This window comes from Hesperophylax consimilis, chromosome 28, assembly GCF_061612785.1.
Source record: "Hesperophylax consimilis isolate HC1 chromosome 28, BYU_Hcon_1.0, whole genome shotgun sequence".
Classification (NCBI taxonomy): Eukaryota; Metazoa; Arthropoda; class Insecta; order Trichoptera; family Limnephilidae; genus Hesperophylax; species Hesperophylax consimilis.
Window position 1 is genome coordinate 19,265,006 of NC_142863.1, and position 72,089 is coordinate 19,337,094.

The following is a 72,089-nucleotide window of genomic DNA, read 5'->3' on the forward strand; positions in this document are numbered from 1 at the left end:
CTGCATAATGGGGTATTTTCATCTTTAAAAATGGAAACATCTTTAAGAGTGGAAGATTTAAAGTTTGTTTTTCATAATCATTGATCTAAAACTGCACATCCGAAATGGTTCCAACTGGCTACAACGTCAATATGACATAGAAACGCCTGTAAAACGGCTGTTATCAACCGACGTCGCTGAATTCATAAATTAAACCTATACATATACTTTTTCTTTATTTTTCAGTTTACTTTTAATTTTAATATACTTGTTTTTAGTTTTATTTATCATCAAATTTGTTTTTCTTTTTTTTCTTCTCTAATTCTTTCTTATGTTTCTATAAAATAGTATTTTTTAGTTCTTCTAAGTTATTTTTATTATTATTACTTCATTATGATTTATACTTACATACTTATGTTACTATAAGTATTTTTTAGTTCTTTTATGTCATTGTTATTATTATTTCATGTATAACTACCACAACACGGGCATTAGCCTAGTATGGTAGTTAAAAAAATGTCTAAACATGTAACTTGTAAACATTTATTAAATAATAAAAAAAAATAAAAAAAAATAAAAAAACCGAACATGTCGTTTTGGCGGCAAATCGAAAATAGCACATTTTAAATCGCTATGGAAAATGTATTCGTTAACATAAAAATACCTTTATTATGCATATTTTTCTTTTTCGAGAGTAAATAAAACAGTGAATATATATAGCCTATTATTAAATTTTACAAAGCTATAATAAAGGTGTTTTAAAAATTCGTTTTGAATTCTTTTGATTTGTTAATGTGCAATTTATAAAATGGATTGTAGCTGAAAAAAAATATCTACATAGTTCATATACGAGTACATACTTGGGGTTAGACCACTCTTACGCTAGTAGCCTCACACAATAGTACTTACTTTGGGTTAGACAACTCTTGCGCTAGTAGCCTCAAATAGTAGTACCTATTTGGATTATACCACTCTTGCGCTAGTAGCCTCAAATAGTAGTGCCTACTTGGGTTTATACCACTCTTGCGCTAGTAGCCTCAAATAGTAGTACCTACTTGGGTTTAGACCACTCTTGCGCTAGTAGCCTCAAATAGTAGTGCCTACTTGGGTTTATACCACTCTTGCGCTAGTAGCCTCAAATAGTAGTGCCTACTTGGGTTTATACCACTCTTGCGCTAGTAGCCTCAAATAGTAGTGCCTACTTGGGGTTCGACCACTCTTGCGCTAGTAGCCTCAAATAGTAGTGCCTACTTGGGGTTCGACCACTCTTGCGCTAGTAGCCTCAAATAGTAGTGCCTACTTGGGTTTATACCACTCTTGCGCTAGTAGCCTCAAATAGTAGTGCCTACTTGGGGTTCGACTACTCTTGCGCTAGTAGCCTCAAATAGTAGTGCCTACTTGGGTTTATACCACTCTTGCGCTAGTAGCCTCAAATAGTAGTGCCTACTTGGGGTTCGACTACTCTTGCGCTAGTAGCCTCAAATAGTAGTGCCTACTTGGGGTTCAACCACTCTTGCGCTAGTAGCCTCAAATAGTAGTGCCTACTTGGGTTTATACCACTCTTGCGCTAGTAGCCTCAAATAGTAGTGCCTACTTGGGGTTCGACTACTCTTGCGCTAGTAGCCTCAAATAGTAGTGCCTACTTGGGGTTCAACCACTCTTGCGCTAGTAGCCTCAAATAGTAGTGCCTACTTGGTTTTATACCACTCTTGCGCTAGTAGCCTCAAATAGTAGTGCCTACTTGGGTTTATACCACTCTTGCGCTAGTAGCCTCAAATAGTAGTGCCTACTTGGGGTTCGACTACTCTTGCGCTAGTAGCCTCAAATAGTAGTGCCTACTTGGGTTTATACCACTCTTGCGCTAGTAGCCTCAAATAGTAGTGCCTACTTGGGTTTATACCACTCTTGCGCTAGTAGCCTCAAATAGTAGTGCCTACTTGGGTTTATACCACTCTTGCGCTAGTAGCCTCAAATAGTAGTGCCTACTTGGGGTTCGACCACTCTTGCGCTAGTAGCCTCAAATAGTAGTGCCTACTTGGGTTTATACCACTCTTGCGCTAGTAGCCTCAAATAGTAGTGCCTACTTGGGGTTCGACTACTCTTGCGCTAGTAGCCTCAAATAGTAGTGCCTACTTGGGTTTATACCACTCTTGCGCTAGTAGCCTCAAATAGTAGTGCCTACTTGGGTTTATACCACTCTTGCGCTAGTAGCCTCAAATAGTAGTGCCTACTTGGGTTTATACCACTCTTGCGCTAGTAGCCTCAAATAGTAGTGCCTACTTGGGGTTCGACCACTCTTGCGCTAGTAGCCTCAAATAGTAGTGCCTACTTGGGGTTCGACTACTCTTGCGCTAGTAGCCTCAAATAGTAGTGCCTACTTGGGGTTCAACCCTTCTTGCGCTAGTAGCCTCAAATAGTAGTGCCTACTTGGGTTTATACCACTCTTGCGCTAGTAGCCTCAAATAGTAGTGCCTACTTGGGGTTCGACTACTCTTGCGCTAGTAGCCTCAAATAGTAGTGCCTACTTGGGGTTCGACTACTCTTGCGCTAGTAGCCTCAAATAGTAGTGCCTACTTGGGTTTATACCACTCTTGCGCTAGTAGCCTCAAATAGTAGTGCCTACTTGGGTTTATACCACTCTTGCGCTAGTAGCCTCAAATAGTAGTGCCTACTTGGGTTTATACCACTCTTGCGCTAGTAGCCTCAAATAGTAGTGCCTACTTAGGTTTATACCACTCTTGCGCTAGTAGCCTCAAATAGTAGTGCCTACTTGGGTTTATACCACTCTTGCGCTAGTAGCCTCAAATAGTAGTACCTATTTGGATTATACCACTCTTGCGCTAGTAGCCTCAAATAGTAGTGCCTACTTGGGTTTATACCACTCTTGCGCTAGTAGCCTCAAATAGTAGTACCTACTTGGGTTTAGACCACTCTTGCGCTAGTAGCCTCAAATAGTAGTGCCTACTTGGGTTTATACCACTCTTGCGCTAGTAGCCTCAAATAGTAGTGCCTACTTGGGTTTATACCACTCTTGCGCTAGTAGCCTCAAATAGTAGTGCCTACTTGGGGTTCGACCACTCTTGCGCTAGTAGCCTCAAATAGTAGTGCCTACTTGGGTTTATACCACTCTTGCGCTAGTAGCCTCAAATAGTAGTGCCTACTTGGGGTTCGACTACTCTTGCGCTAGTAGCCTCAAATAGTAGTGCCTACTTGGGTTTATACCACTCTTGCGCTAGTAGCCTCAAATAGTAGTGCCTACTTGGGGTTCGACTACTCTTGCGCTAGTAGCCTCAAATAGTAGTGCCTACTTGGGGTTCAACCACTCTTGCGCTAGTAGCCTCAAATAGTAGTGCCTACTTGGGTTTATACCACTCTTGCGCTAGTAGCCTCAAATAGTAGTGCCTACTTGGGGTTCGACTACTCTTGCGCTAGTAGCCTCAAATAGTAGTGCCTACTTGGGTTTATACCACTCTTGCGCTAGTAGCCTCAAATAGTAGTGCCTACTTGGGTTTATACCACTCTTGCGCTAGTAGCCTCAAATAGTAGTGCCTACTTGGGTTTATACCACTCTTGCGCTAGTAGCCTCAAATAGTAGTACCTATTTGGATTATACCACTCTTGCGCTAGTAGCCTCAAATAGCAGTGCCTACTTGGGTTTATACCACTCTTGCGCTAGTAGCCTCAAATAGTAGTACCTACTTGGGTTTAGACCACTCTTGCGCTAGTAGCCTCAAATAGTAGTGCCTACTTGGGTTTATACCACTCTTGCGCTAGTAGCCTCAAATAGTAGTGCCTACTTGGGTTTATACCACTCTTGCGCTAGTAGCCTCAAATAGTAGTGCCTACTTGGGGTTCGACCACTCTTGCGCTAGTAGCCTCAAATAGTAGTGCCTACTTGGGTTTATACCACTCTTGCGCTAGTAGCCTCAAATAGTAGTGCCTACTTGGGGTTCGACTACTCTTGCGCTAGTAGCCTCAAATAGTAGTGCCTACTTGGGTTTATACCACTCTTGCGCTAGTAGCCTCAAATAGTAGTGCCTACTTGGGGTTCGACTACTCTTGCGCTAGTAGCCTCAAATAGTAGTGCCTACTTGGGGTTCAACCACTCTTGCGCTAGTAGCCTCAAATAGTAGTGCCTACTTGGGTTTATACCACTCTTGCGCTAGTAGCCTCAAATAGTAGTGCCTACTTGGGTTTATACCACTCTTGCGCTAGTAGCCTCAAATAGTAGTGCCTACTTGGGTTTATACCACTCTTGCGCTAGTAGCCTCAAATAGTAGTGCCTACTTGGGGTTCGACTACTCTTGCGCTAGTAGCCTCAAATAGTAGTGCCTACTTGGGTTTATACCACTCTTGCGCTAGTAGCCTCAAATAGTAGTGCCTACTTGGGGTTCGACTACTCTTGCGCTAGTAGCCTCAAATAGTAGTGCCTACTTGGGTTTATACCACTCTTGCGCTAGTAGCCTCAAATAGTAGTGCCTACTTGGGTTTATACCACTCTTGCGCTAGTAGCCTCAAATAGTAGTGCCTACTTGGGTTTATACCACTCTTGCGCTAGTAGCCTCAAATAGTAGTGCCTACTTGGGTTTATACCACTCTTGCGCTAGTAGCCTCAAATAGTAGTGCCTACTTGGGGTTCGACTACTCTTGCGCTAGTAGCCTCAAATAGTAGTGCCTACTTGGGTTTATACCACTCTTGCGCTAGTAGCCTCAAATAGTAGTGCCTACTTGGGGTTCGACTACTCTTGCGCTAGTAGCCTCAAATAGTAGTGCCTACTTGGGTTTATACCACTCTTGCGCTAGTAGCCTCAAATAGTAGTGCCTACTTGGGGTTCGACTACTCTTGCGCTAGTAGCCTCAAATAGTAGTGCCTACTTGGGTTTATACCACTCTTGCGCTAGTAGCCTCAAATAGTAGTGCCTACTTGGGGTTCGACTACTCTTGCGCTAGTAGCCTCAAATAGTAGTGCCTACTTGGGTTTATACCACTCTTGCGCTAGTAGCCTCAAATAGTAGTGCCTACTTGGGGTTCGACTACTCTTGCGCTAGTAGCCTCAAATAGTAGTGCCTACTTGGGTTTATACCACTCTTGCGCTAGTAGCCTCAAATAGTAGTGCCTACTTGGGTTTATACCACTCTTGCGCTAGTAGCCTCAAATAGTAGTGCCTACTTGGGGTTCGACCACTCTTGCGCTAGTAGCCTCAAATAGTAGTGCCTACTTGGGGTTCGACCACTCTTGCGCTAGTAGCCTCAAATAGTAGTGCCTACTTGGGTTTATACCACTCTTGCGCTAGTAGCCTCAAATAGTAGTGCCTACTTGGGTTTATACCACTCTTGCGCTAGTAGCCTCAAATAGTAGTGCCTACTTGGGTTTATACCACTCTTGCGCTAGTAGCCTCAAATAGTAGTGCCTACTTGGGGTTCGACTACTCTTGCGCTAGTAGCCTCAAATAGTAGTGCCTACTTGGGTTTATACCACTCTTGCGCTAGTAGCCTCAAATAGTAGTGCCTACTTGGGGTTCGACTACTCTTGCGCTAGTAGCCTCAAATAGTAGTGCCTACTTGGGTTTATACCACTCTTGCGCTAGTAGCCTCAAATAGTAGTGCCTACTTGGGTTTATACCACTCTTGCGCTAGTAGCCTCAAATAGTAGTGCCTACTTGGGTTTATACCACTCTTGCGCTAGTAGCCTCAAATAGTAGTGCCTACTTGGGTTTATACCACTCTTGCGCTAGTAGCCTCAAATAGTAGTGCCTACTTGGGGTTCGACTACTCTTGCGCTAGTAGCCTCAAATAGTAGTGCCTACTTGGGTTTATACCACTCTTGCGCTAGTAGCCTCAAATAGTAGTGCCTACTTGGGTTTATACCACTCTTGCGCTAGTAGCCTCAAATAGTAGTGCCTACTTGGGTTTATACCACTCTTGCGCTAGTAGCCTCAAATAGTAGTGCCTACTTGGGTTTATACCACTCTTGCGCTAGTAGCCTCAAATAGTAGTGCCTACTTGGGTTTATACCACTCTTGCGCTAGTAGCCTCAAATAGTAGTGCCTACTTGGGTTTATACCACTCTTGCGCTAGTAGCCTCAAATAGTAGTGCCTACTTGGGTTTATACCACTCTTGCGCTAGTAGCCTCAAATAGTAGTGCCTACTTGGGTTTATACCACTCTTGCGCTAGTAGCCTCAAATAGTAGTGCCTACTTGGGTTTATACCACTCTTGCGCTAGTAGCCTCAAATAGTAGTGCCTACTTGGGGTTCGACTACTCTTGCGCTAGTAGCCTCAAATAGTAGTGCCTACTTGGGTTTATACCACTCTTGCGCTAGTAGCCTCAAATAGTAGTGCCTACTTGGGTTTATACCACTCTTGCGCTAGTAGCCTCAAATAGTAGTGCCTACTTGGGTTTATACCACTCTTGCGCTAGTAGCCTCAAATAGTAGTGCCTACTTGGGGTTCGACTACTCTTGCGCTAGTAGCCTCAAATAGTAGTGCCTACTTGGGTTTATACCACTCTTGCGCTAGTAGCCTCAAATAGTAGTGCCTACTTGGGTTTATACCACTCTTGCGCTAGTAGCCTCAAATAGTAGTGCCTACTTGGGTTTATACCACTCTTGCGCTAGTAGCCTCAAATAGTAGTGCCTACTTGGGTTTATACCACTCTTGCGCTAGTAGCCTCAAATAGTAGTGCCTACTTGGGGTTCGACTACTCTTGCGCTAGTAGCCTCAAATAGTAGTGCCTACTTGGGTTTATACCACTCTTGCGCTAGTAGCCTCAAATAGTAGTGCCTACTTGGGTTTATACCACTCTTGCGCTAGTAGCCTCAAATAGTAGTGCCTACTTGGGTTTATACCACTCTTGCGCTAGTAGCCTCATATAGTAGTGCCTACTTGGGGTTCGACCACTTTTGCGCTAGTAGCCTCAAATAGTAGTGCCTACTTGGGTTTATACCACTCTTGCGCTAGTAGCCTCAAATAGTAGTGCCTACTTGGGTTTATACCACTCTTGCGCTAGTAGCCTCAAATAGTAGTACCTAATTGAGGTAAGACTACTTGTACCGATATATACTATAACCTATTAGAGTGAAAAGTCTCTCAAACATTGTTTTAAAATAAGATTAATATGTTTCTTAATTTATGCGATCATGTAAAAAAAAAAGATTTTTAGTAATGGGTCACAAATAATATTATTGAGGGATTTTCGACATATTATTAAAATTACTTAGAGCACACGAAAACACCCACTACACACTTATATATTTTTTATCTCTTCAGTGTTAAATACATAGAATGATTACAGTACCGTAATATGGTGTAACTTTTAAATCGGGGGGGGGTGATTTTGATCATTGCGGCCATCTGCATAATTCACGCTACCACTCGCTTTTTTAAGACGATGCACTACGTCGTGTAATATTTTGAATCGAGCCGCTATCAATTACACACCTTACGTAGATGGCGATAAGGCTTAAATTCCCACTTAACACCATCCACCTGTTTTGATTTATGCAAGAAAAAGCATGGCCAAAAAGTGCCTTTTATTTTATTTTGTGGATGTTCACTGTTCAGGCACAAATATTAAAAAAAATTTCGATCATTTTATAAATAACTTAATTTGCCACATTATAAAATAAAACCATAATTGAAAATGGGTTCGTAAGTAGGAGATTTTGAACTTTAAAGCAGTTTTCATAGGCCTATAAATTTTTTTTTTCTGGGCTTATAAAAAGACTTATCTAAAAAATATTCGATTATTTCAAAGGCCAGAATGTATTCTACTCGCAGTATTTAATTAAAACATCTGAAACATATTTAGGTGACCAAATTTTCAAACTAAAAACACATGATTTTAAATTACTACGTAGTGCATCGCCTCAAGCTCACGTGTGCCGCCGTATCCCAATATGCATAATCAAAAAAGTTACGTCTCTGAACTATTCTGGGGAAACTAATTATTGTAGATTATTAACTATTTTTCTAAATATATAAACACGTTTATGGTAAGGTATAGATAGCATTTTGCAAAAAAAAACAAATAACAAGTTATTATGTAAATAGAAACAGCTGTCGGACGGCGAAAATTTAGCGTCGGCACTCCGTGTGATTATTTTTGGGGCAATTTGATACAATGATTCTTCGAAAATAAGTGTCAAATTCGTTCGTTTTTAGTTTCATTAAAAAAATATTGATTGTTGAATTGTGAAGCTGTTTTCAAGATATCTTTTGGAGAGAAAAAATACAGTAAAAATTTTTTATAAATTCCTCGACCATTTGTCATTTTTATTGTATATCAGTGTCTATCGTACCGATATGTTAATAAAATTAATAATAGTTGATGTTTTATTATTTTCTTTTTTGTAACAAAAAGATAATTATAGTGATGTATAAAATAATTGGATTTCATTAACTACTTAATTTACAGCCCTACCATCGTCGCCAAAATTCCATGACCTACGAGAAACGCACGGCAAAATTTAACATTTTGCGGTACATACACAACCAACTATCAGACACACTCACTAAACAATAGTAAGTATGATCCAAACAACAAGTTTGAGGGTAGGAGGTACTTTTAATTTATTTACTGATTCCATTTACAGAATTAAGCCTAATCTACACCAGCCCATTGGGAAAAATATGGTATCAACGTGCAAGGTGCAAAACTGAACCATTTAAGATTTGCAGACGATATAGTCCTATTCGAGGAAAACCCAACGCACCTAAATAAAATGATAGAATCACTAAACGAGGAAAGTGTGAAAGTCGGCCTATGCATGAACAAAGACAAAACAAAATTGCTTACAAACTCTGATCCAGTAATTATAAAAATTGACAACCAACCACTCGAATATGTGTCAGATTACATCTATCTTAGACAAACAATATCACACAAAGATCAAACCACTAAAGAAATCGAGCGAAGAGTAGCAAATGGATGGAAGAAATACTGGTCTTTGAAAGAAGTCTTGAAATCCAAGGAACTAAGTATGCAAATAAAAACGAAAGTCTTCAACACGTGTATAATTCCAGTCATCACCTATGGATGCGAAACTTGGGCACTCAACAAACGCCACAGAGAAAAGTTGAGAGAAGAGAGAGAGAGCCATGGAGAGAAGTTTGACAGGAATAAGAAAACAGGACAGAGTGAGATGTAGCAAAATAAGGGAGATAACTAGTGTTGCCGATATAGTTACCCGAATAGACCAACAAAAATGGAGATGAACAGGTCATATGATCCGAGACCCACAAGAGAAATGATGTAAAAATGTCACCTACTGGTATCCCAGAGATGGCAAGAGAAGTAGAGGACGTCAACACATGAGATGGGAAGACGACCTAAAACTCACGGCTGGACATCAATGGAGAAGAGTAGCGCGTGACAGGTCCCAATGGAAATTGTTAGAGGAGGCCTATGCCAAGAGGCAAACTGAGCTTCGGGATATATTATAACAAACAAAACATTTCTAATATTAATATACCTAACAGAAGTTCAGAATAAAAGGCTTATTATTATTATTATTATATACACCAGCTCTTTACTGAAATCCTACAAATTATAGTAGCGAAGATATTGTTGTTTCAGTGATTTGTCTTATAGTATTGTTTGTGTTTCCATTTAATTGTGTGTTAGCATATATTTTACTTTTTATTAATATTATTTTATATTTAGTTTATCATTTATTGTTTTTGTGTTTAATTCGTAGAACTCCATTTAATTTTTTTATAAATTTAATTTAGATTAAATTTGATAATATTATTATTAAGTTCTGCAAGTGTTTTAGTTTTGAACAGTTTGAAAATGGCCTTGTAAGCCGAAACAGCTGTCACAATAATAAAAAACTAAAACACTTGCAGAACTTAATAATAATATTATCAAATTTAATCTAAATTAAATTTATTAAAAAATTTAGTTTATCAGTTTTACACATTAATTTTCTCTATTTAGATGAGGTCTGAAGAAAAAAATGGGTTCCTATACTCCCATTCGATCTTCAATGCTCTCAATGCTCCCAACGCTTGCTGTAACTAAAACTACGTCTACGAGCACCGCTTCTCGCGTTCTTAAGTCGAAGCTTAATGCTAAATCACCATTTTGATTGATCTTTATAACGAATTAGTGTACATTACGAATACAAAAAAATGTGATTTAGATAAATTGAAGGTTTTCCTATCGTTTCGCTTGAGTAGAATACAAATAAAAAAATAACTTACTTATTTTTTCAATAGAAATGTATAAACGCGTAAAGGAAATAACTTTAAAAAATACAGTATTATAGCTAAGATTATCTGTGACTATTTCACTTGATTAACTTTTTTGCTTTCTAATAAAATTATTTACAAAATAAATAAAAATCAGTTTTATGCTTTAAATCGAACGTTTCTAGACTCCGTTTGTCAAGCGATTTTAATGCCTATTACTTACAATATAAGGTATACCAAGAATATAAACATTTTCGGCATGTAGCTTCCTCTTAACAGTAGAACACGCTTCGACAAGATATTATTATTTATATACACAATAGCGCCTCTAACTGTAGAGCTCTATGGTTTTACATGATTTCATGCTATAAAAACTTTTTGTATAATTTTCGATGGCTCCTTTAGAATAATCCGTTTTTATAATCTATAAAAAAGCCCAGGTATGTATTCAAAACAGTGGTGGTTACATTATCTATGGTTTAAATGAAATAAGAAATATGAATAAAGAAAAAAATATGTATAGTACATATAGTTAGTTTGATATTATTTTACTGGAGTTTTTGCGTATTTAATAAAAAAAGAAGTTAACTTTTTTTTAATATAGATGGTAACATATTATCATATATAGGTATCATATTCGTAGTATAAATTACAGAAAAAAATCTCTCGCTTCCAGATACTTTTTTACCCAGCTTTTGACATTTATTTTATACGAGTTTAGGTTTTGGCACATCTTGATGGAACTCGACAAGGAATTAAACAATTTTGGGCCAATATAGTTAATGTGTCTTAGGGCTAGCCTAGTTTTGCAGTGAGGCACTGTATACACGCATATGTTGTGTCTCTGTATAGAACGATTTGGATTTTTACAGTTTACATTTTTACTTAATGATAGATAATAATTTCTAGAGATTTCACATGGTTATTGTATAATCCTCCCCAGGCGATTATTCCGTAGGAAATGGATGAAAGTACCAATGCATCATAAACAAGCCCCATGGTTCTTATGTTAACGATATTGCTCATACATTTGAATATGTAAATTAGGTGCCTCAGTTTATTAACAGTTTTTTCTATGTGATAAATCCATTTGAGTCCGGCATAGTCCAGTGGTAACGCATTGGACTGCCATTCCGAAGGTCGCGGGTTCGAACCCGGCGTGCGCAAATAAATTTTATTTGATTAATTTGTGTTATTTCACAATTAATTAATTAAAATAATATATAGTATATTTGCGGCACGTTCCAGAGTGGAAGATACTACCAGTATCGCCCTGGTGTAAGACCACCATTCAGAATTGAAACGTTGCTCCAAATGGCTTTAGCCGTGTTTAGTGACTAGATCTGAATAGCCAGGTACTTCCCCACCTTCCTCTTTCCCTTCCCCACTTACCTTCAGCCTCACAACATCCCCCAATTGGGGATTCCATAGTCTCACTGGCTCCAGACGGGAGCAGTTGGGACTCTTGTGAGGTATTCACTATAAAAAATAAAAAAAAAAGTTGACAGTCAATAGTTACACCTAGGTATTTGATACAATTTCCAAAAGTTTTTATTGGCTGCTATCTTTTTATATGTGATTGCAAGATTCTCACATACATAACAATCTAGATAGTCTGTTGCATAAAATCCATTATTATTTTAATATGCGACATCTATTGACTTTACTACTAGTCTAGGATGAAAAATGTATATTTTTTATTTGGAATAAATTAATTAGTAAAACTTCAAATCGCAATATTAAATCATTGAAAAGAATATTAGCGAGTCTCAAACGAAAATTTTGAAACAGAAAAAGATTAGGTCCCCTTTAGGAATTGAACCAGGAACGTCAGCCTTGCTCGAGTTTTGCTCTATTATAAAACTTGTAAACATTGTAAAATTTCACTTGAAACTTTAAACTTAGCTTTGAGAATTATCACTTTATAACTTCACTTTAAAATTTTTCATTTTATAACTTTACACAATAATGTACATGTCTAACTTTATATATATACAATTTTTCAAATTAAAACTTAACACAGTAAATTACACAAGTATTTGTAATATATAATATGTAAGTTCTCCTCTCCTAAGCACAAACATTAGCTTAATCAGGAGAGTGTATGTAATATGATATTAATCAAAATTAACATTAACAATTTAGGAAGAAATAATATTGTAAAACTAAAAAAAACTTATTTAGTTTCAAAGTAGAAAAAATATCAATGTCACTTCATTTAACGGTACCTAGGTTATGAAGATCAACAAACTCGATAGCCTAGACTTATAGATAAGTAAAAACCTATCTCATTCTCTCAACTACCCTATTTATTATAATAAACGTTGTGAAATGTGTCCGCAAAGTTTAGAATTACTGTGCAAAGTGAGACAATGATCAATTTTACATCCTGTAACCACACATCTCTAACCAACCAACGGTTTCCGTACAAAAGGTAACCATCCTATTCGATCAGTTCGCACAAAAGAGATTGCAATCTTCTTGTTACGTGAACACGAAACGCAGTACGCTTCGCTGAAATTCCATTAAAAGTACTGAATCTACAACAAAGTTATGTACTTTCTAATATGTATCTTTATACCCGAGAAAACGGATATCAAAGTTCGAACCCAAGTTGCTCATGTATGTCCGTAAAAATTGTGATTTTTCCAGAAAATGCCACTTAATCGAGATTTTTCTTGTTATTTTCTATTCATACAATAATGCTTATCGCAAATCCTAAATTTCATTTCATAGTTCCCGAGAAAAAGGCTTTCAAAGTTCGAACCCAAGTTGAACATTTATGCAAGTAAAAAATATGAGTTTTCATTTTTAGATTTTGTTATTGATTTCATTTCAGAACATACTGCTGTAATCCTTAATTTCATTTCGTTCGGCCACATAGTCCCCGAGAAAACGGCTTTCAAAGCTCGAACCCAAGTCTTCCATAGGCCCGTAAAAACCATAAGTTTTCCACATATTCATATTTATCGAGATTTTTTTATTGATTCCTTTTCAGACCATAATGCTGAGCACGAATCCTAAATTTAATTCCGTTCCTTCACATAGTTCCCGAGAAAATGGCTTTCAAAGTTCGAACCCAAGTCTTACATTTATGCCCGTAAAACTATGATTTTCTCCACAAATAACACTTTATTTAGATTTTTGTATTGATTTCACTTCAGAACATAATGTTGAGCACGAATCCTAGAGATTATTCCATTCGGCTTCCTATTTCCCTAGAAATTGGCTATCAAAGTTCGAACCCAAGTCTTACATTTATGCCCGTAAAAACTATGAAATTTCCACAAATGCCACTTATTAGAGATTTTCGGGTCGATTCCTCTTCAAACCATTATGGTTTGAAGAGAAATCGACCCGAAAATCACGGGCATAAATGTATGACTTTATGAGTTTCACGGGCATAAATGTATGACTTGGTTTCGAACTTTGAAAGCCATTTTGTCGGGAACTATGTGACGGAATGGAATTAAATTTAGGATTCGTGCTCAAAATTATGGCATGAAAAGGAATCAATAAGAAAATCTCGATAAAGTTCCATTTGTGGAAAAATCATAGTTTTTACGGGCGTAGGTAAATGTAAGATTTGGGTTCAAACTTTGAAAGCCGTTTTCTCGGGGACTATGTCGCTGAATGAAACGAAATTTAGGATTCGTGCTAAGCATTAAGATCTGAAGAGGAATCAAAAAGAAAATCTTTAAAAAGTTGCATTTGTGGAAAAATCGTAGTTTTTACGGGCGTAAATGTAAGACTTGGGTTCGAACTTTGAAAGCCGTTTTCTCGGGGACTATGTGGCCGAACGAAGCGAAATGTAGTATTCATGCTCAGTATTAAGGTCCGAAGAGGAATCGAAAAGAAAATCTAAATAAAGTTGCATTTGTGGTAAAATTATTATGTATTAACGTTTCTGCATTATTATGTCTGTATTATTTGACTTTTAACATGTCTGTAAAATCCCGTTCAATAAATAAATAACAACATAACAAATCTCAGTATTCGAACTTTGAAAGCAGTTCTCGGGTTCTACTGCGCTGAACCTACTTATATTTTGGAATCATAAATATCTTTGTCCAAAGTCGATTCTATGACAACATCTGCAAAGAGTGCATTTTTGAAATATCACCATTCTTACATGCAAGACTTGGGTTTGAACTTTGAAAGCAGTTTTATCAGGCTCTAGTGCGCCGAACGGACTGACTTTGGAATTTTACTAAGAACTGTGGTCTTAACCTGAATCAATAACAAAATCAACAAAAAGTAGCATTTTTGGCAAATTATAGTTTTACGGGCATAAATGCAAACTTGGGTTCAAATTTTGAAAGCCGTATACCGAAAGCGTAGTACCTCAGGATATACGGCGCCGAACGTTCCGAAATGTTGGATACTTATAGATAATTGTGGTCTCAAATCAAATAGAACATTTGAAACCACAATTAATTTTAAAGACAAATAAATAAATGTATATCTTGCTGGGAACAGATGTCCTGATGCAAACTTACATTTTGCATTCGAAATTATAGTTAAAAGATGTTATTTGATACCTACGTTATAGGCATGATCGCAGTTTATCTTTAAATGCAACTAAAGCATTTGTCGAGAGATTTTTGCTCTATTTCAAATGAGTCGTGTTTTATTGAATATTTTCACCATTTTCACATTATTATCGATTTTTAATATAAAACATTCGTATTTACATATCTCCCTTTTAAACCATTTTTGAACCCTTACTACGGGGGCCTTAAAATTATTGAGAAAAAAAACACAAAAATTAACAGTTCTGAACAAGATATATTTTTCAGAATGAACAAGAAATTGCAATGAATCAAATTAAGGGTTAAATAACGATAGTAATTATAATTTTTTTTATTTAATAAATGTTTACATGTTACATTTTTTGATATTTTTAACTACCATACTAGGCTAATGCCCGTGTTGTGGTAGTTATACATGAAATAATAATAAAAATAACATAAAAGAACTAAAAAATACTGTTTTATAAAAAAATAAGTATGCAAGTATGATACATACATTAAATAATAATAAAAATAACTTAAAAGAACTAAAAAATACTATTTTATAGAAACATAAGTATGCAAGTATGAATCACACATGAAATAATAATAAAAATAACTTAAAATAACTAAAAAATACTATTTTATAGAAACATAAGTATGCAAGTATAAATCATACATGAAATGAAAATATAATAATTAATTAATTTTGTAACAGCTTTAAATCAAACAAAATCTTAAAGACAACTGACATACATAAGACACTATAAACATTGTAAATTAATAAGTTCGTTTATAATATGAATTAAAAAATGAATTATTTTTCGCTATTTTTATAAAGTCGGTCATTGACATTGTTTGTAAACTCCGTGTTTCCTGCATTCCACTGAATACTATAGGAGACAATATGGGAAGCTCGTCGAAATTCCTATACAATTGGGAAAGCGACACTTCAAACGACTGCCATCTAGCGGAGCGAACTTGAATCAACGCGCTCTTTGACTTGCGAGTCATGATGGTACAAATCCAAACAAACCTAACCGTCACACCGTTTCTTCGTGTGGGCAGGCAGAGAAGATGGACTTCCACAAAACACTTCTTACTTTATTCACATTCACGCATCGCGTCATAAACACTCTTAATTTATTTTGTCTTTTGACCCAATACACGCGACCCGATTCAAGTTTTTTTCGTTTGATCGTGCCATGTCTTTCTCGGGTGTCCTCGCATCGTTTTTGCGTGAAATATGTATTCAGCTTACATTCCTTTCTTGTTCGTTTAGTTGATAATTTAAAATAATAGTTTTTTTTCTGTATTTGACTTTATTATTATTGCATTCCAGTATTACTTACCTACTTTTATGCATTTTGTTTGTTTGTAAGTAAATAACTAACCACCACACCGTTACCCGCAGGGGTGGGCAGGGAGGATGGACCGCTAAATAACTTGGTCTTGACACACACTTCTTGCCTTATTCACGTTCATACATCACCTCATTCATACTCTATTATTCTGACTCTTGACTCAAGTATCTGATTCACTTGTTTGTGCCATGTCTTCCTCGGGGGTCCCCGACTTCTGCTGCCATTCGCAGTTTCGTAATATATTCTACTTACACTTCTTTCTTTGCTTATTCGCTCTACATGCCCACACCATCTAAGCGTCCCTTTCTTCACGCTTACATCAGCCTTGCACTCTTTGCGGATCTCTACACTTCTCACACGATCACACATGGTTTTAACACACATATGCCTCAGGAATCTCATTTGTACAGCATTCAGTCTACTTTCATATTTTCTCTGCCAGTTCCATGCCTCTCTTCCATACATCAGGGTAGGTACCATCACTCCATTGTGGACTGCTAACTTCGCTTCATAGACATTTTTTGGCCAGCATATAGCGCCATTTTAATATAGCGCCATTTTCGTAAAATGTCACCTCAAGGGCGCACAACACTATATTCATTGTTATTATTATTATTCACCTCCCCACATTCTGGAACACGAAGAATTTTAAACAAAGCGAAAAATTAAATATATGAGAAGCTCTTTTACTATGGAAAATGATCATAGTAATATTTTCTGACGCAAGGGTCGTTCTTTCAAAGGAAACCGTATTTCGAGAGAGATTTGTATTGTCAAATTTAACGTTTCATCCATAGTATTAGCTTCTACAACGCGCAACAGTTGTTTTGTCAGCTTTCATAGATCAGTAATATTATTTAAATAAATAAAAAACAAACTTAAGTGATCTAATCTAATAATAATAATAATTTGTGTTGTTTATATTAAATGTGTTGTGTTTATAAAATAAGTTTAAAATAAAGTTTCAAGAGAAGTTTTATAATATGTGTAGGTTAGGAATGCGACAGAATGTTTAGGTGTGTATCCAAATTGTTTTTTATTATACTTTATATCATTTTAAATGTTATAATTCGTATGTCATCCCTTGGGGATGCTTTATTTGGGTGACGTAATTACATTTGTGGTTTTTCGATATCTAGAATAGTTGTAGAAAGTTGCGCTAAACTTTAATATTGACGTTTCAAGTATTGTAAGTAACCCACAGTTGTGAAAAGTAGAACATTTTGTATTTTTAATATTAAATAGTGTTAAGTTTGTAAGAAACTGTGTAGGTATATGGATTATGGATGGAATACTACAAGGGTTTGAGGTTAATTTATTCAATCCGAAATAAAAACGTTGATGGTCTGTAAATAACTGATTTTTAAGTTTTTCAGAAGCTCACTTTAATTTTATGTGACACCTTACAAGAGCGCCCCTGTCTGTACAATTTAAAGACAGAAGAACTATATTGTCACCCATGAGGCGGGTTAAGGTACGGGCTGTAGAAAGGAATATATTAGTAAGTCTTGAAGAGGACCAAATTATACGATTGGGGAAAAACAGATGTACCCTGTTCTACATAATTTTAATGAAGGCATGAATTTTGTCATTATTTTGTGCTTGTAGTGCATAGTACCAAAATGCACAAAATAAATACATAATTCATGCTTTTGTGAATTTTTTTTTACATACCTTCTTTTCGGCAGTAGAAATGAAGATCTGCGCCAAATAAAGTGATGGAATACTCCTCAAGAGGGATAACCCTTGTTAGTTTCATGTTTCTTTACTAAAAACGTGTCTTATCTCACCAAATATTGATAATATCAACTTGGGACTGGTCTCATTCGATTCAGCACATAGTAAACGAGACCTCACTTGACCTAGTAGTATGTAAACATGTATTTTTAAAAATTGAGGTGTATTCCACCTTTTTTGGATTCTGCATTTGTTCATTTATACTGCCAAGAATGTATGACCAAGATTTCACAAATCCTATTTTACCTGTACTAATTTAAGAGATTCAGTTATCGCAATGCAATCGGCTGAAAATGTCTACGTCTTGAAGGTCTAGCTGGCCATCGCTTGAGAGATAGTCTCCGAGGTTCTTCAAGGCGCTATTTCCCAGGGGGCGATTTGGCCTCCTCCACAAATGTTCTCCGCTGCTATCCCTCGCCATTCTCTTATAGTCCGTCTTGCTCCAATCCTTTTCCACTGGGGCACTCACACAGTTCTAACTTCGGGCATCCTATCATCTGGCATTCTTTCAACATGACCTGCCCTTTTGCTGTGTTTTGGACCTAAAAAACCTTACAACGGTCTCATGACCTACATATTATTAGATTTTAAAGTTCATCTAACAAACTAACCAAACAAACATCACGCCGTTTCCCATAGGGGTAGGCAGAGAGGATGAACCGCCAACCAACTCGGTCTTGGCACACACTCCTTGCCTCATTCACATTCATACATCGTCTCATACATACTCTTCTATTATTCTGACTCTTGACATGGCCCTACTCGAGTATCTGATTCGCTTGATCGTGCCATGTCTTCCTCAGATGTCCCGGACTTCTGCTACCATTCACATATGCATCATATTTCCTCCTTACACTCCTATCTTCACTCATTTGCTCTATATGCCCAAACCATCTAAGCGCCCCTTTCTTAATCCTACTCATTACGCTTACTTCAGCCTTACACTCTTTGCGGATCTCCACATTTCTCACACGATCATACATGGTTTTACCACACATACGCCTCAGGGATCTCATTTCACCAGCATTCAATCTACTTTCATCCTTTTTTTGCCAGTTCCATGCCTCACCTCCATACATCAGGGTAGGTACCAGCACTCCATTGTGGACTGCTAACTTCGCATATTCAGACAATTCTTTGTTAGCGCCTCAGTCCTCCATTAATGGAATTACCTGCATTTACCCTTCTTTCAATATCTCTGTCATACTTCCCATCTCTCATAAACATACTTCCTAAATACACAAACTCATCCACCTGCTCCAAGTATTCCTCATTCACAGCTATATTGCACACTGTTTTCGTGCTCTCTCTTTCAAACACCATTACTTTAGACTTACTTACATTCATCATTAACTCATTCTTCATGCATACTTCATTCATCCTAGACACGAGAGGCTGACTTTAAAGTTCATGATTTATCTATATCCTGTAAAATCCGTTTTATAGCTTTGATCAAAAGGTCAACTGACTTAAATAACTAGTAACTAGTTTTGTGAACTGTCCACCTCGCACCCAGAGAAGTATGTTTCTAATTTTCTCTTATTTAATAAATCAAAACCATGAATAAAACCTAATGCAGTTGCTCCCTTCCTTTCCCATAATTCGTAGCATGATACTTTATCTCAAATAAGGAATTATACAAATTGTCCCAAGAAACTTGACTATCTCAATGGTTTTTCTTTTTTCAAACTTACTTCAGGCAAGTGGATAACATAATATTAAAAAAATGCAAATAAACTTGGCGATTTCACATTTGAAAAAATTATCTTTGCTGGACTGTGAAAACGGCCCCATCTTGAAACATACAAGCAGATTCACAGTCAGATGAAATGCAAAACGGATGTGTTGAGCTTAGTCAGTAATGTAATTTTTTTAAAAATATTTTTCAGATGGTAGTGATGCCAGATGATCTGTTGCCATGGCGGCGGAGTTTCTGCCGCTGTGCGACGTGTTGTTCAACGTGATCTCGCTGGCAGGTTACTTCTGCGATGTGGTGTTCGACGTGGTCATGTGCTACGCGCTGCTGGAGCGCGGACGCACCGCTACTGCCGCCACCGCGCTCGCCATCATAGCGTGCTCACTGCTCATATCGCAGGTAACAATAACTGATATCACCACAGATCGAAGAAAAATCCAGATGTGTCATCAACCCCTAATGGGCCAAGAAATCCACCATGGAATTGCAAGTAGCTCACCACACTTGCCTCGATTTTATGGTATTTTGAACCTTAAAAAATGCTCCTAGCATTCTAAAATATATTTAATTCCCTTGACAAGGAAATAATGTATCTTAATATTATTCTAGCTTGTCGTTTCGTCATTTTCGAAGATGTTTATTTTATCTGTGAAAAAGCGTCAAAATTCCTTGATAAGTGTCATTTTTTCCAATTTTCAAAAGTCGTTGTACTGTATTTATTTACAGGAAATCTTTTTTGCGGAAAATGCTTATTTAGCTAGAAAATATAATAATATTTTCATATGTCTTTAATAATTTTTATTCTTTTCCAGGTGGTCTCACTGCGCTGGTATTTGCATGTGGCTGACGGGGGCGGGCCAAAGCGCAAGGGTTGTGCGCGGTACGCCCCCCACGTGCTGCACTGCCTGCAGCTGGGCGTGCTCTGGCGTTACGCAAAACTGTTTGTGCCCGTGGACCTGCGCTACGTGAAGCATGAAGTCCGGAATCTATGTGAGTTGGTTATTCTTTGTGTTGGTTATTTTAATGATTTATTTATCCCATAGCGATGTCGTTCGTACCGTCATTGTTCTAGTGCCTTTTCATTTTTATACGAGACGTGTGAAAAGGAAGAGGATGATTGTCGATGACATATGTACGCCCCCTCTCTTGGATTTTATACTCCCTCAACTTACCAGAGGGACTACAATATATCTACAATTGGGGTATGTTGTGGGGCTGAAGCGAGATGGACCAGAAAGAGAGGAATGTTCACTACATTATTAAACAGTAAATCTCTCCAGATATTCTCAGTATTCCCCTGTTGAAAAACCACCATTCAGGATCGAAACGTTTATAAAATGACTTTAACCATGTTTATTGGCCAGAGCTGAATAGAAGGTGACTATGTTAATCACGGAACTGGTAGGACTATTAACAGGACACTGCCATCTCAGGAGACACATGCAACTGTTGGGAGTGGAAAACACCAACATCTATAGAAAATGTGAAGAGGAGGAAGAGACTCCAATACACCTATGGTGCCATTGCCCCTCTCTGCTGGGAATAAGGCTCAGATACCTGGGAAGACACAGTGTGGAACCAGAAGACATCGCCACATATCCAATGACAGCCCTGGTGAACTTCATAAAAGGGACCGGGTTACTGGCAAGGGAATGAGGTAAAAAGGGAGATAGTACAATGGGCCTATGGCCTAAGTGCTCGCGGGGAACGTAAGTAAACCGCCTACGTCTTTAAAAAAAAAAAAAAATAATAATAATCACGGAAAAAAAAAATTATATCTTTCAAGAAATTGATAAAATTCAATTCGATTGTGTCTCTCCTATTGCCCTTTCCAGTAACCCTCAGGTAAAAGAGATAGTACAAAATCGAGTGTAAATCAAATACATATTTATGTAGCCCTTTCCAGTTAAATGCACTTTTTACGTCCGTACTCGCGGCTGATTTGCAGCGAGGATTTATTGTTAAAGTAGTAGCATCTTAAAAAGAAGCAACTGAATAATTTGTTTTTAGATGCAGATTGATTACTGAGTACTTTTTCTAAGATTTCTTAAATTATAGAGTATGTGTAAAAAACAACTTCGATAAAACTCTTGTTTGGTTATGTGGGTTTCATTGTATTAACTTATTTTTAACGCTGAGGCGAAAGCGCTGAACATATTTGCAAAGCTTGCAGTTTGATTGTTTGATGATAATACTTACATTATTGTTGCAGGCATGCTGCGTCTCGTGCACGCATTCTGCGAGGCTGCGCCCATGCTACTGCTGCAGCTGCACGTCCTGGCCGAGGGGTTCTCGGCCACGGCTCCGCAATCCGCCCTCCAGACCACCACACCCTCCTCACGCCCTGTCCTAACCGTCGACCGAGGAGGTGAACTAACATCAAACAAATACGTCATTCGTCATTTTTTTTATTTTAACTCCACACAGGATGTCATCTTTGGGGATGCTGTGTGGAGGGTCCTTTTTAGGAAAGGAAAGAGTGAGTCATGAAAACACAGTGGTCAGCAAATTATTCCACAGCTCAGCTGTTTAAATATAATGAAAGTATACTGAATGCTATGAAAATGTGATCCCTAGAATTCAAGGCTGATGTCTAAGATTAAGAAAAGGACACTTAGATGGTTTGGACATTTAGATTGAATGAATCAGTAATGGAGTGGAAGGAGAATAAACCTTAAGAAATAGGATGTACCTACAAGCTACACCCTTTGTACTTTGTTATTTTGAACAATAAAATTTTTGTTGAAATTTGAATTTGAAGAATATATCACACAAATGTGAATAGTAGAAAAATTCAGGAACACACAAGAAAGACATGGCACGATCAAGTGAACCAAATACTTGAGTCGGGCCATGTCAGGACTCAGAATAACAGAACAGTTTTTACGAGACGATGTATGAATGTGAATGAAGCAAGGAATGTGTGCCAAGACTGACTTGTTTAATTGTTAGTTAGTTAGTTTATATATTTGATGTGTGGAGATGTTCGTTTTTCTTTAACCTTATCTTCGCGGCTGTTGCATATATGTGATCCATCGACGGTTATACCCATAAACGGATGTCACATATATGATCCATGAAGATGGGATAGATTGCGAAATTGAAAAGGTTAAAAAAGAAGTTCCTTTTTTTTTACGCATGTATGAATGGCAGATGTCTTTGTGTAGTTACAGGATAGAAACTTAACAATAACCACTCAAGCAACGTTGAGCCAATCAATTTAATTAATATTGTACCTTCAAATATTAATACAGAAATATACGAACAGTTTATTGCGGTTTAACCTCTCAGACAAAGACATTTATATACTATGTGTTCCTTTGAAAACTGTCAAAACGTGATAATTTTTGTGTTATTTACGAGTTTTGCTAAAAGCATCATAACTCACGTCTTGGGAAACGTAGCCTCATTCTAAAAAATGTTTTGGAAAGATTATGAAATCCACTATTGCATTGTGTTGTTATAAGTAAATATTTGCGTTTCTAAATATATATTTTATGAAAACGTCAAAAATATGTAAGAATCGATAACCATTATTTCAAAGCCGTGAAAAATGTACTTTTTTCTGAGTATCATAAAGAAATAACACTTTATATATTGAAGAAATATAATTAAAAACTATTAGTCACCTCAAAATATTAACCGTCCAAACTAAAATATTTTTAATAAATTATTTAGAAACGCAATAAATTATGAACGAACAAGATGACAGATCCAATCGACTTAGATAATGCACCTCTACATTCCATAGATATTCTTGAATACAGACACGTAGCGTTATTCATTATCGACACTCTGTTTTTTAAATCATGGCAATCCGTATACTAGTGATGGAAATAAATCGATTTTTGTAAAATCTCGCGCGTTTACGTGAAAAGACGTTCTAATGTCTTGACCGCTATTATCATATTTACTTCTTTTGACGTTCTAATGTTCTGAGTGGTTAAAGCCAATAAATCCAAGTAGATTTCACCGGCTCTCCTGTATTTTTAGGATAAAAAATAAAGAAATCAGAAATTTATTATTAATAAAAAATATATAAATCATCTTCGAGTTGGTAATAAATATTAATATACAATGATGAATTGCAGCCAGTGCAGCGTTCACGGAGCTGAATGTGATCTCGGCATCGCTTAGCCTGTTCTCCGTGTGCTGGGCGCTGGCCAGCTTCAGCAAGAACGTTCGGCTGCAGAATGTGCACAGACTGGTGCTCACCTGGCTGGGGGTCATCTTCCAGGTAACAATACCGTCATCATGTCCTCCCTCGCCATTCGCCTCCAGTCCTCAGTCCTTCCCGTCCTGCTTCAATCCTCTTCCACACAGTCTATCATCCTCTTCCTCAATCTGTATCTGGGTCGCCTCTACTGGGGAACCAATTTGGTTATTATTTTCGGTTCCCTGTCATCTGGCATTCTTTCGACATGTCCAACCAATTGTCTTTGGGACCTACAAAATCTTACAAGAGTCTCATACTCAATTAGATTTTCAAGTTCACGTTTCATTTTAACTCTGTATGATCCATTTACTGTCGTAGGTCGATGGATGATGTTGTTTAACCTCATATGACCTCAATTTGGAGTCAATTCAATGAGGTATTTTCCTAAACTATGGTATACCGATAAAAATGAATGGAACATTTAAAGTTTTTTTTTTCTGATTTTGATTATCGTACTAAAAATGTGTAATTTTAATATTTTCATTCATAATTATTATTGATTTAAAAAATAATCTCAAACTGCACATTCAGAAGCTGTTCTAACTGGCTACAACGTCATTATGACACAGAAAATGCCACTGGCTAGTAAGACGGCTGTCAACGCCACCTAATTGACTAATAAAAAAGAACTTGTCATTGTGGTGGCAAATCAAAAATGGCGCATCGAAAATTTAGTTGTCATAAAAATAAAATAAAATACAGGGTTTTCAAATAAGAGGTGTTATTTTGATATTCAATCGTAAAAGATCAATGGTTTCGTTGCTTGTGTGGCACGTAGCGCCGTCTTGTTTAAAGTAAGTCTTGTTGTCCAGATCAATACCATCCAATTCTGGCCATAAAAAATCATTAATCATCTCTCGATAGCGCAATCCATTCACCGTAACTGTTGCTCCAGCCTCATTTTCGAAAAAGTAAGGTCCAATGACTCCGCCAGACCATAAACCTCACCAAACAGTCATACTTTGAGGATAGAGAGGCTTTTCAACAATAACTCTTGGGTGTTCCGAGCCCCAGATGCGACAATTTTGCTTGTGACGAAGCCACCGAGGTGGAAATGCGACTCATCACTCAAGATGATTTGCATTTGATTCACTCAAGTGAATTTGCATTTGATTCACTCAAGTGAATTTTAATAATTTCAATGCGTTGTTGAAGCGTGTATCGTTCCATTTTTATTAATGGCGTAGTTTCTACTTGTCAAATGTCAAAAAATGACAGCTTCAAAAGTAACATCTACCGAAATAGCGGGCTATTCAAAATAACACCTCTTGTTGGAAAACCATGTAGATACCTTTATTATCGTAATTTTTTTCAGATTACACTGAAAATATCTTATCTTTAGAGTTATTTTATTTGTTTTCATAGTTTGCCTGGAGACTGGGGACTATATCAGCTCGGGTGACCGCCCTGACGGTGTATGCCTCCCTCTACGAGCATTGGGTGTTTCTTGTTATCGGTAAGTTAATACAACATACGTCAAGGTACAAGGTACGTCAACATAGATCAATTTGCATTGAAATTCTTTCTAGAACAGAAAATCAATTTCATTAGCCTGTCTGGGACCAATGAGGCGACATTGTTTTCTTGCAAATCAGTATAATTTACACTTCTCTGTCGTTAATATTGTCATAAATATTTTTAATTGTTTTGTGATTTTTGATTTGCAGGTCTCCACTGGGTGTCCATGTTTCTGTGGCTGATATCGCCCAAGAACGTGTTCCATGGAGAGAGGATCAGCCGGCCGAGGAAGGCTTACCTGTCTGCGCTCATTGCCTTTGTCTATGTCTTTGCATATGTCAACCTGCAAGAGGTGAATCACAGACAGAAAATGGTAAATTAGCACTTTTATTCTAAGATCTCGCAAATACATACTACCCACTGACATCAGATTAAATAAACCTACCCTAAAGCCAAATTTGTTTACCACTCCGAAGGCAACCACGTGACAAACTATTTTGGCACCAGCGGGGTTCGCTGAATGAAATACGTCATCATTATTATTTTTACTCAAAAATGTAGAGAAAACTTGAAATTATCCCCATTATGAATGAAATAGCTATTAAGATTAGCATTATTTTCCATTTAGGATTTCTGAAATTGGTTCCTTCTCATTGTTATCTTATTAACCCCTAAGGCATGGTCTATTAGAAATCATTGTGTCGCCCTTATCTTCATGGTGAGAAATATGATTTAAATGGTGTTAGAAAGAAAAAACACCACGCTTTATATTCAAATCTAGAAGTTAACCACCAAATCATTGAAATGTATGAAACTACCGACCGCAATTTGAGAAAATTTTATTGATTTTGTATTGAGGCGATGCACTACGTCGTGTAATATTTCAAATTGAGCCGCTATCAATAACAGCCCTTATGTAGATGGCGATAAGGTTTAAATTCCCGCTTAACACCATTCGCCTGTTTTGATTTATGCAAGAAAAAAACATGGCCAAAAAGTGCCTTTTATTTTATTTTGTGGATGTTCAGGCATAAATATTTAATATTTTTTACGATCATTTTATAAATAACTAAATTTGCCACATTATACAATAAAATCATAACCGAAAATGGGTTCGTAAGTAGGAGATTTTGAACTTTAAAGTAGTTTTCATAGGCCTTATACATTATTTTTTTCTGGGCTTATAAAAAGACTTATCTAAAAAATACTCGATTATTTCAAAGGCCAAGATGTATTCTACTCGCAGTATTTAATTAAAGCATCTGTAACATTTCTAGGCGACCAAATTTTCAAACTAAAAACACATGATTTTGCATTACTACGTATGGCATCGCCTTAATAATTTTTATATGAAACTACAAAAATGTGAGGTGACAGTAATGTTTATCCACAGTACATTTGTCAAATAATTTTTTTTTAATTTTTATCAGTAATTTTAGTGCAATGTTAGACAAAAATACGTAAGGTGAGCCATTTTTAAAACTTTTGTATGTTTGCATTCAAAATGTATCGAAAATAATGTGTTTATTTTTCTAATAATAAAGTTTTGAAGCGTTATTGAAATTTCATCACGTTTCAAAAACAGTTTTTAGTTTTCGGATTTTATTGCAAAGCGAAAATACAATCAAATTCTCTGACCTTCGATACGCCAGAGGCCTGATGGGTAATCTGTGAATTAAATAAAAATGTGCCTATTAACCGAGTCCCGTGTATCTATACATTTACCGAAGGGCCTTGTGATAAGATTTATTTGTCTATTTCTCAGGTAACTTTCTATCTGGTAATGCTGGTGGAGAACTGCCTGTTGGTGTGCGTGTGGCTGGCGGGGGTGTGGGGCAGGGGGGGTGGTGGGGGGATCCAGGGCATGCGATTGGCCGCCTTGCCGCTGCTAGTGCTGGCCTCCTTTTCTGCGGGGATCGCCTTCATGCTGTTGTATTACAGGTACGTAACTAATTAGACCACTGATAACGGAAATGTTTTTTTTTTTGGAATAACTTAATGAGTACAATGTCAAATTGTAATATTTCATTATTGTAGATAATATTAGCGATTCCTAAACGAAAATTTTAAAACAGAAAAATCAGAAAAAAATACGGTCACATCTAGAACTTGAACCCAAAACTCTTACCTTGTCAGGGCACCGCTCTACCACTACTAATCGGAATATATTTTATATCTAGGATTTTAGCGCCATCTGTTGGATGTAAAAGCAACACTCGCTATGGTTTCTCTATTTACACAGACAGACTGAGCCACAGCAACACGTGGCGGGGTACAGTTAGTAATAAATAAATTTTATTATTTTACAGTCCATTAATAATAATTTTGTTTGTCAGATATTTCCACGTCCGCCGGCTGGGCTACGAGCTGGGCGGCCGTCTGCCGCCACTGACGTCGGGCGGTGGCGACGCCAAGCCGGGCGGGCCGTACGGCGAGGGTTGCTACGACGCCGGGAGCGGCGTGGACCCTGCTGCGCCCGGGGCCGGAGACCACCGCCAGCTCGGGCCCGGCAAGGGACTCTACTGTGGTGGCGGCACAGGCTACCACCCGCAGAGGAACGCCATTCCGGGCGTGTTCAATTGCAGGTTTACGAACCCTGTCATTGGGAAGTGAGTATCCTTTTTATTTTTTATTTTAGAGTACATATATACATACATATATATTTTGCGAATGATTTAGTTCTAATAGAGAGTGTACAGAGACGATTTACAAAAGTACTAAGCTTTGAAAGACCGGCAATACGTAAATAGACTCAAGTAACTAAAATTTTCAATATTAAAAGACAGAAGAGAAAGGGTGACTTGATTGAGACTTTCAAAATTTTATCTGGACATTACTTGCCTGGTACTTGAAATCTTCACCACTAACACAAATGTAAATCTATGTGCATACTCAAAAAATTAACAAAACACCCTTTCATCCAATCCTAGGAAACACTTCCTTGCAAATAGAGTAGTGAAAGCATGAACAAACTTTTACAATGTGAAATCGATACTGCAAATATAAATCAATATTAACCTGTCCGGTGGTGAGTTTCTGGAAAGAAAACGGTCCCGCTGGAGGGAGTTTTTTCAACAATCAAAATATAGAAAAAAATAAATGCCACCTCGTAGAGTATAAAAAAATAAAAATAAAATCCTTAGAAACTAGCACGAAAAAACAAATACTAAGCTATTTAGAAGGAAAAAATAAAAACAATTTTGCAGAAATCGCCAACCATCGAAATCGGAGCAGATTTTTGTTTTTACTTAATAAAAATCAGATTCACTTACCACAATTTTAATGAAGCCAAGGGGGGAAGAACGACTTTTTATACACACTAACATATACGTATTATTATTTACACTTATACTATTGTATTTTCATTATAAAAATTAAACATAGGTATACAATGTATATGCAGTCAATAATTACGATAAAAATAACACTATTCTAATTATTATGTACACTATCTTAGGAATAAAATTGTCTTCACTAACTAATACTGCTTTTTCGTATGGTAGTCTTCGAAACATGGATATACGCAAAATGCAAGATTGCAGTCGGTGCACATATATTTCGTGTCACTTCTTTTTTGAGCTCGAACTGCTGTATGTCTACACACATGGCATTGTCGTTGAGTTCGCTTTCCTTGGGCTGCAGTTTCTGGTACAGGACGGAGAAAATGTTTTCCTAAAAGGCGAGTTGGTTGATCCACTACTCTCCTTCCTCCAGATGATGCCGGCCTTGGCGTGTGATATTTTTCGATCATTTGAGACACTAAGTTTTCCCGGAATTCGCTAAATGATAAAACCTTTTGCGTTTTCAAACGATGCAAAAAGAAAGCATTTAGTGTTCCAATGTCTATCAATCTGAAGAAAATTTTCTTATACCATTTTAGAGACTTCCTGGAACTACTTGCGAAGCCCAATATGCGGTCCACTTTGTCAACAGCTCTCATATTCTTGGTATAATCTAAAACTACCTCTGGTTTTATTTTATTTTCTCCCGTGGAGAAGTCAATTTTATCAGTAACAATCATTGCATCTGTATGTATGTTACTAAGCATAAGGACATCCCTTTTATCGTGCCATTTCAGCGCCATGAGATTGTTCGAATTCAAAGACTTCATTTCCCCTTTTTTCATTTTCTCCTTACCAAATTTGGGCATATCTTTTCGGTTTGCTCTAGCCGTTCCACATGCATTAGTTTTATGTTTATGCAAGAAATCGAACAGGGCTGGACTTGTATACCAATTATCTACAAACATTCTGTGACCTTTTTCCAAATAATCTGCAAGCATAGTGGTAACGACTGATCCTGATATACCAATGTCGGGATTCATTTGTATGTCTGATTCAGAGCCAGTGTACACAATTACATCCAAAACATATCCGGTGAGTGCATCACAGTGTACAAACAATTTAATCCCAAATCTATGTCGTTTTGAGGGAATATAAATTTTGAATGAAAGTCTTCCCTTCCACAACAAGAGACTCTCATCTATGCACAGATTTTGATATGGGTAAAAAGTTGATTTGAAAATGGTCTTCAATGGTTCCAGAAGATTTCTTATTTTATATAATTTATCGGTTGTCGCAGTATCGTTATCAGAAAAATGAAGAGCTCGGAGCAAAAGAAAAAATCTATCTTGCGGAAATAATACTTTGAAAAAAGGTGTTTCAATTATTGGATTATTTGTCCAGTATTTCTTCAGCGAGTTTTTTCCCACAAGTCCCATAAGCATAATCGTGACTAAAAATGTATATATTTCAGCCTCCGTGGTGTCTTTCCACTTCATCATTTTAGACTTCAGAGAAATGTCTAAAGAAATTTTTGCAGCGTATTTATTTGTTTCGCTGACAATTATTTTTACTATATCAAGTGTGAAGAATAACTCAAAAAAGTCTATTTCCAATGAATTTTCACTAACGGGAATATTTGCTCTTATACCTGAGTTAGTTGAATCGAATTCATGAATAATGGGCGTAAACTTACCCTGATCCCATTTACGATGATCAACTTTTCTCTTTTTGGATGTTGAACAACTAGGGAAAGTTTCATCCCCATCAGATTCGTCGGATGAGCTATCTGAATGTATTGGCAAATCATAAAGATCCTCGTAAACATCTTCATCTTCACTTTCGATTAAAATGTCAGCAATGTCTTGTTCATTCAAAGGGTTAACCATTTTTTTATAAAAGTAAAATATATAAATTGAACTAGTTATCAATACGAATCACAAAGTCAAATCACAGTAAAACACTGTCCAAATTATGAATAACCTAAAATAATAAAATGTCAATGATAATAACACTTTGTAGTCGGGCGTTTCAAACAATAGACTCTAGCCTATAGCGGATGTTTTTCGCGATTAGCACAAAAATATATCCTCATCCCTTTCGTTAGTATCTGAAGAAATTTTTGAAGGGTAAAAGAAAATATCAATTAAATAAATTCCACTAAAAACACGTCTGTTTTGTAACTCTGTATATCATAACTAAAGCACGTGTATATTAGCGCCACTCTATCTTCACAAGTAACGAGTACCGGGAATAAATCCAATTGCTAAACAATTTTTGTGTTATCTCTCATTCAGGAAATGATTATTGTCATAACATCCTCGGGATTATCTCATAAAAGTAAAGGTCCAATGAATTTATAAGACGCCATAAAAATATAATAGGTACTCATATTCCCAGTTCAACTAACAAACAATCTTTGAAATTTAACACGATAAAATTGCCTAATTATTACGCGCAATCTCTCATTGAGCTGCGCAAAAGTATGTGTGTACATAAAAGAAACAACGGCTTATCTTTTTTTGTTACATGTGTGTGTAGAAACTCAGTGTCAAAAACTGTATTCAAACTGAAAACAAACACTGTCGGTACAATATATGTAATAAATATTCACATCCAAACACGTGAGGTAATTTTTAATGCAAGATGATTAGGTTATTCAGTGTAAAAACAAACAAAAACCACAAATTTCACTTCACAAAAGACGTCGCTCGCAATAAAAATGTTGTTTACCACCAACTGCCAGACGGTGACGTCACGGAATATTTTAATTGTGAATAACTCCGTTGGTAATGTACCTAAATCGATAAAAACTTTTGCAAGTTATGACAAATTGTCCCTAGATAGCAGTAACTATCGGTTTTCCGGAAGAAATTCAATAGTTAATTAATTTTAGGCGCAACCGTACGGGTACGGTCATACTCCTTACGAGGATTTTTTTTCTCACCGTACCTGTACGGTCATACCACCGGACAGGTTAAAAGAAAGAAGAGAAAGGGTGACTTGATTAAGACTTTCAAAATTTTATCTGGACATTACTTGCCTGGTACTTGAAATCTTCACCACTAACACAAATGTAAATCTACGTGCACACTCAAAAAATTAACAAAACACCATTTCATCCAATCCTAGGAAACACTTCCTTGCAAATAGAGTAGTGGAAGCATGAAACAAACTTCTACAACATGAAATCGATATTGCAAATATAAATCAATTGAAAGCTCGTTTGGATTTTTATTTGCAGAGAAGAAAACATTAACTTATTATTTTTTTGGTAAACTAATGTTTAAGACAAGATTTTTTATGCATAGCACAAAGGGTAACAATTATTTTACAAGCAATAATTATTCGCTTGTAAAATAATTGTTACCCTTTGTGCTATGCATAAAAAATCTTGTCTTAAACATTAGTTTACCAAAAAAATAATAATTACTATTTGACACGTTCTAGTATTTCACCTAAAAATGTAGACAATTTGTCTCGACGCCATCTAGTGAGAGAGTTAGCACTTACAATGCCTTTCTCATATAAAATAAAGTTGGTTGTTTTCAGGTGAAAAAATGTAACAAGCAGTAATTGTTGAATGAAACACTAGTATATTTTGAATTATTTCTCGGATAAGAGATAAGCCGCCATAGCTCAGTGGTCAGAGCTGTCGACCAGAAAATCGAAAGGACACGGGTTCAAGTCCCGTTGGCGTCATGTATCTTTTATCAGGAGATTTTTCAATGTGGATGAGTGTTTCAGGCGAATAATTATTGCTTGTAAAATAATTATTTTTTAAAATTTAAAATACTCAATTACTGTAAAACTTATTTTTAAATTATATGTGAGCACATCAGCAGATTGCTGTCTGCTCATTAAATAATAATACAGTAGAACCTCGTTAATTCGAAATCCACGGGACATCAAAAATCAAATTTCGAATTAACGAATTCCCACGTAATTCGAAATTTTTAGAAAAAAAAAAAAAAAAAAAATACGCCGAAAATCGATTTTCTCGGCCGCCTCTTCAAATCCGGGTGGTATTTTAGCAGTAAATTCGTATTAATACCAATTATTTCTTTATTTTTGCGGCCGATTACCATAGCTGCCGGCCCATTAAATTCAGATATTCGCAATAAATTCGTAAAAATGCTATATACACGGTGTCCGGAAACTCGTAGTACAAGCGGGAAACTGGAGAATCTACACCACATGGGGAACCCAAAAAACATAAAGTTTTTTGATTTGAGCATTTTCAAAAAAAAAAAAAAACCAAAAAAAAATATTTTTCGGCTATTTTAGGGTTAAAGTTTTTTCTGGTGTTTAGGGTTGAATAACAGATGTTTTAACCCTGCAGAGCAGAAATATTTTATGATTACACCGGGTTAAATGAAGGGTGATTTCAAAATAATGCTTCAAATCCGAGTTTCTTCATTTGTTTTACTTTCAAATAGTTTTAATTAGTTGGGTACTTTGATCTTCAGTAATAATTTATAAGAATTTGATTAAAAAAAAAAAAAAAAAAAATCAACTTCAAACTCGATTCACTCGATAACGAAAGCTCAAATAAAAAAAATATATACTACAAAATCGACTCCAAATGTGATGTAGATTCACCAGTTTCCCGCTTGTACTACGAGTTTCCGGACACCCTGTATTTACGCGTAAATCGAGATTTCGCGGCCGATTTCGTCGCGGCCGGCCCTTTATTTCGAATATCTGAATTTAAATTCGTAAAAATACGATATATTTCCGCGTAAATCGAGAATTCGCAGCCGTATTCCGTCACAGCCGGCTCTTTAAATTCAGATATTCGAAATAAATTCGCAAAAAATACGATATATTTCCGTGTAAATCGAGAATGCGCAGCCGATTTCCGTCGCGGCCGACCCTTTAAATTCAGATATTTGATATAAAATCGTAAAAATATGATATATTTCCGCGTAAATCGAACTTTATCGGCAGTTTTTCGCCGCGGCCGGCCTTTTAAGTTCAGATATTTGAAATAAATTCGTAAACATATGTCATATTTTGGCGCGAATCGAAATTTTTCGGTCGATTTCCGTCGCGCCGTATTTTTTAACTCTGATATTCGAAGTAAAGTTAGTAAAAATACGATATATTTCCGTGTAAATCGAGAATGCGCAGCCGATTTCGGTCGCGGCCGACCCTTTAAATTCAGATATTTGATGTAAAATCGTAAAAATAAAATATATTTCCGCGTAAATCGAATTTTATCGGCAGTTTTTCTTCGCGGCAGGCCTTTTAAGTTCAGATATTTGAAGTAAATTCGTAAAAATATGTCATATTTCGGCGTGAATCGAAATTTTTCAGCCGATTTCCGTAGCGCCGTATTTTTTTAACTCGGATATTTGAAGTAAAGTTAATAAAAATATGATATATTTCCGCGTAAATTGAAATTTCGCGTCCGATTTCCGTCGCGGCGGGCCCTTTAAAATTCAGATATTCGGAATAAATTCTTAAAAATATGATATATTTACGCGTAAATCGAGATTTCGCGGCCGATTTCTGTCGCGGCGGGCCATTTGAAATTTAAATATTCGAATAAATTCGTAAATATAAGATACATTTACGCGTAAATCGAAATTTCGCGTCCGCGTTTCGTCGCGGCCGACCCTTTAAATTCAGATATTTGGTGTTAACTCGTAAAACTACGACACATATCCGCGTAAAACGTATTTTCTCGGCCCGTCAAACTCGGATATTCCAAATTAATTTGAAAAAATACGATATTCCAGTGTGAATCGATTCAGATTTAAAAAAATATAATACTAATTAGGACGATGTATAAATACGTAAAAATACATTTTTCGGCGTTTTACCGCCACGGCTGACTTTTAGATTCAGATTTACGAAATATTATGATTTATTTTCGCAAAAATCAAATTTTTTCGAATTACACGAACAAATTTTCGTGCGCGGACAAAAATAAATTTCGAATTACGAATTAACGAATTTCGAATTAAAAAACCATTTTGTATGAAAAAAAATTTTCTGCGGAAATTTTTTTGGCGAAAATTTCGAATTACGCATTTTTTCGAATTATCGGGGTTCGAATTAACGGGGTTCTACTGTATGTATAATATAATTCAATGCCGGTTTCATCCATATACCCCTACTAGCTAGCACAGGTTGACATTCATATAAAACTGTTTGCACAATAAAACATTAAAGCTTTAAGTCGCTAAAATATCTGAAATATAATTCTGCCAATCTTAACATTCTTGAATTTCTTGAAATCAACTTATATATTTTCAATTCTAATTCTAATTTAGACGGCTAAAATCCTCAATATAAGGTATTTAGCAGATATATGTTAGAAACCGAAAATATGTGTTTTTGGGTGGCTGAATTGTATTTCAGATTATCACACACACTTTTCATTCAACATTGTGTTTTTAGATTTGAGGCTTAAAATACCTGACTAAACCGAGTGATCTTTTTGGAGAGAGTTACAAATTTTTAATTTTTAATTAATGTTTTTCTAGTGGGGCCACAAAAAGAAAGAAGAAGAAGCCAACCTCTTTCGTGCCTCCCCCCGCTGCCCCCCCGGCGCCCCTGCGCGCTCCTCGCCCTGCCCCCCTGCCCTTCTGGAGGAGGCCACTGCCCGCACCCCACAATCACTCCCACTGCGTAAGTTATGCACGAGAAAATGACAACATAGAACAGTGACAACAATGACCATTGAAAAGAACATACAAACCTACCCAACTTAACCGAAACTAACGTAACCTAACCTATTCTTTTATCATGTTCTGTTTAAGCCGGTTACCATTACTGGTTATTGTTACTGGTTCTATTCCTTTGCAACTCGTGAATTAATGAATCGTGATGTGTAATACACTAGTAAAGCTCTTAGTCACGATTCCATAGGGCTGGGCAGCTTATTGGTAGAAGCACGTGTGCGCGAAGTTATTACACTTTCCATCGACACCAGTTCCGTTCCCAAAAACAGATTTAATTTCCATCAATATTTTTAAAAAAATAAACTCAGCCTCATGTGAAGTCGGTTGTAAAGGGATAAGTGTTGGATATTTCAATTCATTATACATGCTGCTGACAAACTGCTTGAGCAGTTTAGCGGGTATAAATAATTAAAAAAAAAAAAAAAATTGTATACCAATGACTAAATATTTTAATTTTATTTTAGGGTTCGTCAGAAAACGAGGGATCATCGATCGGCTCGCGAGTCAACATCCACCAAAAGCTGCAAGAAAAGAAACAGAAACAGCTCGCAGAGTTGAAGATCATCGAGGAAGAAATCAAGCAAGGAAAGCTCGCTAATAACGCCATGATATCCGGCGATGAAATATACTCCAGTCTTCAAAGGCAACCCATCCCGCGAACCAAGAAGCATATTGACCTAGAACCACTTACTTGGGCTCCTCCTAGTCCTGAATTAGGCTCTCTGGGACAAAGCTTTGAGAATTTAAACACTCTCGGACAAACAAACCAAAATCAGAAGTTGTACGATGGATTAACAAGTGCCGGACTTATGAATGCAAACAACCAAAGCGGTCACCAAAACAACGGATATGAAAACTTCAGCGGCTTTACGCAGAATGCGTTAGCGGCCACTAATTTAGTCGGGCAGTTCTTAGGCAGCTTCCCTAGTTACACAGAAATACCCCCAGACATCGGTAATAAGAATTCTTCAACTATTTCACCCATCAACATACCAGGAAACTATGAGAGTGTTCCTCAGAGCAATAGCAATAATAGAAACATGTCACCGAGTTCGCAGATTTCAAACGGGGAGCAGAATAATTCACTGACGAGGCAGATCTTACCACGGAGCAAAAATCCACGTCAGTTTATTTCTAGCTCGGGTCAGCACAGGCAGAATGTTTACCCGAGTCAGATAAGCGATATGCAACGGGCCAGCGAACAAGCCAGACTATTGTACGGCGATTCTAGCAGCCCGCGAACCGTGTTACAACATCAAAATACTAGTTTGCCGAGTGAAAATAATGCTCGCACTCAAAGAAGCTATCCTTGCGAAGGCGATCGCAATCCCACGCCGAGAGTTTCGACCGTTGAATCTGTCGCAAGAAACGCATCGTACGAAAACAGTAAATCTGCAAGTCCACGAAATATCACGAATATGAGTCCGCGAACCGTTTACACCGACGCAGGTTCGGCGGCTAATTCGTACGAACGATCGAACAACGCTCAGGTTAACAGACTGATCGACAACATCAGTCCGAGACAGAATACAAACTCAAATGCGTCAAACAGCGGCATGTATCCCGAAAGCAATTCGCACGGCCGTCAATATTCCGGTGTGTACAGCGTGACGAATCACGATGCGTCGAGTCCTTCATTTTTAAACCAGAACGGCTGCATTTACACAGATTCGCGTCAAGAGAATGCCGTTACAAAGCAAGGCGGAGAATATCTTCGTCACAATTTTGTCAGCTTTCCCGAGCGTAATCTGAGCAATGATAAACCGATGGAATCGAATAACGGTTCGCATAATCGCGAAGGTTCGAGGAGTATATATGCGGACGGGAATGAGAAGTCGAGTTTGAGTTTCCCGTATCAGTATCAGATGGTGCCGCCTCCGAAGGCCAAGCTGGACAGGACTATGAACATGGTGGAGCAGGCTCGGAAGATGCAACGCTGCAAGACTCCTGAGATCCTGTTGGCTCCGCACTTCTTGGAGCAGAGACAGACCTGCTGCCACTGGGGGATGCCCTACAGCACAAGGTGAACTTATATTATTTTAGATTGAAGGGCAAATCTATGTATTATGTTTAGTGGTATTGAGAGACACATCACATAGTCTGGAGCAGTGATCGCCAAAGAGACGCTGGACATCACCGTACAAATGCATTATAAACATTATTGTCATCTCATTTTATTCATTTCATACAAAAATAATTACTAAAAAATTCAGTCAAGTTTAATAAAAAATTTTCAAATTGCGGTCGGAACCTTTGGTTTCATAGAGGTGTACATTGTAACTCTTCTATGGTTAACTGCTAGATTTGAATATAAAGCATGGTGTTTTCTCTTTCTAACACCATTTAGATCATACTAGCTGATGTGTTCATTGCTTGACTTTTCTCTGATTTTTTAAACCTTCTGGAAGAAATTCTCTGAACCCTCTCAAAATCCGTTGCGTAGTTTAGTGGAACTATGCGTACAAATAGACGCAGATAGTGACATTATTTTAATGCGATAGAGATTTCAAACCGTGGGAGGCACTCTATGGGTAACAGCTATTTGTTCACAAAATTGAAGAAATTAGCCTTAGGGGTTGAATCATATAATAAATATAAACACATCACATAACACCATCTGCTGTTAATGAATTGTAATGTATAACAATGGAAATTGAGTTCCTTATCACTAGAGATGGCAAAATTTCGTTTTAACTAAGAACGCGAAAAAATATTTATGTTTTGAAAATAGGGCATTTATAAGTTTTCTTTGCGTTTCAAGGCATTTGAAAGTGTTTCCAGTGATTTATATTTCGCGAATTAACGCGAAAAACGTGATTTTGGCCGTATTTCAGCTAAATTATTCTATTTAGCGAAATAGGCGCGAATTTCCCGAAAATACCGTGTATTAAAATAATATGTGAGAATTTCAAAAAATCGATATTTACATTACGATTTTTTATAATTTTGTTACTATTTTATGTGTAAATATTTAATATTTTTGTACTGTAGGCTAAAATTGCTTTTTGACATTACACAAATTGTGAGAAATAAATTACGCCTATTGATGTTAATCGCAATCTGCATTTGTTGTATTTTTATTCGACCCGTACTTAGAGTTTCCTTCTGTATTAATTTAATATTAAAATTAATTATTTATAATCTTTCACATGGAAATACTTGCAAATGAAGGTTAAACATATATTTTACCAAAAATACTTAAAATATGCGCTAAAAACATTCAGGAAATACATTTTTTTCTATTTTGCTACAAAACGCTAAATTATGCCTCAAAATGCTATAAAACGCGAAATTTCCAATTATTAATGCTAAAAAATCTGAAAATTAATGCTAAATTTTGCCATCTCTACTTATCACCAATATCGAAGCACTTCACTTTTTCTGGCTTTGTATTTTAATATCAAATGCGGCTGAATCAATAGTTTATTTGTCCGTCTTATTCCAGAGGTCAACACGACACGGATTGCTGTGAACAATCGGTACACGGAGAGGCCCTCAGCAGTGGAGAGGGGGACCCCCCAGACCTCCCCTGTCGACCCCCCAGCGATATTGACAGCCAGGTAACTTGATGCTCCGCTCTCCTTATTACCACCCCCAGATAAAATAACACTATGCATAAAACGATGCATGAATTTGAATGAATCAAGGAGCGTTGTGTGGCAGTGCATCCTCTCTGCCTAACCCTCTGGAGAAAATAACATGTTCCAAAGCCATCATTAACATCCAAGACTTTAGCATGGTCAATCTATAAAACCCTGTATCTATAGAATATTGACCAAATTCCTCATCTATGGTTTTTGAATAATGTTATTTGTTATGCAATAGTACTGGCTTATTAATGAACGGAGGCAGACTAGCAAAGCTCGTAGAATAATAATAGACAAAAACCTAAACTGGAAAGATCAAATCAACCAAACCGTCAACAAAATACGAAAATTAATTGTAATGTTCTTTGTGTTTTAAATAAAAAGGTTCTTTTATACGAAGTTAAGTTTATTAATTATTCAGTTGTTTATAAAGTACAGTGCAGTCTAGCTGCAAGGAAGGAATCTACAAGAATGCGCTCCCGCGCCGCCCGACTGCCCGCCGCCCAGCAGAGTCGGAAACGTTCGACAACCCTCGGCTATCTTCGGTCGTGCACGAACGCCTATATGATATACTACACCCTTCCCTCTCTAACTGCAGCGCTACGACTACTATATAACAGAGATATAGGGTCCCTAGTTACCGCTTTATGTGGTAACCCTACGGCTAAAACCTTATCATTGTCAACAATATACTTGAAAAAACATATAAAATATACCACACACATAAACTAAATATTTCACACAATTAATAATAAGTACATAATATAATTTATAACTCTTCAATAATGTTGACTTGAGAAGTAGCCTGCTCTTCTGGGGTATTTTGTCTGGGCCGAAGTCGATTCGCCCACGGACTCCTTTGTGTTGGTATTGGTGATGCTCCTGATGGTCCTGGCCCGGCACCCTCCACATCTGCCAACCTGAAATCAGGAGAATACCCCTTTAAACCACGTAGTAAAACCGAGGTCTCCAACTCCTGAGGGTCGTTCCAACTGATCTCAGACGCGGACTGCGACCCGTTGAACTCCTCACCCCAGCTTACTGACAGCTCCCTGATTTGATCCAAGTGTCTCTTCCACGTCACATTCGAATCTCCCACTCTTACAATGAAAACCTTTTTTCCCTGAGACTTACAAATCACAGCTTTTGTCCATAATATTTTATTATTTTGGCGATAATCTCGCACAAGGCATTTTTGACCTATCCTAAATTTGCGAGTCTTGGCTCCACCAAAACCTTTAATCTGTCTATCCTGACTTTTGGCAATATTATCGTTGGCACGCTTAACCAACTCTGAGTCTAGCTCTAGCTCTCCCACCTTGGGTAGAACTAACCCGTCAAACGAGGAACGAAGCCTCCTGCCTACTAACAAAACAGCGGGTTCAACACCCGTCGAACAGTGAGGCGAGTTTCTATAATCTAACAGAAAATTCAGTAGTTTTATTCTATAATCTTTGTGTAAGCTAGAACCAACCATCACCTTTTTAAGAAAACCTTTTACAGTTTTCACTGCGTTTTCTGCTAGTCCGTTACTTTGCGGGTGCCTTACCGGTGACGTCATAAATTTAATGTTATTTTCATCCAAGAATTTCTTAAAATCTTCACTCGTGAAAGCGGTACCATTGTCTGACACAATCAATTCAGGGTTACCAAAAATCGCAAAAATTTTTCTTAATTCTAAAATGGTGTGAGTACTATCTGCCTTTGTAACCTCGATGCAGTCTATCCATTTAGAAAATGAATCGCAAATTACTAAGAACATCTTGCCTGATAAAGGCCCACAGTAATCTCTATGCAAACGACTCCACACTCTCCCTGAATTTGGCCAAACAATTAATTGACTCTTTGGTGGTGATTGCCTATTAACAGCACAATCCTGGCATGATTGAACCGTCTTTTCTAGATCCTTGTTCAACGATGACCACCAGAAATACGCTCTCGCAACGCCTTTCATCTTGACTATACCTAAGTGCGACCTATGTAACAAGGTTAACACATGATTTTGTAAAGAAGCTGGAATAATTATCCTATGGTTCCAGAACAAACAATCATTTACAATAGAAAGTTCGTTTCTCTTAACCCAAAAATTCCATAAAATATTGTCACGTTTCATAGACTTAGGCCAGCCCTGCCTCAGATGAGTTACTACTTGCTGTAGAACTGTGTCTGAAACGGTCGCTGCTTTAACCGAACGCAAATCTAATTGTGTTCCTTCTTCTATAAAACTCACAAAATCTGCACTAAAATCATCATTCCCGATTTTATCTTTTAACGCGAACGGTACCGGTCTCGCGTTATGAAACACTGGATTTGAATCCCGATTGACTTTAAAACATACTTTATGTTTGTTAAATTTCCCTAATTTGTCTGAAAAAACTTCTGGAAATTCCTTAAAAAGTTCCTCTGCTGCCAGATGCCTGGACCGACACCCGAACCAGCAATGACACAGCAAAAACACCAACACAACTCGACAACAATAACCTCCAAAAGAGAAGACTACTTAACTCAACCAGGGTCCACGGCGATGGGCTGCTTGGCTAGTTAATTTACTGACTGCTTGGCTAGTTTTAAGTCTTCCTTCTGGTCGGATTGACCGTCTTCCTTCCTTCTAATCTTAATAAAACAGACCGGAAACTTCCTCCACCGGATGGCAAGTCTTCCTTCCTTCTAAATATTAAGATTCAGCCGCCTTGGCCTGAATTTACTACTTACTTCTTCACAACTGAAGCTCCTTTCTCCGGATAGTCCTTGCACAGAAGCGACCTTCAAATGTACGCGACAATAATCCGTCTGAGAAAATCTGTCGAGTAACCCGCACACCCAAGTAACTTGTGTGTGCTAAACGACTTTAATTAAACACTTCGCAACGTATAAATCACTTCAGCTGCGCCAATTTGTAATGTTCTTTGTGTTTTATTTATTTATTTTTTTTTGAAGTGAAACTTCTTTAGGCGCGTAATTCGGGGACGGAGTAAAACCGAGTCAGGATCGACACGAAAATGCGGGTACCCCCACCACCGCTCACCGTTCACTGTCCCTCTCTCACCATATGCGCTTGTTGAGGTGGGGGAGCCGCTCACGAACGTTCTCTCCCGACACGGGACAACAATCGATGCAGTTTTTGCACGATTCATTAAGGATTTAAGTGCTCATGTATATATCTCGCACTTTAGTTACCATAACCCAATTATCACGACATTAGGAAATGATATTCATGAAATTGACAATGAAAATGGCACATGATTGGTAAATTGTCATTGTAATTTCTTTGTAATTTTTAATTGTAATATTGTTATTTATGTAATATTGTATACTTGTGAATAAATTGAAAATTTTTGGAACTATACATTAATCGAACGTCATTCATCTATAAGAAAATATTAGAAAAAGCAAATCCATGCTTCGTCGTTGAATTATTTAACCTCTAATTTTCAAACTAACCTAAGAGAGAAAATAGAGATGATGAAATGAAAATAGAGAGAGAGGAATACTAGAAGTTTCACTTCTGTCTTGCGTAGGCTTGACACACCCACTTTTTTTTTTTATAGTCGGAGGCGGTTTACTTACGTTCCCCGCAAGCACTTAGGCCATAGGCCCATTGTACTATCTCCCATTTTACCTCATTCCCTTGCCAGTAACCCGGTCCCTTTTATGAAGTTCACCAGGGCTGTCATTGGATATGTGGCGATGTCTTCTGGTTCCACACTTTCCACCTTCTGGCTTCTGGTTTGTGTTTTAAATTAAAAGCTTCTTTTATACGAAGTTAAGTTTATTAATTATTCAGTTGTTTATAAAGTACAGTGCAGTCTAGCTGCAAGGAAGGAATCTACAAGAATGCGCTCCCGCGCCGCCCGACTGCCCGCCGCCCAGCAGAGTCGGAAACGTTCAACAACCCTCGGCTATCTTCGGTCGTGCACGAACGCCTATATGATACTACATTAATTTATATATTTTTGAAAATTCGAAATTTTCTCTCATTGAAAATTCTAACATCAGTCTACCACGCTTTGGTACAATCAAATCTCCAATACGCTGTTATCAGCTGGGGAGCTGCATACAAAACAAATTACTCCCTGTTGAAATTGTACAACGTCTAATTATAAAAATAATATTGAAAAAACCAAGAAATTATCCAACACACCTAATTTTTGAAGAATTTAAAGTATTAAAATTTAATGATCCTGTCCAAAAAAACATACTAAATCAAATAATAAAAGAAAAACAAAATCACAGCTTTTTAACTGAAAGTCGTGCTCGTCAAAAATATATATTTCCAACACAAAAATGTAACACCACTTTTGCTCAGCATCATTACATATATCTAGGAAAAAAATACTTCAACAGCCTACTCGAAAATATCAGAACAATAGAAAACGATAAACACCTAATAAAAGCAATTAAAAAGAAGTTCAATGTAAAAATACCAATATTTATCATTTTTACATGTGTATTTTTACATTGAACTTATTATTTTTTTTTAAAATTCATAATTACAAACACAAAATATTCTACATCTTGATACTCACCACTCTTCTAGACGCCAGCTTCTATAGAAGAGGAACATTAAAAAAACAAAAGCAGTGAAAACTAATTGTACTAATTGTATGAATTATCCTTGTTAACATTATTGATTATACAAAAAAAAATTGAAAGAAGAGGTTTACACAATAAATTGAATCAGTTAGAGCTTGGAGAAACGAAATTCAGAAAGTTGTTCAAAATATCACAAGTTACAGCTAAAGACCTTATTGACCACTTAACTCCCTTTTTAGTATCAAAAAGTATGCATGGACTGCTTAATGCATATTAATATGAGTGTATTTCAATTAGGTATTATCAATTTATCTGTATGTGCCTAGCCGATGTTTAGGAATATTGCACAATATATGCACAAAATTCAAAAAAATATTTATTGCCCAAAAAGAGTACAAAGGGTATAGCTTATAGGTTACATCCTATTTCTTCCAGCTAACCCAATACCCGCCAGTGTTATCATTGTGGGACAATTTATTATTTATTTCATTGCTAATATTGGCACGGCTGTCGACATGTCTAACAATATAAAATTGTTGACAGTTATCGATTTGACTGTGCTTCTGTTATTAGTTATCAAAATAAAAGAAGAATTCATGAATGTGAAGGCCAGGAAACGTGTGCCGAAGCAGGGTTCTGTATTCATCCTCACTACTTATCCCTGTGGAGAAAATGATGCATTAATTAGTCATTTCATTGTCTTTCCCCTCTGTCTGTACTCTCTTCCAGCTCGGATATTGGGACGTGGCCATCTTATTCACAAATACGTTGGCTGTGTGCGCACTAGACAGCCAACGTGATCTTTAAATTTGTATGAAAATGTATTCAAGCGAACGCACTAGACAGCCAAAGATCGACGACTGCAGGAGCCAGTCAAAACATGGCGATTGCGCAAGCAGCTAGTACGACTAGCTAAAACGTATGTGTTTGCCTCAGTCCTAACGCACTTCTTGAGGCAGTCACTCGTTTTTCATGTTATCTGACCAATTTTACGATATCTTTTAACACATAGAGTTTGATAAGAGAAATGAAAAATTGAAGAGCACTCTGGGCTATATCTACTGGTGATATTGACTGCTACGCAGCCTGCAAGCATTGGCTCCTTCAAATTTTGGCTGCCTAGTGCACGCCCAGCCTTAATCTCCACGACAAATCGTCACTCTAGTTCGTTTTTATCCAACAGACCAAAACGTAAATCGGGAGAAATATCACTTCAAAGTTTTTTTTACGAAAAACGCATACACCACTAAATTAGCTCATTCTAAGCTTACTATAATGATTTTAAGTGATACAAATTATTATTTTTAAGTAAAATTTGTTCCAATTGTTTAAAATTAAGCATAAAACACGTTTTTAATTTGGATGTAGAACAAAGTGTTGGATAAACAGGCCGGAATGTTGTTTAATTTTCGTGGACATATGACAAACTTCGTCTTGAAAACACATTAAAAATATATTTTAATTTTTTTTTTTCACTTGTATCGTATAAATAAATGCTTTCTGAGAACAACTGCATACTTAACTCAATTTCGTCAAAAATGGTCTGTTGGACAAAAACTAACTAGAGCGACGAAATGTCTATATCAGTGCTGTTCCTTGTCAATCGCCTTCAGTCCTAACAGAGTCATACATGGTTTTGGCCCACAGACATCTCATTTGTCGAGCATTCAGTTTACTTTGATCCTTCCTCTGCCGGATACATGCCTCACTCCATTGTGGACTGAAAGCTTCATCATTCTTTAATTCCAGATTTCCTTGCCGCGATCTTACACCCTGCCTCGAGAGTTCAAGTACTACCGGAGAAACAGGCAGCGGCGTCTCTTGAGGCCCGATCACTTTGTGACCAGCACCAACAGCAGCGATGGTAAGTACAACATATTTGATTTCTTTCATTTCTCTGCTGACATTCGTTTCAACCTTAAATTTCAACAGATGATCTGTTAACCTCTCAGACAAAGACTTTTATTTACTGTGTGTTCCTTTGAGAACTGTCAAAACGTGAAAATTTTTGTGTTATTTACGAGTTTTGCTAAAAGCTTCATAACTCACGTTTTGGGAAACGTAGCCTCATTCTAAAAAATGTTTTGGAAAGATTATGAAATCCACTATCGTATTGTGTTGTTATACTTAAATATTTGCTTTTCTAAATATACATTTTATGAAAACGTCAAAAATATGTAAAAATCGCTGACCATTATTTCAAAGCCGTGAAAAATGTACTTTTTTCTGAGTATCATAAAGAAATAACACTTAATATATTGAAGAAATATAATTAAAAACTATTAGTCACCTCAAAATATTAACCGTCTAAACTAAAATATTTTTTATAAATTATTTAGAAACGCAATAAATTATGAACGAACAAGATGACAGATCCAATCGGCTTAGATAATGCACCTCTACGTTCCATAGATATTCTTGAATACAGACGCGTAGCGTTATTCATTATCGATACTCTGTTTTTTAAATCATGGCAATCCGTATACTAGCGATGGAAATAAATCGATTTTTGTAAAATCTCGCGCGTTTACGTGAAAAGACGTTCTAATGTCTTGACCGCTATTATCATATTTACGTCTTTTGACGTTCTAATGTTCTGAGTGGTTAATCTCTTCATGTTTGTCCATTTCTCATATTTTGTAATGTTATGTTTTCTAGGCGACGTTGACAGCGGTGATGACAACGAATCTGAACGCCTTTCAAACAATTCCATCAAATCTCACAACGACCAAAAGTCTCCCACGCACCAAGGAGAGGCTGCTACCAAATCTCCCAACACAACGGAAGGCGGCCAACAGAAATATCAACAGCCGCCCAACAAATCGGCCAACCCTTCGCAGCACCAACACTCGGTTAGTCAACCGAGCAGCTCCCACTTCAATGAGAACACCAGTCAATCCGAAAGCAACCGAAGACAACAAATACAGCAAATACAACAGAGCAATCAAGACGCCGCGAAAAAAGCGCATAATTCGACTGCCATCAGCAGAGAACAACCACTTAGCTGTCAAAACGTAGGCATTTACGGAAAAATGACGGCAGACACAAACTCACAAGACGATTTTAACTCTGAAGATTGCACAGCGGACGAACGACTCGAAAGCAACCGATTAGAAAGCAACAACACTCCCGAATCGGAGAAGAGCGCCGGTGGGAATTCTGGCGAGTTTAACATGAAGAGTCCTAACCTGGATGGAAGATTTAACGGAGTTTACGGTAACGGAGTTGATCGCCAGCCATTCTACGCGGGCGTTTCGCCAGCTCACGGGCGTCAGCTGCGGAATAGAATGTATGGTATTAGTAAGCTAGGAATGATTAAACACGAAACCAAATTGTAGTACAGTCAATTCTGTTTTTATACTGTTTTTTGTTTAATAGGATTTTGATATAATACAAAAATCAAAGCGTAATGGTAATATCCTTAGATATTAGAATGTTGGTTTTTTATCACCTCCGTGCATACACTATTTAATAATAATTACAGAATAAACAATAATATATTTTATTATTTGACATCCTGGGGTGATTTTCATACAATAGACCGATCTCCAATAGCATTACAAACATATGGACACCTTATTGTCTCACAAAATGTGGCAAGTAATGAAAACACTTACGTTTCTAGTTATTTCTTAAATCAAACATTCTTTTGTGTATGAAATTTTATGTATGATAGTCATTCGAAGAATATGTGTGTGTGAACGAAAAAGAAATAGAACTGGGTAACGTTTTCATACTTTGTTTTAAGTTGCGTCAAATACTACATTCGACATCACGGGTGGTGTGATTGAGATGGCAATATGTTTACTCGCTTATACTAAGACAAATACGGAACGCTGTATGAGACAACCTACTGCCAGTAGGTTATCCTTCTTATACATATACAGGGTGTATCGGCACGTACCTGACAAACTTTAACCAGCTATTCCTTAGCACATTTGGAGTAAAAAATGTTATGGGCACTTTGCTGTCCGGTAACATTTTTTTTTAATAAAAAATTTACCATTCATATTTTCACCACATGTCACCAATGTTTTATCCTTTGTCAAAGTTTGAAAACCCATCTGGCAATATTTTGTTCGAGTTTCGTTGAATAATGTACGTAAGTACCTACGTTGGCGCGCTTTTACAATCACAACGAAATGGCACGGCACCATTCGTCTCATTTTTAACTATTATTATTTAGTGTGTACGAAAGAGCGAGGACACTTTTTGACACACTTGTTAATAACAGCTGTTGAACACGAGAAACCATTCCAATGACAGTGACGGAGTGTGGATTTTTTATTTTTTTTTTGATTTTAATTGAAAAACAATGTTACCGGACAGCAAAGTGCCCATAACATTTTTTACTCAAAATATGCTAAGGAATAGCTGGTTAAAGTTTGTCGGGTACGTGCTGATACACTCTGTATGTTGTTATGTTCGCTATCTCATTTTCTCTAATGGCGCTTAAAATATTTGGGAAATAATTGTATTATGTACTTATAATAATAAGTAATTAGCGTATATTTGCAAATGAAATGTTAATCCTTGGATTTTACTAGTGTTAGCATTACACATGTGCAAGGTCATTTTGGCACTCATATACGCTAGAGATAACACACAACTTTGTGCATCGCATGTCAGTTTAGTACTAAATAAAAATGACAGCAATTATTGTTTCTTTTGCTTGCCACTTTGAGATCTCTGCAACGTGTCTATAAGTTTTGTGATGTCATTGCGTTGATCAAACCTCCTATTTTCCTACACATTTTGTACTGTGTATTTTTTACACATTTGGTTTTCTGAAGAATATATCCCCTGTGTAAAAACAGAATTAAATGTACTTAAAGAGCAACGTTTTTAACACGCTTTTCTGACGAATATATCCCCCGTGTAAAAACAGAATTAAATGTACTTAAAGAGCAACGTTTTTAACACGCTTTTCTGACGAATATATCCCCCGTGTAAAAACAGAATTAAATGTACTTAAAGAGCAATGTTTTTAACACGCTTTTCTGACGAATATATCCCCCGTGTAAAAACAGAATTAAATGTACTTAAAGAGCAACGTTTTTAACACGCTTTTCTGACGAATATATCCCCCGTGTAAAAACAGAATTAAATGTACTTAAAGAGCAACGTTTTTAACACGCTTTTCTGACGAATATATCCCCCGTGTAAAAACAGAATTAAATGTACTTAAAGAGCAACGTTTTTAACACGCTTTTCTGACGAATATATCCCCCGTGTAAAAACAGAATTAAATGTACTGAAAGAGCAACGTTTTTAACACGCTTTTCTGACGAATATATCCCCCGTGTAAAAACAGAATTAAATGTACTTAAAGAGCAACGTTTTTAACACGCTTTTCTGACGAATATATCCCCCGTGTAAAAACAGAATTAAATGTACTGAAAGAGCAACGTTTTTAACTCGGTTATCCAATCAGATCTGACTGACCAAGTTTTTGGCCCCATTGCCGTTTTATAACACTTCCCAATATTGGTCATTGGTTTCGGGGTAAACCTTCGATACGTTATGATTAACACGATTGCTCTATTACTTTCTTTGCGTAACACTTCCCAATATTGGGTGACAGGTTTCGGAATACATAACCTTTCCTTCGTTACGTTTGTACAAAAGTTAAACTAACGACAAATACAAAAGAAATTATGATGAAATATTTTTGTAATAGTTAAGTGAGAAAAAGTGATTCTTCTTGCCTCCGTCCAAAGTGCGTTTTTTTTACTTGCCAGGACAGAAGTGTAAAATTTTGTACCTATGTATTTATTTATAGCAGCTTCCATGACGTTTTTTATACCCCCTCTATTGTGAACATTTTTATACCCCCTCTTTTGTGAACATTTTTATACCCCCTCTATTGTGAACATTTTTATACCCCCTCTTTTGTGAACATTTTTATACCCCCTCTATTGTGAACATTTTTATACCCCCTCTTTTGTGAACATTCGAAATATTTTTGTATCTTTTTTAACCTCTTATGCTAATTTGTTCAGTTTTGGTAACAGCTCATATTGCTGTCTTTGTTGTCTTCCTTGCCGTCAATGTTAGAAATATGAACTAAACGGTGTTAGAAAACGCCACGCTTTATATTCAAATCAAGAAATTAACCACAGAATAATTAAAATATACATCTCTATGAAACCAAAGGTTCTGAATGCAAATTTGAAAAAAAATATGAAACTTTCTTTTATATGAAATGACAAAAAAGTTAGGTGACAGTAAAATTTTTATTATATTTCTCTAAAAAAATGTTTTCTTTATTGTCAGTAATTTTATTCAGTATCTTAACACTGTTTTTATTGTATTTTATTGAACTAAAATTATTTGTAATGAAAAAAAAATGTAGGTGAGCCATTTTTAAAACTTTTTTGTGTTTGCATTCAAAATTTTTAAATTAAAAAAATTATATGTTTATTTCCAAAAGTAAAATTTGAAAGAATATTTCATCACCTTTCGAAAACAGTTTTTAGTTTTCAGATACATTCAGAATTATTCCATTTATTTGGATTTTATTGCAAAGCAGAAATACTTCGACCTTCTGACAGAACATGCCAGAGGCCTGAGGGGTTAGAACTATTACATATTTTTAACTCTATGATATATGTTTGTATCTTTTTTTAACACTGATTTGTATCTTTTTTTGGCACCATGTGATATTATTGTATCTTTGGTTAATAAGTTATAACATTCCATGTCTTACTGTATAATATGTGAAGTGCACTGAAGAGATAAATCAATAGAAGTGTATTGTGAATTGTGAAGTAAGGTAAATTTTTTCTTACTTCTGCAGAAATTGTTCATACAGTAAGTATCGAAATTCTTTCTGTAACAAATGATCAATTTCATTGGCCTCTCAATGCCTAATAGTAAATTGGTGACTTCCGTGAACTTTAAATTCATTCTAGATCACACTTCTAGAGATTTTTTGTTCAGTGGTGAAGCGTAAAAAACTTGTATAAAAATAATGTGAAATTTTAGGACAAATTTTGAAGCAGTAGGACTTTTCCTGAGGTTGTGATTTTAAAAAGTATTTATTTATTAGTTTAATTTTGCCATAAAATAACAATTTAGACATTTTGATAAGGGCTTTATTTTATAATTGGTGCATTTATAAATAATATGTGGTCATTTTTGTTAGCATTTATAGTTCTTTTTTGTAAATACACAATACTGTAGCAATATATTTACATATGTTTTTTGTTCATATTGTATGAGATACTTATCACATCGAAGAAGTGAAAGTTTTTGTTTTTCTTGTAATGATTTGTGCGAAAATAAATACAATTTTTTTTGTGATGTAATAAAATGTAATACACATTTTAAACATCACCCAATGGCCCAACATTGACTTTAGCTTCAGTTTGTGGAGTTGTATTACAAAAGCAGGCTTTAATTTCAGACAATAATTATATGAAAATGAAATACTTTGTATATGAAATAGCATTCGCCCGTATGAAGTGTGCTCTTTTTTTGTATTTTTCGTAATTTTTCTCTTTGTCTTATAATATTTTACATTCCAATGAATCTCATTTTAATATTTATTTCTAAGAATATTTATAATATACATTTGCAATGTGGTTTAAAATCATGTTTATACTATAAATCTTTTGTAATGAATAAACCAACAAGTATTATGAACCACTGTTGCTTGAAAAGGTATTCACCATGTTTGATGTCTAGTTCTGAATAGCCAGACTCTTCCCAACCTTCCTTTTCACCATCTCCTTCATAGTGGGGCTACGGCATCCCCAATTACTGGGGTATGTTATGAGTGAGTCACCAAACAAGGCTAAAGCCACTTTTTCAAAAGTATATTGCAATCTTTAGAACATAGACGTCAGTTGGGAGTGCAGTGTTTGTTTTGTAGGTATTTCAATGCAAGATGCTTTGAAGAAATAGCTTAATTGAATATTTGTATTGCTACATGCAAACAGGTCATTTTTTGCTCGGTTGCGAAATGTTTTGTCGGCTCTTGTGTTTCATCCCTCAAACAATATGAATCCAACAAGAACTGTATGGAATTAATAAATAAATAATAAATGTAATATTCAGCCATATAAAAACATCATGAAAAATAAAAGTGTACTTAAATTGTATTGTAATAATTTTAATAATATTTAAAGCATTATGTACCTCTCAATTTATATGTAAGATATTTATTCTCATATTTACAACTAGGTACCTACTCATATTAATATTATTATAAAATGTATTTTGAAAAACTGTTTTGTACTCTGTTTATATTTTTATAAATACTATTTTTTAAGAATAATTTATAATAAAATTTATTTAAATTATTTTTGGTTGCATTATTTTTTTTTCCAATTTTCCCCAACCATCTGTGCCTTCTCCGCTCGTTCAGGATCACAAGATACCCCCAGAGTGGGATGTGATATACCTAATCCCTTTGGGCAGTTTGGACTCTTGTGCGGTATTCACAACATCTCGTCTTCCCTATCTCCTTCCCAGCACCATCTCCTCCCCTCGCCAATCCTCCAAACTCACAACATTTGAGAATGCCATCCACTCCTACTGACTTTGACCAGTTGAGACTGTAGTGCGGTTTTCACATACCCCATTTTGGAATGCTAGTCCTACTGGCTTCGGCAGTTGGGTCTCTAGTGCAAAATGCAATAAATTGTCAGGAGAGATTTTCAACATGCCTTCATCGAGCTTTTCTTCCTTTTCAGTAAGTTTTCCGCAGAATCCTTGGAAGATTTCACCGTCTTAACCTTGCTATCATCCTTAAGGCTGCACAGTTTAAACTTCTTCAAGCAGGACTGCAAGTCTTCCTCGTATTTAATTTTCCAGTATGCGTATTCTTTCTGACTTTCCGTCTTAGTTTGAGGTACATAGGCATCCTCCGTGTTCAGATCCTGGCAGTCCAATTCGTACTTGTTGACGTACTTTATTGGTGTTTCGGAAGGAAATGTCTGCCTTCTGGTTGTGGGCTGCATCTGCGTGAAGCTCGGATTCTGCGAAAAAGAAAAAAAATACATTAGTTTCGTTATAGAAACAGATTATGTCAACAGTCAAATTATTCACACTTTCTTACGTGAAAAACATCTACTTGTTGCTAATGGCATATAGGCAAAATACATAACATATTTCTTATTAAATCTTCTGATACAATCACGTAAATTCACTACTATAAGCTAAAAGACCTGTATACAACGATGAATAAAACGGAATTCTTACCATTTTGTTTGATTTCGTTTCTTCAGAGCAGGATTCAGAAAGCGAAAAATTATTCGCAAATGTGCTTTTTTGTAAAGATTGATTGTAGTTGAGTCTTTCACGTGAAGATTGGTGTAACACAGTTCACAGTGGATATGATGCACTGGATATTTATCTCCGTGAACTTAAGTTAACTACAACATATATCTATTCAAAAATATCAAGGAATGATTGAGGAAAAGTAGTGGTAAAATGAATAAACTTGGTTGTAATATTTAGTCACAATGCGCAATGGTCGTGCTAACTTTACCGATGGCAGAATGGTAATGACTGGAATTACTGAAGTATGCCATATTTAAGGGATTTTTATAATTAATCACCTGAGGTGATTCAAGGAAAGGGGTGATACCTAAAAAATAAAAGCTATTAATGGGATATTTGAGAAGTCTCCTTTAATTACCCAGGACATTAGACATAATGACTCATGCATTTGATGTCAGAGTAATTAATAATACCTAATTACAGTTGGTCGTTCACCAGAGCGATACTGAGAGTATCAACCACTCTAGAACATGCCGCAATTATAAACGTAATCTTACACACCTACCTATTTATAAAAATTGCAAATTAATTCAATTTTGTATGTTTCTACGCGGCGGGCTTCAATCCCATCTTAACCTCACGGCCAAAAAGGTCATTGCTGGTTATAGAAAGAATTTTCATCACTTGATAATAGATTCATAAACTTAATTTATATCGTGATTTTATTCGTCCAGGATAAATCATTAGGAAAAATAACGACACAAGGAGCAGAACAACAACCAATAACGGATGACGCATCCAATGACTTTTCTGAGAAAAAAAATCATTGGGGGTTTAATAAAAATCAGAGCTTGTAATGGGATATTTGAGAAGTGTCCTAAAGTTAAAATTACCCAGGATATTAGACATAATGACTCATGCATTTGACGTCAGGGTAATTAATAATACCTAATTACAAGTAAATGATAAGCGAACTCGAATTTGAAGATAATTAAAATTATTTTATTCAAAATAATAAAAATAGATAGGTAATAATTATATTACCTGTATACAAACACATACAGTAACACCCTTCAGTACCTATCGTCACTATCAAGTTACTGAAACTCTAATTACATATCAATAGTTAGTATTTATATTTAACAATGTAGAAATTGAGCCGTTAATTGAGTAGGTACCTACTTTTTGGATAACAGTAGATGGACGATTGAAGCATTTGCGCACTCGCATACTGACGGCCTCCCGTGGTTGAGTGGTACGGTCCTCGACTACTAATCCGGAGGTCACGGTTTAAAATCCTGCAAATATTTTATTTGATTTAAGGCTAGGCGGTTGATGTTTTGAGAGGCCGGTTGAAGGAGACCCTTAGACCTCTCAAGCAGGATTCCAATCCTCCCCTCATACATATTCTCTTCCCAGAACTTCCTTTTTTTCCTTTACATTCAGTATCTCCAAAGATGACTTGACTTCCTGAGTGGATACATATTTTTTTGCATTATCCTAATAAATTGAATAAGTAAAGTAAACATACTTTTTAATATGGTAACCCTACTTTCGCCTGACCAGTTTCTATAAGATATTTACCTACTTACGTAAAAAAAGTGTTAAACATTTTTATTGCATTAATAACAAAAAAAGGAATGAGTCACCCAAAATATTTCCGTATTAGAAAGTTCAATTTAATGATAATATTCCGTAGGTACCTAAATTATAATTCTAAAGTCATTGGTTGACTGTTGTTGAATTCCTCACTTTTCGGGAATTACCCACATACCCTGATGACTTATATGATGGTTTTCAATCTCCACACAAACGGCCAAATAAATGAAGTACCAATTGATCTTATATTATTTACATTTATTCTCTTCTTAACTTCCATGTTGTATTAGTTGATGTTATGCACGCTCATTAGAGCTGTTTATTATTTATACATTTCTCATTTAGGACTTTTCAACCTTTATTACAATACAAATATACTTTACTTATTATAAACCTATCAATAAGTACTGTGTAACTAATACGTATATATAAAAGACACACGCTTACCACTGGACTATGACGGCCGGCATAGTCCAGTGGTAACGCATTGGACTGCCATTCCGAAGGTCGCGGGTTCGAACCCGGCGTGCGCAAATAAATTTTATTTGATTAATTTGTGTTATTTCACAATTAATTAATTAAAATAATATATAGTATATTTGCGGCACGTTCCAGAGTGGAAGATACTACCAGTATCGCCCTGGTGTAAGACCACCATTCAGAATTGAAACGTTGCTCCAAATGGCTTTAGCCGTGTTTAGTGACTAGATCTGAATAGCCAGGTACTTCCCCACCTTCCTCTTTCCCTTCCCCACTTACCTTCAGCCTCACAACATCCCCCAATTGGGGATGCCATAGTCTCACTGGCTCCAGACGGGAGCAGTTGGGACTCTTGTGAGGTATTCACTATAAAAAATAAAAAAAAAACACATACTTGGGACCTAAACTGTACAACAAAATCCCCCCTGAATTAAACATAAAATATTGTGATATTTCCTACATAGGCCCAATAATAACTAAATGGTTGATTGGACTGGGTAGAGGAGAATCTGAAAAAATGTTAAAAAACGTCACATAATAAATAGACATAGTATAAACATAGACTAATCACACACTATATATATCTTCCACTATTCTAATTATTGCTCATACACAATTGAAACATACACAACAGCTCAAGTTCGATTCTATCATAAGATTGTAACGATTAAACATCACAAATTAAAACATTAATGAGATATATTATAGACATAGACAAATCACACACTTACTTTCACATATTTTGCTTCCTTGGAACGGGCAATTTGCCTAGTTAGGAACCAATAATTTCGACCTGATAAGGTACAATAATCTATAATCACTAAAAATATTTTAATTATATCTTGTATCATGTTATACTGTGTGTAAATCTAAAGGAATAAATAAACTCATCTATCTTCAGTTAGTTACTATATAATACTTTTCCGGTTTTATGTCCGGGTTAAATCTTCCCCATAGGAAAAACTAAACCCTTCCACACACTTTTCCACAAATGATCATCTAGTCAATCAACATTATGTAAGTGCATTATATAAGCAAAATAAATACAAAACAATACAAGAACAACACGTCAACTCACCAGAGATCAAATGGGAAAATAATTCACCGACTCCAGATATTTTCATATCAGAGAGTTCGGCTCGGTAGAACTCCTAACAGGGCCTATAAATCCTACTGATCCCTAATCCTACTGATTATTATTTTTTTTTAATTTTTTATTATTTTTATTCCCATTACCATTACCATTACCATTACATAACCATAACATAACATTATCATAAAAAAATACAACACAACATAACATAACATAAACACAACATAAACATAACACAAAAAATAACATAAACATAACAAAAACATAATATGAACATAACGTAAACACACCTATAAAAAGTGTTATAAAGTCATTAAAAGTGATGAGACAAAAATAGGTTAAATAGTTTTTGTAATTTTTCATAACTTTATAACACTTTTTATAGGTGTGTTGAATTGTCATGTTAATGAGTTCATCATGGAACCGGTTTATTTATGCAGTAGCGGCCAGATTAGCTGATAATGCCAATATTTTACTGGAGGTGGACGCATTATTAATATTCTATTGTATTTACTTTAGTCTGATGCCTTGGGTATCTGTAGAGAGGTTCTTATGTAAATTGGTGACATTCATTGTTTATTTTCAAATCTGCATATTTGACGTTTCTAATGAGATTGCGAATTGCGTCAAATAATAAAATAACATTTAATTTTGTCACGGTTCGTGATGACGTCACAATGTATGATGGATCGTTACCAAAATACACAAGTCAATAATTTTTTTGCGCTATTGTAACAACAAAGTGCTATCTGATACAATTGTGTCATACGATAGTGGGCTTTAGATAACACTACATTAGAGTTCAATATCGTATAATATTGCTGAGTCAGATGAAACCTTGCACGATTTTCTACTATATATTTATTATCAGTGTGTTTTCTATAATATTTTTATATGGATTACATACATATTTTTTGATATACGTGTATCATGACTAGTCAATGAGAAGAACTGATAATATATATAAATAATGTTTGTAATCCCAACAAACGGGGACTCCCGTGATCTTACGATCATCAAACTGTTTTGACAAAAAAATATTAACTAAAATTATTATTTAAGATTTACGAGAATTTTATAAGGATGTATTTGTGTTTTGTTATACATTTTCTAGCGGCGGTTCTTCACAGAGGGATAGCGGGGACAGTCCCCGCCAGATAATCCCGAAACCTGTAAAAGATTTAAAAAAAAAAAACAGAATAAAAGAAATTGTATAAACATAAAAAAATTACATTTGCAGAAGTATATTATAAAAATTATGCCGCATAATTTTCGAGCGACCGTCGTACGCCCCGCTCCATGTCTTGAAGGTTACCATAAATATACCACTCGCAAGATTATTCAGGCCCCGTATTAAGCGTTCAAAGATGGTTTGAAAGAGAGATATAAAAATATATACTATAAAAAATACGAATGTTATGGTACTTATACTTTTGCGAACCGGAACGCGAACCGAGCCAAGAATTTCGAGAAAGGAACAAAGCAACTGCAAGCGGCGTTTCGCGCCATTTGCGGTTGCTTAGTTCTTTTCCTATACGTTGAGGTTCAGTTCGGCAGTTCGGCTCGCGTATGTATACGTAGCATAAGAGGGAGCGTGCTAATATTAAAAAAAAACGATAATAATTTAGCGAAAATTGTGAAAATATTTAATAAAACACGACTCGTTTGAAATAGAGAAAAAAATCTCTCAACAAACGCTTTAGTTACATTTAAAGATACACTGTGAATTTTTTTCATGCCTATAACATATTAAATAACAGAAAAAAACGTGTTTTTAATAATTTTAGGAGCTTACTTAGCAATTCTTATATCGAGAGAATTTCATGTAACTAACGCTTCGACATAACAAATGTATACCTAGATATTATCTTAATAAATTACATAAACTTGTTATAAATCGGTAGAAATTGGGAGAATGCGGGGGCTTAACTAAAACTAACGACTAGCTATCAGCCGACTGGCGCGAGAGAATTCCTTTGATGAATTTCGCAGAACGCTGAACTGTGCGCGCAGGAGGGGATAATCTTGTTTTTATTCACCAAATATATGCTGTAAATACTATCAATATACTTACCTATTTAGTTGGCTGAGTTACAAATATAAATTAGAAATTAGGACATGGAAATCGAATGTTTTTAACATTTGGAGAAAATAATTTCCCTCAAGGCCTATTTCATCCCTGGGGATGCTATGTGGAGGGTCTTTTTAAGGAAAGGTAAGAGAGAAGTGTCCAGGAGTGATGGGTGCAAGTGCAAGGCGATGGGAGAGATTGAGAGAGTCCAGCGGTTTTCACATTATTATTTTTAATTAGTAAGTTTAAAATGAATCCATCGTAAAACTTTTTGAGAGTCTTGCGTATTGTTATCATCTGTGAAAAGCGCAAATATTTAACCTTTTCAAACCGTGTATATATTTAAAAAAAACATAGATTTCAGAATTTTTCCTCACTAGAACACTAGAGCAAATAAAAATGGCAACTTTCGTTTTACAATTGCTGGTATAACTGGCTTTGCGAGCTATTTTTTTATTGGATTTTAGCTACTAGTTTAGCCTGTAGCTACTTTTGTATTATGTATTTTTTCAATGTTTAAGTTATATGTAATTATTTTATATTTTTGGTATACCCACAGTGCACAATTTCTCATTTTATGTATCTTGAGTCCAGAGTCAAGTCGCCCCGCCCTCGTAAGTGTGAGATTGCACAAACCTCCCCACATTCCGGATAAAACTCCATATGAAAATAGAGGAATCTATCAGAAGCACTTAGTTTCTGCACAGAGTCAAGGGTTTTTCAGGTATTTTTGGGCACATAAGCTGCATGCCTATTGGAGTATGTACTAAGCTAAAATCCTGTACCTACAATCTTATCTGTGACTTTTATGATTTATTAAATTGTTATCTAATCTTAGTTATCTTTGTGAATCTAATTTCCATTCTGTTGAGTTCAATAATAATGTATTATTGTTATATTATATTTTCGGATTTGACACAAAGTTTCGGCGCTAACGAATAAAACATTAGAAGTGTGATATTGTGTGCTATGTTTGTTGGTGGCAGTAGGCAGTATAGCTTCGTGTGAATGTGTTGAAGTGTACTCGAAACGTTACTGACAATGGAAGCAGATATGAGTCTTCAAGTGTCAGCTCTCCTGGCCTGCCGGTCCCGGGCAGACCTGAGACTGCTCCGGGGGATGGACTCTCCCTCCTTCCCCTTCATCACCTTGGCTTGCAAGCACAACAGGGCTGACTTATTGAAGTTGCTATTGAAGGACAACATCTCTGATGGTGCAGTTATTGTTGTTCCTCGCTGGTTTTCAGTGGAGCAGAAAGATGATGGACACGATGGCGTGTATTACGCCATCCGTTCTAGCAATGTGGAGCTCCTCCGCACAGTCCTCGGGTCAGTAACTCATGAACTCTCAGAGCGACTCATCTCCGAGTCTTACGAGGAATTACTTTTGAACAATGTACTCTTATCAGAGGAAATGCAGATGTTTGTCCAATACAAGTTGCTCGATCTCCGTTTTTTCTCAAAAGGTGACGGAGCCATTCCTGCCACTTCCACAGCTAATATCCAAGAACGTATCCAACTGCTTCTTGAAAATATAGCGCAAGTTAATGCTTATACAGAAGTGGACAGTCACTTTTTATACACGGCCAAGTTTATAGCTCAGAATATCCACATACTGAAACATCAATTGAAGTCGACGTACAACATTTTGCCCTGGGAAGAAATGGAGTTCTGCTTGGTGAGCTTTGTGTCCGCCCACATTCGGCACCAAGAGTTGAATTTATTCTATCTGTCGGTACTGAAGAAAGAGAGATTACTGAAGGAATTAGACAAGTTTGCCTCTGCCCTGCAAGAGTTGAAGGAACATATCGGATGTACAGATATCTGGGAACTTCGGAAATCGGTGATTCTCAGCCGAGAAAAGGCTGCAACTGCCATAAGCAGCAGATACCCAGACTTGTACGCTGACTATAAAGAGGTAAGAGACATATCTTCGCTCTACATCATGAAGACATATCTCGACGCGGCCTTGCTGGCAGACCCTGATTCTAGACTCGGCCAGTTGACTATCAAGAGAGCCCTCCAGGTGACGGGAGAGCATCTGAAAAACACATTGGACAGCCCCAAGCTCTCCCCAGCCGTGAGTGATTTTCTCCTCCTCTCTGCACCCAAAGAAACCAGACAAGTCCTGCAAGACTTGCGCAATTCTCTATCTCATCCACATCTAGATTTAAAAGGCCCTAAACTATATTCTAACATTCAAAATGACATTAAAAAGATAGCATCAGTTATAACTGACATCAAAAATACAAAAAAAGTTGACAAATTAAAGTGTATGCTGACCACACTCAAAAGTATTGACAGTGTAGATGAATTTCTTGAAATTGTAAAAGTCTTACGCAATGTTTGCATTGCGGATCTCCATGAAACAGATACAGTTACAAAAGACCACCGAAACCTTGTAGATCTTATTACTAACATAGAAGATCAAACTCCATTCGAGACGAAATTGTTTGCTGAAATAAAAGATATCCTCGAAAAATCCAAAACACACCATAATTTAACAAATGAAGACTATTTCCTTTTGAAACATCTAGTTCAAATTCCTTTTCATGTTGACAGTAACAGCAAAAAAATTATTAGCAACATCCTGAGGGACAAGTATAGTAATGCCATAAAAGCCTTAGACTTACCATCATATCACGAAAATGCTTCAGATAAACGATACATTTTGCTGAGTAGCCTATTAAACAAATTTTATAACAGCGCATCTTCTAGAATTAAACCAGAGATTTCTGCTCAAATTGTTTATGCAATAGATAGAATTAATTATACTGGATCAATTGACAAGGCTAACATTAAATGTATTGATGAATATAGTAGACAATTATTATTGGATGAATTCATAAAAAATGACAAAGGGCAGGAAAAATGCAAAAGTGTTAAAAACAACAGCGAGATAATTGGTAAACAGCTCAATCTCATAATAAATGAACTAGGGAATATCATAGGGACTGACAGAATGTGCGGTCAGTTATATAAGCATCTTTCATTACTCTGTAAAGATGACACAATAGATAGATTTATGATAGAAGGCCTTGTGCTGGATACCATGTCTCTTTTAGATAGTACCAAATGTGTTCCCAACAATGGGCTGTATCTAGATGGGGACATGCCTCTGTTGAGCGGTAAGTGCTTACGGAACCACTTGGCTCACGGGAACGCCTTGGTAGACATTTTGCCTATTAATGCTTGGTCCGCTGTGCTACTAAATGCCATGAAACTTACTGAAAGCAAAGACCTTTTACTGAACTGTAAAATAGGGAACATTTTAAAACATAATATAAAACAATTGAAACGGCGATATGAACGGGGCTTATTTATTCTTGACAAACAGAAGGAAATGTGGAAGTCTCTGCTTGACGGGAACTTTGACTTATTAGCATTGGGAATCGCGGGAGGAGCTGACATATGTTCAAGAATGGAAGATTTGTCAACTACACTACACTACGCTGCGCGGGGAACAAATATTGAAACCATCAAGTTTTTGACTAAACAAAAAATAATTAACACTGAATCGAGAGATATCGACGGTCACACGGCCCTACACGTTGCGGCAACCTTTGGAAGAGATGCCACTGTGAAATTCTTAGTAACAGAAATGGGAAATGCAATTAATCAAGCTGATCATTTGGGAAGGACACCGTTACACCTAGCTTCCAAAAATGGCCACAAAAAAACTGTCATGACTTTGCTTTCACTGGGAGCCAAAACAACTATCAAAGATTATGGAGGAAATTCTCCTTTGTATTACGCCGTGTTAAACAATCACTTAGATGTGGTCAAAATTCTCTGGTTGAAAGATGATACTGTGGATGAAAATTCTTTTATTGGGGGCTATACTTCCCTTCACATAGCCGCAGAATTCGGTGATGTAGAAATGGTACGATACTTGCTGCAACATGAGGCCGATGTCAATGCTAAGACTGTCGTAGGATCCTATCCACTACATTTCGCTGCATGTAATGGTCATCAGGAGGTTGTCAAATCTCTGCTAGAGTATGGAGCGCATGTAAACCTTAGAGACAACAAGGGTATTTCCCCTTTACACCTTGCAGTGGAAAGGAACGATGAAGAAATCGTCAAGATCCTCTTGGAAAAGGGTGCTTTTATTAATAACGGAGAAGTGACATACAATCATACCCCCTTCCACACAGCTGTTTTAAATGGTAATGCATTCATTGTAGGTCTATTTATACAACGGAAAGCAAATGTTAATGCTAGAAGAAATGATGACCGTACCCCGCTTTTCCTCGCGGCCAAGGGTGGACATGCGTATATAGTTGACCTCCTGTTGCAAAATGGCGCTCTGGTGGATAGCAGAGACGTCACCGGATTATCGGCGTTACACATTGCTGCTCTGCTTGGTCATGCTTCTGTGGTAAAGACTTTTATCCAAAGAAGGATCGACATCCAAACCCAATCTACGTGTCAAACGACGGCATTGCACATGGCTGCACAAGTAGGTCACCAACAAGTGGTCGACATTTTGCTAGCTGCAGGAGCGAATGTACATTCTGTAAATGATAAACTTTCGACTGCTCTGCATCTCAGCGCCCTATATGGTCATGTGGATATTTCAAAGGCTTTGATAAAGAAAGGAGCAGAAGTGGACTGTAAAGATAGAAGTGATTTAACACCTTTACATGTAGCTGCTGCAAGACCTTGTAATCATAAAACTGTTCAGATGTTGCTAAAATATGGAGCCAAAGTTGACGCGAAAGGGGAGCTTGGTTATACAGCTTTGCATTTTGCATCGTTTGGTGGAGAAAGTCTAACAGTAAAAGTATTGCTCCAAGGTAAGGCTGATGTTAACGCCGAGGTCAACGGCGGTAGAACCGCGTTGCTAATGGCTGTCAGTGGTAATCACAAGGCAACTGTTGAGATCTTGTTAAAGTACGGAGCAAATGTTAACCACTTGAATTCTGCACATTTATCAGCATTATGCTATGCAGCAAGGAATAACAATAAGAAACTGTTGAACATCTTGATTGCCAAAGGAGCGGAAGTTAACATTGGAGGAGGTCAACCTCTTTTGTTTGCAATTAAAACAGGGCATAGACTTGTAGTTGAAGCGTTGTTGAAGAATAAAGATGTTGACCTCAATATTACAGATCACGATGGGTTTAACCTCTTAACCACGGCTGCTGTAAGTGGAGATGCGTTAATAGCCAAGGCGCTCATAAAAAGAGGTATTAATGTTGCAGATTGCATGCAACAAGACCCTTCGCCTCTATTCATTGCAATGTTGTTCGGACACACAGAGTTTGTTGAAGTTTTACTAGAGAATGGAGCCAATGTCAATCCCACGGATCCTAATCTATCGCCACTGTATCACGCAATCGACATGAATAAACCAGATGCTATGGAAAGGTTACTCCACTGGGGAGCAAACCCTAATATCAGAGATTCGGAGAATAGAACGCCGTTACAGCTGGCAGTTGTTAATGCCCAAATTTTAAATACATTAATACTGCTACAGCAAAAAGGTGCTAGGATTAAGGAGAGAGGCACTGATAACTGGACATTACTGCATATCGCGGCTCAAGCGGGTAATCTTGAAATAACGAAACACTTGGTAGACCGAGGAGCAGACATACATGCTAGAAACAAACAAGATTATAAACCAATCCACATAGCCGCTTTGCATGGCAACCAAAACATATTGTCTTACTTCTTGCAAACTGGGATGAGCATTCATGATCCGGGATATGCTGGCTGTAGCCTGATGCACTGCGCCTATCTAGGAAGGCACCTCGCTGTGGCTCAATTCTTGATAGACAAACAGGTAGATATTAATTCCACTTATTTAAATGGCTTCTTGACTATTCAGTGTTCTGCCAAACTGGGACACACAGAGATGATCAAGTTTTTATTGCATAACGGTGCTGTGTATGATGCTACGGACAACTTCGGAAGAACTCCTGCAGATTTGATTGCAAATCAAGATATAAAAGAATTGTTTGAATCAATTGGAAAACTATTTAAGGCCGTCAAAAAAAATGATTCTTTGATGGTGGACGTTTTGGTTAAAGACTTGGCACAATATGTAGATGCGAAGAGTTCTAAAAATTCAACACTTTTACACATCGCCTCCTGGAAGGGCTTTCAGGAGGTGTGTGACATTTTGTTGAAGAGCAAAGCCAATCCCAATGCTGTTGGGAAGGGCGGAAATTCTCCTCTGCATTACGCATCCAAATACTCTCATCCAACAATAGTTGAATCCTTGTTGAAAAATGGTGCAGTACATAACCTCAAGGCTGATAATATGAAGACTCCGTTGGATTTTGCTACACAAAAAGATATAAAATATTTACTGCAAATTGTTGCACTCTGTTTCCGGAAGGTACGAAGCCGCGATGTTAAGGTAATTAAAGATATAGCAAAAATAAGGGATGTAGAAATCATAAAGGCGGTGATGAAATGTCGTGACGCCGATGGCAACACGCTTGTGGTTGTTGCTATGGAAAATGATTTCCCCGACGTATACCAGTTAAAAGAGGTTTCACAGGCCAATGTTCCCGACATTTTATTCAGGGTTGAATTAATGCGTAAGGTTGAAAGATTCACAGAAGCCATTGATATTTTAAGACAGCTGCTAAATAAAAGAATACAAATATTGGGAGAGGATAATCCAGGAACGCTGGACGTCCAACATGATATAGCACTAGTATTGTGTCAACAGTGTAAATATTTTGAAGCCTTGCCCATGTTGGAAGATATCTATCGGAAGAGAGTGGAAGCATTTGGTCCTCACAACCCATCCTCCCTGGAGACCAAAATAATGCTGGCTTCATTATTGAACCGGCTGGGAAGGAACAAAGAATCATGGAACATATTAAAGGAAGTTATGCCGAGGCAGCGGAAATTGCTGGGCGAGGAGAATGAAAAGTTTTTGCAAATTAAAACCATCGCAGGGGCTACGCTTGTTGCCCTGGGGAAGCTTGAAGAGGGCTTGTGTTTGTTCACGCAAGTCTACAAAAAATATAAAAACACACTGGGTGCTCTGCACCCTCACACTCATAATCTACAAAATAACATTGCCGGCGTGTTACTTGCTCAAGGTAAGCTCCACGAAGCCTTGGCTTTGTTTCAAAATGTATATGAAATCAAAAAAAAAGTTTTTGGTTTAAATCATGCAGAGACACTCAGAGCCAGGTGCAATATGGCAACTGTTCTTATGAACCAACAAAAACTTGATGAAGCTTTGCAAATCTATCAGGAAACATTAGATATTCAGGAGAAAGTGTTTGGGCTCAATCACGAGGATACTGTTCGTACTCAAATCCATATGGCGCGGCTTTATCTCTGTCAGAATAATTTGCCGGATGCCCTGAGGGTTCACAAGGCGGGGCTAAATGGGAGGAATACCATTCTTGGTCCCAACCACCCAGATTTCGCAGATATAGATGAACATTTAGATAATCTGAGAAAATTATTTAAATCAGCATTAAATTTAGATATCGGCTATGTTCCTCCTTGTGATATTAAGTTACTAAAAGCAGCCAGTGTAGGGGATGTGGGCGAGGTTCGTTGTTTGATTGAGAATGGATCGGATGTGAACACTGCGGATGACGAGGGTAGAACGGCGCTGCACTTTGCCCCCACGGTGGAACTTATAGAGCTGCTGCTCGGCGACGGAGCCGACGCTACTGCCATGTCGCAGGCAGGGAACACCCCCCTGCACCACGCCACGTCTCGAGCTTGCAAACATATGGTCCGTCTCTTGTTGCAGAATGTGAAGAAGACCAAACCCAGGGCCTACTATAAGTTTATCGATGCTAAAACTAAAGTGGAAGGTTTCACAGCTCTACACATTGCTGCTAAGATGGGAGCCGCAGATATTGTGAGTTGCCTGTTGGAGCATGGTGCGTGCTACAACAGTCGAGACAGAAGCGACGATCGCACGCCTCTGCAATGTTCTCGCAGTCCCTCTGTCACCGAACTGCTGCGTTTAGCCGAGGATGTGTTTGAGATAGCGGGGCGGGGCGGCACTGTGCTTCCTCAGGGAGACGAAAGGCATTTGGCGGCTGTGCTGAACTTGAGAGATACAGAACACAGGACTCCCCTACAAGTGGCATTGGTAAATGGCCACACTGGCACTGCCAGACTTATTGCCGGGCTTTTAAAAATTCAAACTAACTCTGCCTCGTAGGGTAGTTATAGAAATTATCTTATAGTACCTTTTTGGTAAAGTATGATTTAACTGCAGTTCTTTGTTTTCAGTGGAAACCTCTCTGGGTACTGCAACACTGCATTTGTAATTTTTTGCACCTATGCTTGTTTAAACTTTTAATTTTCCCGAACAAAATAAAATATATATATATGACATAATTCTAACTGTAATTGCAATCAATGTGAAAGAAAGAAGTGTACAAAGACATCCGTCGCCGAGCATACCTCACCCCATGATCTCGGATACCCCTGCTAAGTAGCCAAACGTAGCGAAGCATTTGGAGAGACCAATAGCTTGGGTGTTTGTTATCCAACAAATGGTTCTCGGGGCGGCGGTACCCATATCAGACTCCCAAATTGAAATCCAGCTCTCCTATTACCGGCACTAAGTTAATTAGTATTTATTCAGTCATTATCTTCGTCCAGCCTCCGTGGCATTTCCTTACTAACCACCATTTTTTTACTTCACCAGCTTTTGCCATTCCGTTGCACGTGGTTCAATTGCAAATTTGATCAATAAATCACAAAAGCCCTGTTACCCGGTGGTTTATTTATATACCTGAACTACATTCGCTTAAATCCACTTTCCTGTCTATCTATAACTATCTTATAACTTAAAGATAGGCACCGAATGAAAATATCTCATTTAATTCTTCTGAGGTAGCCAGTAGTTATTACCTTACTAGGGCTGATATTTCAGTATGTTCGGGAATGGTAACTAACCCGATAACAACTCGACGAACCTGAATATCTCTCAATCTGAGCTTAAAAAGCAACTGAAATTCTTGCTCTTCGTATTTCTTTAAATCATTTAGTACACAATTGTGTTAAACTTTGTATAATATTGTATTGCTGTCATTATATAGTGATATTCAGTAATATACTAAACGACATTACTTTATACATTATAATCCATAATACATATTAGCCATTATTTTATAGTAGGTATGTTTTTACAAAAGTTTTTAAATAATATGTTTAAGTTTTGTCTAATACTACAGAATAATAATACTTTTGTCTAATACTTTTGTCTAATACTACAGAAAATGGTCATATTAAGTATTATTAGTCATTATTTTACACTAGGCATATGAATGTGATTTTGCCTGTCGTCCCACGGGTCGGTACGCAATCGACATAAACCGAATGCTGTAAGAGACCCTACGCAGAAAATTAAGTTCGCTATTTAAGGTCAACGGTCTGCAGCGCAGTTTAGTTAGGAACTTTTCTGCGCAAGGTCTTGCAGCATTCGGTTTATGTCAATTGCTTACCGACCCGAAGGCTTACTTTGTATTATATTATGCTGCTGTCATTATATTGTGATTTTAAGATTTAGTTTAAGGTAATTAGTTTGGGGATACTATTGATGTATTTACTGACGCCATTATTTGAAGAATTAAGCCTAATCTGTACCAGCACTTTGCCGAATCCTACACACCAAAGTAGCGTATGTAATGTGGTTGTCTTAAGATGTTTTTTAGCTTCCTATTTAACTATATGTTATTCTAATTTCTGTTTATCTCTATAATCTTAACTAAAGACAAATAAAAAAAATAATTATGTTAAAATATTTTGGTAGAAAGGAGTCTCTTTGTGGTTTAAAATATTAATGGAAATTTGTGTATAACCACGAATTTGTATTTAAGAAAACCGGTTGGTCATAGAAAATTAAATAAATCAAATTTCGTAGTTATAAACAAATCAATTGTTTTATTTTTATTGACATAATATTGTTTATCAGTTCTACCCACTCGAACGATTTATGGCAAGTTTGCAAAACGTCTTGAGCGATCACTTGCCATAATATGACAAATTTATAGAACCCAAAATCTAGACGGATTCATTACCTTTTAAACCGCATTTAGCAGTTCACATGTTTCCATATTAATGTTTCGATTAAATCGAATGGCCAAATCGAAAACCGAACATATGAACATATCGCTCGAGTGGCTACACTACTTAGCTCGTGTTAGGTATTATCTTTGTAATAGTCCAGCTTGGTATCAAATCAACTACTTTAATAAATTATTTTTCAGTAGGTAAGGCAGCAAACAATATGTTTAACTTTGTAAAATATTGTATTAATTTATATTTATAAATAATAATGTTAATTATTCTGTAATAGTGGCTACGTATAATGTAGCTATGATTACGCTTGTAAAAAAAATTGTTTTCAATCCTTACCCATACATGATATACCGACTTAACTAGGATAATAACATTCCGAGCACCAAATCGTAACACAGACTTCCTGAGTTGTTCTTTGTTTACTCGTCTATTATGTTATTAATTTCCCAGTCCAAAGGATACATATGAAAGTATCATAAAATCGTTGACAGTCCTGTTTTACTAAAGCCAAATTGCGATACTTGCCCAGCTATTCCAAGTAGAATTAATTTTGAAGGCAACAATAAACTCACTACTAATTACTCTATTATAATATTTTGCTAGATTATATATATGAAAAAGTCACTTTTTTATACATATTAATATTCTGTTCAAATAAAATATTCTCTGTTATTATAACATTCTAGGCCTTAATAGAATTTACTTTATATTAATTACTATTCATTATCATAAACACCTCATACCTCGATTTATGTCAGGTTTTATACAAACCTAGTATTCATTCAACTATTTCTACACAAGTAGATATTTCTTTTAATTATGTATTGTTTAACTGCACTTCTATTAACAACTGTATCACTTGAAACCATATTTTTGTGTACACATTACTCGTTCTGTAATCACTCTATTGTATCATTATATTGTAAAAGCCATTTTATGGCGTTTAAATAAATAAATAAATATATAAATTTGTATTTGTTTATTATTTGTGTTTTTTACAATAAATACACAATGTTTACAAGTCATACTGTTTTAATTTATACTACACTTCCATTAAAATCATTTGCTTGTGGATGGAAGAGGAGTGTACATTTGCGAAAAAATAATATAACTAGGTTACAAAGTAAAAAAATTAAAATTAATACAAATTATTTTATTTGGAAGGAAGAAAAAAAAATTATTATGGAGGATAAATAGAGTATAGTAGGATAATTTGTGAGATTTTCAAGTGAAACTAGGGGAATCAGTTTTTTTGTTAACGATTTCCCTAAAATATTTTTTTATATAGTTCAATATTTGTTTTTTATTATTTATGCTTCTAATTTATTCTGGTAATTTATTAAAGAAATGTTTTCCTTGGTGGGTATAATGGTGCTGGGCAAAAGAAGTGTGTATTTTAGGGCATGCAAATATATATTTAAGTCTGGTTCGATTTTCAGTTGAATGAGTGAATGAATGAGTTTTTATCTTTTTCTTTTATAATTTGAATAGTTGCATTTTTCATAAATAAGTCTTTAAATGTAGGAACTATGAATTGTTCGAATACGCGTTCAGTGGGGAAGTCTGGAGGTTTTTTTAGTATTATTTTTATTATGGATTTTTGAACAATTTCTATGGGGGTCAGGCTAGTTTTGTAAGCTGCTCCCCAACTGATAATGGTATATTGCAGAATATAATGTACTAATGCATAATATATTGAGTATAGATTTTTCATTGATAAGAAATTTCCGATTCGTAAAAATATATAAATTAATTTCTGTAATCTTTCCATTTTAGGTTTTTATCAATGATTATTCCTAGATATGTAATTTTATCCGCTGTTTTCAGAAATGAACACGTTTGTCGACAGAAGATATGATTTATTTCTTTTCCTATCTTATTTTTAATATTCTATTGTTGTAATACTGTTAATGTGAATAAATTGAATTACAAATCCCATTAATTCGGTGGGAATGAAAATATTATTATTTCTTTTATTTATTTATTTTTGAAGTGAAACTTCTTTACGCGCGTCATGCAATTTCGAGGACCGGAGTAAAACCGACTCATGACCGACACGAAAAACCGGGATCATTTCGCTATAGGAGCCTAGCTAATATTATATACCTAGTTTAGGTCACCCTCTGAACTCAGCTTCGCGGTCTTGAGGCAGAGCGCCCGACTCTCGTCATGAAGAACCGAGGTTCGATCCCCGCTTAAACAATTTTTTTTTCCTTTTGTGTTTTTTTTAATACGAGGAAAAGTGATAAAATGCTCTCGTGCTGCGACTTTTAGATATTTTGACTATATGTATAATAACCGCGGTCTAGAGGCAGAGCGTTCGACACTCGTTATGCAGGACCCGGGTTCGAATCCCATATTTTTATAACTTTTAATTTTTTTTATCACATGCTACTTATAAATATGTCAATAGACAGAAAAAAAGAGAGAATGAAATGAAAAGAGAGAGAGAAGAATACTAAAAGTTTCACTTCCGTCGTGCGTAGGCTTGCCACACACTGTATTTTTTATGTGAATACCGCACAAGAGTTCTAATTGCTCCCGACCATCTGGAGCCAGTGAGACTATGGTATCCTCAAAATTGGGTATGTTGTGAGGAAGGAAAGGAGATGAGGAAGAGAATGGTGGGTAAGTACCTGGCTACGATCTTGGCACCAAACACAAATCAATCAAATAAAATTTGCGCTCGCCGAGATTTGAACCCGCGCCCTTCGGCTTGCTATTCTAGAGCCTTACCACTTGTAATGATCCGCCCTTTCTACTTCAAACTTTTCCTTCTCTTCTTTCTACGATAAATTTTCCTTAAGTCCCGTAGGTAACTTTTCCATAAGGCTTTGGTTATATATATATCCGGGGTAGGAAGGTCCTCCCTGCCGTCTTTTCTTTATTACACACCCCTTCAAGTGTGTACATCCTAGTTTGTCTACGTGACGTACGACCTTGAACGTACTCATTTCACGTGACGGTTCAGTATAAAAAGGCTTCACCGAACGTTGTGTTGGGTTTTTGTTTCTCGGTTTAGAAACCTAGTTATCTATATATGTGTGGTATCCCTTGGTTCTTTTGAGATAGAGTGAGTTGAATTCATTACCGCTGTGTTTTAAAGCCATCTCATAAACCTGATTTTTCTGAGTCGCCTGCTCTTCAAACTAGCTACGTGAGTCTACCTGTCATAGGATTATGTGAGTATAATAAAGTGTTAGATTTTATATATGTGATATACATACGATAAATTTATGGTGTTAGTTGTCGGCGCCATCCATGTATATATTTTGGGAGGGGAAGGAGAGGAAAGGGAATGATTTTTTTTTCAAGCTAAGATTGACTCCTTCTCTTACCAAACAAAACTGATGGATGATAATTTGAGCAAGGCGATCGATATCTGCGTGTCTGGATATCACAACCGGCCGGGTCTCCCCTTGTTCCAAATCGGCAACCGTCACGCCAGAATAAAGAAAACCAGGTCTCATCACCAATTTCAGAATTGCCCCAATCTCATACACCTCCAGGAAAACCTACTTTACTGAGTGTAGAAGGGGAAAACCATGACATCCCTTGTCACGAATCTAGTCGCGAAAATGTGACACGCAAGGTCTTAAGTTACGTGCCACCTCTAGAAAACGTTGTAACTCCCACGTCGTCGGGGATTTACATCCCTTTCTAGGTCAATACATAGATAACACACGACGATCTTGTCGACATTTAGCCTGCTTTTTAACGATAGGTTGTGTGCCTACCCATTCAGCCAATTATCATGTGAGATATATGTAAGGTCTACTCGAAATGCCAAATTTAGGATGAGGACTGTCTGTATTTTAATATTCGGTTCTAGTAATTATTTTATGAGGTTACTAGCATCCTCGTGTATTAGGTATGGGTAACTCCTACTGAATACCTATCCTCTCAGGTAGGTATAAACGGATAATTGGTTTGATTTTTGCATTTAATTTAAAGAGGCTGCCTACCTCTCGAAAGGTACCTGTTGAGAAAAGTTGTTCGGTTGGTAGTTTTATTTCGGAGATTACCATCTCTCTCTTTTGACTTTAGATTTGTTTTTGTGCATCCCAATTCGTAACTTAGAAAGTCAAACAATAGATGAAAAGTATTAAATTAGAAAGTCAAATAACAGAAGAAAAGTTTTCATTTTGTTCCGTCTGGTTGCATCCGATCGCTTTCAATTTGGGACGGCATACGCTAGCAAAACTTCCCCTTTGACTGACTGTACACCGCGCCTCTCGGCCTATATATGAAAAGGTCATTGGCCTGTCTCTCACTCACAGCTGATTGACAATCCGTCTAGGGTATTCCTTTTAATGATAACATTATTTGGGCGGCAGGTGTCGTAAACT

The 72,089-nt window shown here is 36.6% G+C and overlaps 1 protein-coding gene across 1 annotated transcript; it reads left to right on the top strand.

The window, feature by feature from the left end:
* Positions 1-16,884: 16,884 nt before the first annotated feature.
* LOC149410312 (uncharacterized) lies at positions 16,885-47,489 on the top strand. Its single transcript, XM_089648988.1, has 15 exons — positions 16,885-17,063; positions 19,674-19,879; positions 20,293-20,470; positions 21,693-21,826; positions 22,166-22,178; positions 23,572-23,717; positions 25,062-25,152; positions 25,364-25,527; positions 26,920-27,095; positions 27,491-27,763; positions 34,930-35,074; positions 35,592-37,150; positions 38,573-38,687; positions 44,997-45,111; positions 45,906-47,489. The coding sequence occupies exons 2-15, from the start codon at positions 19,703-19,705 to the stop codon at positions 46,583-46,585; spliced, it is 3,966 nt and encodes a 1,321-aa protein (XP_089505114.1). The 5' UTR covers positions 16,885-17,063; positions 19,674-19,702; the 3' UTR covers positions 46,586-47,489.
* Positions 47,490-72,089: the final 24,600 nt, after the last annotated feature.

What these genes read in the sequence shown, in the direction of transcription:
- LOC149410312 (XM_089648988.1), top strand. Translation starts at nt 19,703, where the DNA reads ATGGCGGCGGAGTTTCTGCCGCTGTGCGACGTGTTGTTCAACGTGATC. An exon ending in GCATGAAGTCCGGAATCTAT is followed by an intron (nt 20,471 to 21,692) that starts GTGAGTTGGTTA and finishes TTATTGTTGCAG; the next exon opens with GCATGCTGCGTCTCGTGCAC. An exon ending in ACGAACCCTGTCATTGGGAA is followed by an intron (nt 27,764 to 34,929) that starts GTGAGTATCCTT and finishes ATGTTTTTCTAG; the next exon opens with TGGGGCCACAAAAAGAAAGA.